The sequence below is a fragment of the Microcebus murinus genome, chromosome 10, assembly GCF_040939455.1.
Source record: "Microcebus murinus isolate Inina chromosome 10, M.murinus_Inina_mat1.0, whole genome shotgun sequence".
In the NCBI taxonomy this organism is placed as follows: domain Eukaryota; kingdom Metazoa; phylum Chordata; class Mammalia; order Primates; family Cheirogaleidae; genus Microcebus; species Microcebus murinus.
Genome location: NC_134113.1, coordinates 70754321 through 70812266, shown reverse-complemented (window position 1 = coordinate 70812266; position 57946 = coordinate 70754321). Strand labels below are relative to the sequence as shown.

The 57946-nt window shown below is 35.0% G+C and overlaps 1 protein-coding gene across 1 annotated transcript; it reads left to right on the top strand.

The window, feature by feature from the left end:
* Positions 1-218: 218 nt before the first annotated feature.
* Positions 219-57741, top strand: REDIC1 (regulator of DNA class I crossover intermediates 1). Its single transcript, XM_012782432.2, has 12 exons — positions 219-253; positions 2460-2598; positions 3511-3643; positions 4012-4060; positions 5300-5494; positions 8281-8393; positions 35558-36084; positions 36290-36359; positions 37734-37794; positions 44729-44792; positions 51077-51159; positions 57133-57741. Exons 2-12 carry the CDS (start codon positions 2562-2564, stop codon positions 57595-57597), a joined length of 1797 nt encoding a protein of 598 aa, XP_012637886.2. The 5' UTR covers positions 219-253; positions 2460-2561; the 3' UTR covers positions 57598-57741.
* The last annotated feature ends 205 nt before the right edge of the window (positions 57742-57946 follow it).

Here is a 57946-nt window from a genome sequence, read left to right as displayed (position 1 = left end):
AAGAAAATTTTGTGAGAATGATGTGAATTTTGTAAAATCATTTTGTGAAAATGATTATAAAAACTTTAAGAATATTTTCATAGTTTGTTTTAGAAACAAATATAAAGATCACTACACTTTTATATTTGAGTTCCAAGTCTTCAGCTAAAATGGCAGTTGTCTTAGGGACCATTTCTTTAATCAGTGTATGTTTTATTCTGCTTTTCTTTGCAGGACCAGAGTTCTGATCAAACAGGAAAGGAGAAAGCAAAAGGTAAAGAAAATCTATGTATTTTTTATGTTAGCCTTATGAGAACAGTGATCATCTGGTGCATTTTTCCACCATTAATAAATTCACCTAAGTGAAACTGGAGGACCATCTTCCTTTAGTCTTCTCTATCCTCATTGATAGTTTGATTAGCCACCTGTTTTGCTCAGGCAGAAACTTTAAGATAATTGTTGATTCTTGCTTTCTAATTCCAAAATATATCCTAAATCTGACCACTACTTGCTACCTGAACTGTCAGCACTATAATTTAAATAATTATGTGTTGCCTAGAGTACTACAATGGTTTCATAACCTATATCCTACTTCCATTTATTTTGTCTTTTTAAAAAAATTACACTAATTTCTTACATAGGAAAGTTGAACATTTATATACCTTTTACAACTGGGCAGTATACATCTGAGAGAAAGTCTTATACATGTGTACTTTGAGATATGTACAAGATTGTTTGGGTCATCGTTATGGCTAAAATATTAATAGCAAACATAGAAGGAGAAAAAAGAAAAAGGGCAGGAGGGAGGGAGGGAACCACACAAACATCCATTAGCAGTAGAATGGTTAAATAAATTGTGTCAAATCCAAGTAATGGTAGAGCATTGAAAATTTCTCAAGTACATGTAATTAGTGTGGATGAATTAGTGTGGTGATAAAGGCTCACTCTTTTTGCAGACAGTCCTTGTACTGTTCTTCCTTATTTCTAGAACTTTATGTTCATAGCCTCTTTGATTAACTGTGATTGATCCATCTATCTTAGAAATCATTTCCTAAGAAACTTTCCCTGTCCTCTTACCCTCCCTCTGTCCACCCTTCCCCCAACCTTTAATTTACATACCCTTCCTGAGGATTATATACCATCTCCTGTTACACTCTCCTATAATTATTTGTGTCATTCTCTCTCCTTATGGTCTTATCCATCACAAAGTACATGCCTTAAGAAATAACATCTTCTCAATTCCAAGGCACCGTTAGTTATAAGATCTAGTATTGACTTAGTTATTTTTATTTGGGGGGGAAAATATTTACATCCTGAGGGTCATGTTATTTCATTGCTGAGCCATAGTATGATCTCTTGAAAGAGATTTTAGTCCAGTTTAGGGTTGTAGGTCACTTAAATGAAATATCAACAGATGCCTTTTATCTATGATATATTTGCATAATAAAAGTACATTTTTGCTTGAGAACTGGCAAGTCTCTTGTAGTTCTCACAAGTTTTTTACAATCTTAAAAAGTCAATTGTAATTAACAGTGTTCAGAAATGTTAGTGTGAAAGAGTCTCATCCTCTTGAAACTATATATGTAACCTCTTGGAAATTTGACCTCTTGCATTGCATTTTTGCCATCCTGGACTTTTCTCACTTTTGACATCTCACATTTATAATCACACTTATGGCATAGTATTGTGAGCTATTTAATGGAGGAAGGGAAGATTTTTTTTCACAATTTGTTAGTGTCTAGCACATAATAGTTGTTCAATAAATCAATATTAAGTAAATGCCTTTGAACTTGGTAAATTAAGGATGGTAATTTGGTAAATTAAGGATCCTTGGTAAATTAAGGATGTAATCTGAAAGAAAAAAATGAAGATAAGGAAGAATAATGACTGGTTAGGTATCCAGGAAGAAAATAATGGGATGAAGGGTGATAATTATGTACAAGTCTGGTTTAAAAAAATGAATAAGCATCTAGGCGTCATGGAAGGATAACAAAGCAAATTAAGTTGGCTTTGGTTGAAGATTAGTTCTCACATAGCACTCTTTTTTTCCCTCTTCATTTCAGTTGACTTTTAATAACACTCAGCGGGACATATCTTTAAGGCTTTCAGTATCTTCAGGATAACATACTTAGTAGGAAACAAGGCTTTAGCTTATATTGTTCTGTTTTTAGATTTTTTTTAACTGTCTATCTACTGATAATTTTTAATCTTTTGGTTCCTTGGAATAGCTTTTTAAAATTCTGTTTTAAAGGTAATGTTTAACAAAACATTGTAACAGGCTGTGAAATTGAGAGTCTTTAGGTAAACTACAAGGTATCATAATTGATTTTAATTTATTTGTAAACATAGAAAGGTGGTGTCACAAAATATAAAAATATCAAGTCAGTGATTTAATAACATTATTACTTTTTTATTATTTATGATTCTGCCTAAGCCACATGGTTGCTGCATTAATTATTTTTTATTTTTTATTATTTTAGGAATATTTTGAAAAGAACAGGTTAAAATCAAAAAGAGAATTACTGGGAGTTTTATCCCCTGTCAAAAATTCCTCCGTCAGTTTAGACCTTCTTAACCTATATATGGTAAATCAGATATCTTGCAAGAAGAAAACACATGGTAAGTCTTTCCAATAGAGTTTTGTTTTGATCTTGATATCATAATAAAATTTAACTTTTGAATTAGTTTATGATATTAGAACTTAGAGCATGCGGAAAATTAAAAAAATTGTTACCCTCTTAAATTAGAAACTTAGTTTACATTTGCTTATAAATCTTTAGTTGTTTAATCCATTTATTTCCATTTTTAGGTTGTGTATAGATATGGTTAAAATTATTGTAGTGTAGTTAGATTACATATTTCTATCTGGGCAGATAGTTACCAAAATTTAACTATAGAGCAGGGAATAAATGTTAATGTCAATAAATCACTTTTACTACTTAGAGAGTTTGTTTGACAAGAAGAATTGAAAAGATTTTTGCCTCAATGACTAGTTTCTTATCTTATAATTTGAATATACTTCTTATATATTTCTGGGATGTTAATTATAGTAGTCTAATACTTCAAAATAAAATTCATTTTGTCTTCACTTTGATTTCTCAAATAAATAAAAAGTTTTTTGAGAGTTTTTTTATCCTCAAGGGAACTTGTATCTGATATTTAATTTTAAAACAAGTCTGAAAATGAGATCTTAAACGTCACACAATTCATCAAGGAGTGGAAGATATTGATCATAGTATTTTCTCATTTCCTTTCTCTGCTATTTTTTTTTTTTTTTTTTTTTGAGACAGAGTCTCACTTTGTTGTCCAGGCTAGAGTGAGTGCCGTGGCGTCAGCCTAGTTTCTCTGCTATTTTTAATTCTCCCTCCACAGATGACAATTTATACAAGTAAATTTACTTACACCTTAGAAAAAAAATATATTATTCATGGACTTTTGGAATAAAACCTTTCATTGTAAATCGGTCTGCTGTGTTTACCTTTATAAAAAGATTTATTACTTTTAAATTATTAATTATATATTTTATTACAGAAACTGTGAGAAAACCAGTCCATGTGAATATGAATAGAGACCTAAAAATGCCCGTAAGAAATTATGATTTAGAACTTCCAATGTCGCCTCACTGTGTACCTTCTAAGCTCTGCCTTGATGATACAGAAAGCAAGTAGGTTTTAGCTAGGATTCATATTATTAGGTGTTTAAACTGGTTATTATCAATACTTTTATTCATTGGAAAATGTACACAAGCTTACCTTCTAGCTCCAGTTTTTGTTTGCCTAGCAGTATTATAAAACTATTAAGACCTTTATCAAATGACCTAGGTGTTTCGTACACATAGTTTGACTTTACATATCATAAAATGTCTATCTCTAGTAATAATATAATTTTTATAAAACTTGGTAATATGATTATGGAATGATTTACTTAGAGTTCTGTTTCCATGTTGCTTGTGTAGAACAGTATGAATTTTAAATATATAAAAATGACAATTGCTATTTATGCTTTTAACCTTAAAATTTTTTTTTTCATTAGTAAAAACTATCAAAGAGTAGGTAGCAAGGAAGAACTTGGCCCAGTTCAGGTGAGTTTTTAAAAATTTCTTTTAACAGTTGTGACATGTCACCGAATGATCTAAATTTCTAAATATTGAGGAAAATTAGTTATCCTTTAAAAACTGTTTAGTCTCTAAAATCATTCTTTTTTTTTTTTTTTTTTTTTTTTTTTTTTTGAGACAGAGTCTCGCTTTGTTGTCCAGGCTAGAGTGAGTGCCGTGGCGTCAGCCTAGCTCACAGCAACCTCACACTCCTGGGCTCCAGCGATCCTTCTGCCTCAGCCTCCCAAGTAGCTGGGACTATAGGCATGCGCCACCATGCCCAGCTAATTTTTTATATATATATCAGTTGGCCAATTAATTTCTTTCTATTTATAGTAGAGACGGGGTTTCGCTCTTGCTCAGGCTGGTTTCGAACTCCTGACCTTGAGCAATCCGCCCGCCTCGGCCTCCCAAGAGCTAGGATTACAGGCGTGAGCCACAGCGCCCGGCCTAAAATCATTCTTTTAAATGCTTTTCAGTGTAGGAAACCTATACCATGAGAGTATTTTAATTGATTGCTTATGAGAATTCCTTTGGAGTACTGGTAATGTGACTAGGCCTATGTGTACATAACATTTGATTCTGCATGTTACTGATGAGCTGCAAAACAGTTCACTTAAGGTTCACATGGCTATTGAGCATTTCATATCTTCAAACATAGTGACAAGATTGTTTTATATTGGATTGTGATGTCCAGTCCTCACATTGATCCCAAGATGCTTTCTCTTTCAGAGTATAGCAAATAACTCTTTTAGCAAATAAAATGTTTAATCAATTAGAGAATAACATAGATTGTTATTAAAGCTTGAAGTTTTGATTAAAATCCAGTGCCATATTATCTATCCTTTCTTTCCTTTTAATTGCCAGAGTTAAACTAGATGAGAAAGACAATGGCAATGGTAGTAAAATCCCTTGGAAATCCTGTCACCTGAATTGTGGGTTAATGAAATTCAGATTTCCTGTCAATGCAAGATGGCTTATTGAAATGGAGCTTGAGGGTGGAGGGAAGCAGGAGTGGAAAAGGCAGTGGGAAAGGGGCTCTTAAGTATAGTCTTAGTTGATCACCTCCCTCATTTTAGGAAGTTCTACCAGTCTGATGGCTTGACTTTCCTTAGGACTTTTTCTTTTGCAGCTCATGCCTTTTGACTTAATTTCACTGTTGTGACTATCCTCTTGTCTAGTTTATATATTTTGGCAATGTAAATGATTTTGTCCTTTTTCCCGTAGTCATCACAAGTCATGGACTCATATAGTATGTTTGAACCTCAATTCAGCAGAGTAGAAAACTGCAATTTCAGTCCACCATCTTTTGCAACAGAATTATCTTCATCTTCTAGCAGACATATTCCAGAAGTAAATTTAACTCCCAGAATTGCACTCAGTGCTCAGAAATTTGCATATGAAAAAAAGCAGAAAGAGCAGGTACCTTTGAATCACTAGTTCTTAGCATTTTGTATCATTGTGTTTTTATGATATAATCTTTATTCTCTTCTTATAGATTTAAAATATGTAAGTTATAAATTCCTATAGCTATAACCAAATTAGGAGATAAATTAAGGATAACTCCTCTTAGGAATTAAGGTCAAAAACTTAATTCTCTGCACTGCAGATTATGAATCCCAAAACTGGAGTGTTCTTTAAAAAATCTTGGAAATTATCATTCTCTTAGAAAATTATTGATAGTAAAATTAAAAATAGTTCAGTGTGTTATATAGTAGTTGATGTTTATTATTCCTATAAATGACTAGTTGGTGATGTCATGGTGACCCAATATGCATGATATGGGAAATGTCCAATAAATAGCAAAATACAGTCTCAGTGATGTCAAAGTAGTCTCTTAAAGTATGAATTGTGATGGCTTGATTCTTTTTTTGGTTTGAAAGACTACAACTGTTTATGTGCATTTTAATTAACACTACACAAATATATAAAGCTATGTGGTGCTAAGATGTTCAATCATTGTATGCTCTAAATTTGAAAATATAAAAATATAAATATGTTAAAATTCTGAAATTTATCTGTCATAGAACATACCAGGAAATGATCTTATTCTAAATTTATATGGAGTTTAAAAAATAAAGTTATTGATGGTTACTATAATAATGTCTAATGGTAATAAGGAGAATGGTTATATAAACACTGCATCTTGATATCAAGGATATTAAGTTTTGAATTTCTCCCATTTTTAGCATGCATTGGTTTTAGGCCATGTGTATATATGTATTTATTATTTATGAATTGATTTATAATATATAGTTTATAAGCTTATAAATTATATTGCAGTTATATATTATGGTATATCATAGTAACATATGCTATAATATATAATATAGTCATATATAATTCAATTTTATTAAAGTATTAAAGTATGTTTTACTATTTCTCAGAGAAGATAAAATGAAGTATTCCAATGATATGTGCTATCCTTATTAATATAAGGGTCCAATAGTTTTTAATGATGCAATATAAGACGTTCAGTTACTCATTCAGTTTATTTTATAGGTCAAAACCTTGCATTCTAGATCAGTTTATTATTCTTCCTTGCTCTATTAAATAGTTTATAGGATAGACAATGAACACTAGATAATCTCTACTTAAACAATCTCCTTCTTGCCTCTGTATACTATAGACTGCAGGTTAGTGATTAACTACAGAGAGGTAAATGTTATACTTAATATGGTAGAAGATTGAAAAGAAAGGCTAATGTCCTTCTCCAATCATGGTGCCACAGTGTAAACTATTAACATTAGGGAAGTATTTGATAGCTTATTTGGAGGGATTTCGAGAAAAATGAGAAGAATTTAAATAAAATTATAGAATACAAAAGAAAATGAGTTAAAAAAATGAGTTAGAAGAAAAAGTGGTTTGTGGCTTTGTAATAGTGGGGATGGCCTGAAAAAAAGGGTAAAAATGTTTTTTGTCTTTTTAAAATCTCCCCCAGTCTTTTTGAGAATTGAAACCTGCATCTCCATCTCAGGCCAGTGGTTGGAGGGGTAGGAGAATGTCCTTTGTTCTTTTGCTATAGGAGATGTCTCAATGAAATTGTCCAAGGGGAGAGGAGATCCAGTGGGTTGAGGTCACAAGATTGTCTTCCCCCAAAGATGGGGCGGATCAGAATCATCATTTATACTTCAGCGATAGCCTGAAGCTGAAAACCCTCTTTAAAAGCTCTGTATTTCTGCTTATGAAGAGGACAGTGGTACTTTTAAGATGGGAGTCTGCCATTCTCCTCATTTGCTGGCAAATTAATAAACTCCTCTTTCCTTTTTCTCAACTACTTGTCCTCATGGTTGTGGTGTGGCCTCGGAGACAAGTGCTGAGCTTTCAGTAACAGCTTCTTGGTCCCTAGTATTGAGCCAACATGTAATATTATATCCTCTTCTCTTTTCATTTGTTTGTTTCTTACTCCAAGGGATGACTTGGTCTCTGCACATCTGTTACTTTCTCTGCGACTGAGATATATTAGTTAGCTGAGACATTAGTATCAGCTCTCTCCAACTTTCCTCTCCCCTACCCCTCCTAAACTTTCTGTTTTTACTCTTACTCTTTTTTTCTCACTGTTCTGTCATGGATTGTGTTGAGACTTCTCATTTCTTTGTTTCATGGATTATAAATGAAATATATTACATATATAAATTACTGTTGGATAGTTTAGTATTAGGCCAATATGTTAATAATTTGCATTTATATAGTATCTTCCACATTAACAAATGGATTATCTCATCTGCTTTTCACAGTAGTCTTCACACACTATCTGTATTTTAAATGAAATAATATTAATATTTAGAAAAATTAAAGTAGCAGTCTTCCATTTACTCCTTGGAATAACTGAGATAGGTACAGTTGTTTCTTTGGGACAAACTATTATTTTCTGTCAGAGAAATTTAACTTTTAGTTACTCAAGATCCTGGTGTCCTGGGTGTTTTTTAAAATTTTTTAATTTTTTTTTTTTTAAAACTCTAAGTAAGTGGTTAGTTCACCATTATATCAAGTATGTTATTTTAACAGTCATTCAAATATTAATATTGATTTCATTGTTATAAAAGTATTTATTTTATTTTCAATAAAGACTAAAATTACTTTTTTAGACTAAAAACGAATGTGTGATATAGTTCACTTAAATAGCATAATAAATTATTAAGCTAAATAATTTAAATTGTATATATGTTCATCAACTATTTTGACAATTTCTTTAATCTTTTTTTCAGCTCATTAATGTTAACTGTTCTGATTCCTTGGTTTCCAAATTAAGTGAGAGTCAGGATATTTTCAGTCCATCATATAAAACAGCACAATTTGGAACATTTGAAAGGTTAAACAGGTAGGCAACGATGTTGAAGGAAGTAAAATATCTATAGTGTTCTATATTCTCAATTATTTAGTTGATTTTAAAGGACATAAATATTATTAGTTAGAAATATAAACAGACCTAACTAATAAATTACAGAAAAAAAATCACCAAGTAAAATGTATCATTTAGTTAAAATAGTTAAAGTAATTAATTTCTAACATTCACATTTACATTTATTTACATAGTTTTAAAAATATTTTGGACAAAGGTATTTTGCACATTTTGTAATTTTCATGAATTATTATTTTTTCTGTATCATAAAAATACTGATTTTTTTTCACATTTATGATAAGTGAGCAAAATCCCACTTTTATTTTTTAGATGTTTGTACAATACAGTCCAGTGGGTGCCCAAAACTATTGCAGATAGTACTGAGCACTATGTATACTATATTTTTTCCTACACATTCAATACCTATGATAAAGTTTAACTTACAAGTTAGGCACAGTAAGAGATTAACCATGACTAATAATAAAATAGAACATTATGCTGTAATAAATATTATGTGAATGTGGTCTTATAGTAAGTATCTTTCTCTGTCTCTCTCAGAATATCATGTTGTATCACCTATTTTTGTATCATAGTTGACCGTGGGTAACTGAAATTGTGGAAGGTGAAAATGTGGATAATGGGGGAATACTGTAAACCTTAGATTATTGTTTTAAAATCCGTTAAGCTTGTAAAACCAGTTTGACTAATTCCTGATAATGTACTGAGAAACATTCACTGTGTCATCCTACCCTAGTCTTTTTTTATTTTAGTAAATGGCATTACTATTCACTTAGTTGCTAAAGCCAAAAAAAAAAAAAAAGTTGTCCTTGATTCCTTCCTTTCCTTCAATTCCCAATATCCACTTTAACAAAGTGTTATCAAGTCTATATTTTAATAAACTTTAAAATTTTCTACTCACATTTCTATGTGTTCCATCACAGTCTAAGCCACTGTTGCCTGTTGCCTGGAGAATTATAATGCCACATAATAGTTCTTTTCGTTTCTTCTTTGTTCAGAGATTTTTTTTAAAAAAATCAGTTTTAGGAATGTATAATTGACATAAAGCCAACTGAACTTATATAAAATATGCACTTTAAAAAGTTTGACAATGTCAATGATAACATATATTCATCATCCCCATCAGTTTCTTTGGGCACTGTTATAATCCCTTCTCCCGGTCACTTCACATCCATTATCCCTGTCCCAAGGCAACCTCTGATCTGCTTTCTGTCACTGTAGATTAATCTGCATTTTCTAGAATTTTATAAGTAGCATCATACAGTGTGTTCTTTTTCGTTGTTTGGCCTCTTTCACATAGCATAATCATTTTGAGATTCATCTGTGTTGTTTATTGCATGTGCCCATACCTCATTTCTTTTTATTACAGAGTATTTCATTCTGTAAACATAGCATAGTTTATTCATTTATCTATTGGTGGACATTTGGGTTTTCCCCCCCAGTTTCTGGCTGTTTCAAATAAAGCTACTGTGAAAGTTCACGTACAAGTCTTTGTTTCAACATATGCTTCATTTCTCTTGGGAACAAATGGAATGACTGGGTCACATGGTAGGTGTATGTTTAACTTTTTAAGCAATTGCTAAACTGTTTTCCAAAGTGATTTGTATCATTTTACATTCCATCAGCAATGTATGAGCGTTCCTAATGCAACACATTTTTGCCAACACTTGGTACAGTCTTCTTAAATTTAACCCATTCTGGTCAAGGTGTAGTGGTATCTCATTGTTTTTAGTTTTCATTTCCCTAATGGCTAATGATTTTGGCCTCTCTCATGTGCATATTAGCCATTTGTATATACTTGGTGAAATGCTTACCCTTTCCATTTTATTAATGGGACCTTTTTGAAGTGCAAAAGGTTTTAATTTTGATAAAGTCCAGTTAATTTTTTGTTTATTGTATTTACGGTGTCAAAGCCAACAAATCTTTGCTCAACACAAGGTCATGAAGGTTTTTTTTTATGTTTTCTTCTGTTTCATAGTTTTAGATCTTACATTTAGGTCTGTGATTCATTTTGAGTTAATTTTGACGTGTGGTTTGAGGTAAGGGTCTGAATCCATCATTTGCATTTGTGGAAAATAATATCCTCACTGAATTGCCTTGGTATCTTTGTTGAAAATCAATTGACCATTTTTTTTTTCCCCTGGAATCTTAATTTTGTTAGTTGATCTGAAGGTTATCCTTCTGTTGGCACCACACTGTCTTCATTATGGTCACTTTAATATAAGCTTTGAAATCAAGAAATATATTCATCTTGCAGTTTATTCTTTTTCAAATTTGGGTCTTTTATTATTATTATTTTTTTTTTATTTTGGCATATTATGGGGGTACAGATTTTAAGGTTTCAATAAATGCCCTTTCCCCCCTTTTGATACTCTAGTTTCCATATAAGTTTTAGGATCAGCTTGTCAGTTTCTGCAAAAATACCCCCAAACCAAAAAACAAACCTGCTTGTATTTTGATAGGGATTGTATTGAATCTATAGATCAATTGAGAATGGCCATCTTAACAATAGTGACTCTTCTGATCTATGACTATGAAATGTTTCTCATTTTCAGTCTTCTTTAATTTCTCTAGTAATGTAATATACTTTTCAGTATATAAGCCTTATGCTTCTTTTGTTAAACTTATAAGTATTCTTTTTATGCTACTGTGAGTGGAATTGCTTTCCTAATTTTGTTTTTGGATTGTTCATTGCTAGTATTTAGAAATACAATTAATCTTTGTATATTTTTTTTTTCTTTAACACATATGTGAATTAGCTTTATTCAGCCATTCCACAACACAAATTTCAAATACAAACTTTAAAACATCTTGTCATATACCATAAATATATACATTTTTATTTGTCAATTTAAAAAACAAATTAGAAAAAAAGAATCTGTCCTTCCTGAAATGTTCAAATATATATATTAGGACCACAACAAAAAATCCATTTCCTATTATGGATCTCACCCAGAAAGTTTACAAATGCAGTGTTTTATTATTATTTTATTACTTCATATTGTGGGGGTACAGATATTGTTAGGGTTACATATCTTGCCCCTGCCCCCTCCCCCACCCCGCTATGCCAGAGCTTCTAGCATGTCCAGCCTCCAGGTGGTGCACACCGAACCCACCATGCAAGTACATACCCTTCCTCTCCTCCCTCCTTCCCCCTGCCTACTTCCTGATTACAGATTTTTTTTTCAGACATTTTGGTTACAATGTATATCTTTATCTCTCCCTAAAAAAGAATAGAGGTAATCCCTTCTCCCCCACAATGCTCTCCACTTCCTTAAGATGTGGGTCTCCCCCCCCCAAAAAAAATTCCTGTTGAACACTACCGTTTTTTGAGCACCATAATTTTAGTCAGTCAAGACCAATTTGATGGCGAGTAAATATGTAGCCCATTTTCCAGATCTTGTGTTGTCTTGCTTTGTATTATGGGCTTAAGCTTAATCCAGGATAGCATAAACAGTGCTAGCTCACTGTCGTTTCTTAGGATTGAGTAATATTCCGTTGTGAGCATACACCACATTTTAGTTATCCACTCATGAACTGACGGGCACTTAGGCATTTTCCAGGCCCTTGGAGTAGTGAATTGTGCTGCCATAAACATTCGGGTACAGATGTCTTTATAATAGAGAGACTTATGTTCTTTTGGGTAGATGCCCAACAATGCTATTGCTGGGTCGAATGGTGTTTCTATTTCTAGCTGTTTGAGGTATCTCCAAATTCTTTTCGACAAAGATTGCACTAATTTGCAGTCCCACGAGCAGTCTCTCCACATCCTCGCCAGCATTTGTTGTTTTGGGATTTCTTGATACAGGCCATTCTCACTGGGATTAGGTGGTATCTCATTGTGGTTTTGATTTACATTTCTCTGATGATTAGAGATGTTGAACATTTTTTTATATGTTTGCATGCCATTATTCTGTCTTCTTTGGAGAAGTTTCTGTTCATTTCCATTGCCCATTTCTTGATTGGGGTTGTTTGATTTTTTTTTTTGGTTGTTTATTCTTTTAAGTTCTAGGTAGATTCTTGTTATTAGACCTTTATCAGAAGTGTAGAGAGCGAATATTTTCTCCCACTCTGTGGGTTGTCTATTTGCTCTAACGATCGTTTCCTTGGCAGTGCAGAAACTTTTTAATTTGATCAGATCCCATTTGTTTATTTTTGATGTGGTGGTGATTGCCTTGGGGGTCTTCCTCATGAATTCTTTGCCTAGACGAATATCTGATAGGGTTTTCCCAACATCTAGGATTCTTAAAGTTTCATGCCTTAGGTTTAGATCTGTTATCCATCTTGAGTGAATTTTTGTGAGAGGTGAGAGGTTGGGATCCTGATTCACTCTTCTGCATGTTGCTAACCAGTTTTCCCAGCACCGTTTATTGAAGAGAGAATCTTTTCCCCAAAGTATATTTTTGTCTGCTTTATCAAAGATTAGGTTAATGATGGTTTCATCTCTGAAATCTCAGTTCTGTTCCTGATATCGATGCTTCTGTTCTTGTGCCAGCACCAGGCAGATTTAACTATTATTGCTTTATAGTACAGTTTGAACTCAAGAAGACCGATGCTTCCCAGTTTGTTCTTTTTATTTAGGATTGCTTTGGCTATACGTGGTTTTCTCTGGTTCCATACAAAGCGAAGAATTATTTTTTCTAGATCTGTTAAGAATGCTGGTGGTGTTTTGATGGGGATTGCATTGATTCTGTAGATCACCTTAGGTAATATTGACATTTTAACAATATTGATTCTACCAATCCATGAACATGGTAGATTTTTCCATCTGTTTAAATCATCTGCAATTTCTTTTTTTAGTGTTTCATAGTTTTCCTTGTATAAATCTTTCATATCTCTAGTTAAGTATACTCCTAGGTATTTAATTTTCTTTGGGGCTATAGTAAAGGGTGTTGCGTTGATTTGAGTTTCTGCTTGATGGTTCTTGGCATTTATGAATGCTTCCGATTTGTGTGTATTGATTTATAGCCTGAAACTTTACAGAATTCATTTATCAAATCCAGGAGTCTCTTGGAAGAATCCATGGGGTTTTCAAGATATAATATCATATCATTGGCAAAGAGTGAGAGTTTGATCTCATCTGCTCCGACTTGGATACCCTTAAGACCCCTCTCTTGCCTGATTGCTATAGCTAAAACTTCGAGCACTATGTTGAATAGGAGGGGAGAGAGTGAGCATCCTTATCTAGTTCCGGTTCGTAGAGGGAATGATTTCAATTTTTCCCCATTTAGGATGATATTAGCAGTTGGTTTGTCATAAATGGATTTGATAAATTTAAGGTAAGGGCCATCTATGCCTATTTTGTTAAGAGTTTTTATCATAAAAGTATGTTGGACTTTGTCAAATGCTTTTTCTGCATCTATTGACAGAATCGTATAGTCTTTGTTCTTGCTTTTATTTATAAAGTGGATTGCATTTATAGACTTGCATATGTTGAACCAGCCTTGCATCCCAGGAATAAATCCTACCTGGTAATGGTGAATTATTTTTTTGATATGCTGCTGAATTCTATTTGCTAAAATTTTATTTAGGATTTTTGTATCTATATTCATAAGGGATATTGGTTTGTAATTTTCTTTTTTTGTTGCATCCTTTCCTGGCTTTGGTATCAAGGTGATATTGGCTTCATAGAATTAATTAGGCAGAATACTGTCCTTCTTCTCAATGATGTGGAATAGTTTATGTAGTAAAAGTATGCTTTTGCTGTATCCCACAGGTTTTGGTAAGATGTGGCTCCATTGTCATTTTGTTTGAAGAAGTTCTTGATTTCCCTCCGTGTTTCTCCTTTGACCCAATAGTTATTCAACAGTAGATTGTTTAGTTTCTATGACGTAGTGATGTAGTGTGTATTTCTGTTAGAATTGAACTCTAATTTTATACCACTATGGTCAGAGAAGACACAGGGTATTATTTCTCTTTTCTTGAATTTTTTGAGATCTGCTTTGTGGACTAGTATGTGATCAATCCTGGAGAAGGACCCATGGGCTGCTGAGAAGACTGTAAATTCAGCTTTATTTGGGTGTAATGTTCTGTATAGATCTGTCAGACCTTTTGGTCAAGAGCTTTGTTTAGGTCCCTTATTTCTTTACTTAATTTCTGTTTGGAGGATCTATCCAGTTCATTTAGTGGTGTGTTGAAATCCCCTGCTATTATGGTAGTGTTGTTTAAAGTGGTATTCAGCTCAGACAAGGTTTGCTTTATGTAATTGGGTGCTCCTGCATTGGGTGCATAAATATTAAGAATTGTTCGATCTTCTTGTTGGATTTTCCCTTTCACCATTATGAAGTAGCCGTCTTTATCCTTTTTTACTTTTGCTAATTTGAATCTAATATTGTCTGCGAATTAAATATATTTCTTTTGACTTCTTTTGACTTCCATTTGCCTGGATGATAGTTTTCCATCCCTTGATCTTCAGCCGGGTGGCATCTTTATGGTTTAGATGTGTTTCCTGTATACAGCAAATACTAGGCTTGGGGAATTTTATCCACTCTGCCAGCCTATGTCTCTTCAGAGGGCAGTTTAAACCGTTTACATTTATTGAGAGGATTGAAATTGTAGTATGATTTCTATTCATGTTGATGGGTGAAGTCCTGTTGCTTTGTCTTAGATCTTGAGACATCATGAAGTTCAAGGTCTAGACTTAAATTCTTTGAGGGTTTTATTTGGAGGAGTGTCTATTGCCCTGTTCACCGTGGAAGGCCGGTCTGAGAATTTCCTGTAGTGCTGGTCTGGTCTTTGCATATTCCTTCAGCGATTGCTTGTCTTAGAAGGATTTTATTTCGCCTTCATAGATGAAACTTAATTTTGCCGGATAAAGAATTCTAGGTTGGGCTTTGTTCTGTTTTAGAAGATTAAGGATAGGCACCCATTCCCTCCTGGCTTGTAAGGTTTCAGATGAGAAGTCTGCAGTTAGTCTCATAGGCTTTCCTTTATAGGTTATTTGTTGTTTTCGCCTTGCTGTACAGAGAATTGCTTCTTTCACATTTACTTTGGTCAGCTTAATAACCACATGATGAGGTGATTGCCTATTCATATTGTGTCTCCCAGGAGTTCTGTGAGCTTCTCGTATTTGTATATCCATATTTCTAGCTAGATCTGGCATATTTTCCTCCATTATGCCATAAAATAAGTTTTTCAAACCTTGTGAATGTTCCTCTTCCCCTTCTGGAATCCCAGTCAGTCTGATATTTGACTTTTTTACATAGTCCCACACTTCCTGTAAGCTTTGGTCTTGTCTCTTGTTTCTGTGTACCCTTTCTTCCTCTGATTTGTTTAGCGTGTAGGTATATCCCCAAGCTCTGAGATTCTCTCCTCAACATGATCTATCCTGTTTTTGAGGCTTTCTACTGTATTATGGAGTTCCTTGAATGTTTCCTTCATTGCCAGACTTTCTGCTTGGTTTCTCTGAATTACTTCAATATCTTTGGAGAATTTTTCATTCATTTCCTGGATTGTTCTTGTGGTTTCTCTATGTTAGGATTCTATTTTCTCTTCAATTCTAACAATCCATATCTAGAATTCTTCCTCTGTTAGTTTAATCAAATCATGTAAGTTGGTGTCAGTTGGTGTGGAATGAGTATTTTCTTTTGGAGGTGACTTTTCTCTCTGATCCATCATGATTCCTGATGTCTTTATCTGGTTCTTCCTCATCTGGATAATTTGCTGAGGATCAGAGGTGTTGGGACTTGATTATGGGCTGTGTTCTTGAGTTCCAAAGGAATGATCCTTGGAAGAGCTGGGGAGTATGTGTTCTGGTCCTGTATCGTCTAAGAGGAGTTTGAGCCTGTTGGATTATCCTTAACCTGATGTTTTCACCTTCTGTCCACAGAGTTTAGTGGGTTTGGGTCCCTTGCTTAGACACCCAAGGGATTGTTCACTCTAGTGAGATGGAGATCAGTTTCCACCACTAGGTTGAAATGGGAGGCACTGTATTACGCTCTGAGTTTACTCTGTTTTTTGATCTCTGGTTTGTGGGAAGGAGTCAGTTATCAATGTATCCCAAGATCTTTGTACTGCACTCTAAGCCTCTAAATAGGATACACAGATATCTTAGGGTTAAGCGAATGTCTTGCCACTCCCAAAGGTTCCTCGAGTCTTCTGGAATAGAAGCCTCCTTTGCTAGTCTGCCTTGCTATGATAGGCTCTGCTCTCTGGGCACAGATCGCAAACAGCTAAATGCAGCAAGAAACCACCCAGGTTCTAGCTTGCGAGATAGCCGCTGAACAAAACACCGCTCTCGCCTTTCTACTCTTTTAAATTCAGCTGCCAAGTCCACCTGCCAGGTTAGGGCAGAGGGTGAGACTGAGCTCACTACCAGGGCAGGCCTCTGCAGTGTTTCCAATCTATGGGGTGGCGGTGGCACGCTTTGGCGGTGCTGATGCAGCGTGTCCCCTGTTTGGTGGAAGGCTGGGTTGGGTTTGGCAAGCTGGCTTCAAACGACCACTGCACTCCCTAATTCCCCCACTCACAGAGACCCAGTGGTTTATGTGTGGGGAACTAACCTCTGTCTACCCAGCACCAAAGCTTAAACGGTAACCAAAGGCAAAGCTTCCTTTAAGGTAAGAGTCCCCATTTCCTGGACCTGAAAGCATCCTGGCAATTTGGCACTCGTTTCTGGGGTGCAGGGAGACAACCACTTAGTTCAGCTCCTGTAGGTTCAGCTCCTGCGCCTGCTTCAGTGTAGATATGGGAGCTCGAATAGCTGCCTTCTCTAGAAGCACGAGCAGTTCAGTTGGCCTAGGGTAGTGTGGGTGCCTGAGAAAACACCTCTCCCGCTGCCCTCTGCGGTGTCTCCAAACCACGGGGCGGGGCAGCGCGGCTGGAAAGCGGCTGCAAGGCTCGGGCTTTTTCCCAGCCAACTACCGCCCCAGCAGAGCGCTGTAAACTCAAAGAGCTGCTTTCTCCAGAAGTGCGAACAGTTCAGCTGGCCAAGGGCAGTGGGGGTGCCCGAGAAAGGCCTCCCACGCGGCTCTCCGCATCTCCAAGCTGCTGGGAGGGATGGCGGGATTGGGATGCGGCTGCTGGGTTCAGACCCTTCCTGCATTCCCCGCTTCAGCAGGGCACTGAGGAGAGTTCAATATGCTGCCTGCTCCAGACTCCCCTCCAAATCGCTAGTCTGCCCACGTTGCCACCTCCCACCACCTTCAGGCAATTCTCTCCCTGTGTGGGGGTGGGAGTCAGTGGGGAAGGGATCGTCTCCCTGTGTAGGGGGGCAAGGAATGCCTCCTCTCGCCAGCCCGTGGGATGGCAGACATGCGAACACACTCCTTCCCCACAGTTTTTCCGACTCCCCAGATTTAGTTGAAGAATTTCGGTTCACCTTGATTATTGTCCACAATTTCTGTATCCCGGTATCTCTTTGCAGTCTTGCAAAGCTAATCCAGAGTAGGGTGTAGATGACTTGCGTGTGGTTGTCTGTCCTCTTCAGCTCTCACCCTGAGAGCCAAGAGGTCAGCCCTATTCCATCATTTTTCACAACAAATCTAATCTTTGTATGTTGATCTTGTATTTTTTGACTTTGCTGAATTCATTATTAGTTCTAATAGTAGTTGAGTGGATTCTTTAGGATTTTTACTGTAGTGAATTATACCATCTACAAATAAACATTTTTACCTATTGCTTTTTAATCTGGATGCCTTTTACTACTACTAGATTGTTTTTTGTTTTTGTTTTTGAGACAGAGTGTCACTCTATAGCCTGCGCTAGAATACAGTGGCATCATCATAGCTCACTGCAACTTTGAATTCCTGGGCTCAAGCAGTCCTGCCTCAGCCTTGCATATATCTGGGACTATATAGGCTGGTACCACCACCAGGTCTGGTTAATATTTTCTATTTTTAGTAGAGGCAGGGTCTTGCTGTTGCTCAGGCTGGTTACTGCTTTTTTTTTTTTTAAAGTTGATTTTTGCTAAAAGGCCAATAATTGATTTTTTTACTTCTTTCCTGACTCCACTGACTAGAACCTCCAGTACACTACTGAATAGCACTGGCAAGAGCAAACATGCTTGCATTGTTTTCAGTTTTAGGGAAAAAGCATTCAGTCTTTCACCATTAAGTATGATAGCTATAGCTTTTTTGTGGGTTCCCTTTATCATGTTGAGAAAGTTTTCTTCTGTTTCTAATTCATTAAGAGTTTTTGTAATGGATTTTGTCAAATGTTCTTCCATGTCTTGAGATTATCATATAGTTTTTTCCTTTATTAATTTATAACATATTAACTTATTTTCAGATCTTAAATCACTTTGTATTCCTGGACTAAAAGCTGTTTGATCATGGTGTATAAGCCTTTCCGTATGTTGCTGAATTTGGTTTTCTAATATTTGGTTGATGTTTTTTGTTTCTATATTCATGAAGAATATTGTTCTGAATTTTTTTGTCTTGTGTTATGTCTGGCTTGGCACCAGGATAAAACTGGCCTCACAGTGTAAGTTGGAAAGTGTTTCCTTTTCTGTTTTATATATGAATTTGTGGAGGATTGGTATTATTTCTTCCTTAAATGTTTCATAGAATTCACCAGTGAAACCATTTGCACCATGGCTTTTCTTAATGGGAAAATTTTTAATTACTAATTCTTTTTTTTTCACTTACAGTCTATTCTGATTTTCTAATTTCTTCTCGGGTCAGTTGTAATAATTTGTGTTTTTTAAAGAGTTTTTCTATGTCATCTAAGTTGCATGATTTGTTAGCATGAAGTTGTTTATATAATAGTATACCCTTGAAATCCTTTTGATTTCAGTAAGGTTGGTGGTGATGTCCCTTCTTTAATTCGAAATATTTGTCTTTTTTTTCTTGGTTACTATAGCTGAAGATTTGTCAATTTTGATCTTTTTAAAGAACTAAGTTTTAGTTTCAATAATTTTATCTATTTTTCTGTTTTCCATTTTATACATTTCTGCTCTAATGTTTATAATTTTCTTTTTCTGTTTGTTTTGGTTTTAGTTTGCTCTTTTTCTAGTTTCTTGAGATATAAGTGTAATCCTTTGATTTGATATTTTTCCTTTTTTTTATGTTTTTTTATTCTTATTTTTTTTTATTTCAGCATATTATGGAGGTACAAATTTTAAGGTTTCAAAAAATGCCCTTTCCCCTCCCCCCACAAGTCTTAGTTTCCAGCATGACCATCCCCCAGACGGTGCACATCTCACTCATTATGTGTGTGTATACCCGCCTGCCTCCCCCTCCCACCTGCCCTATACCCAATTATTGTAGTTCCTATGTGTCCACTTAGGTGCTGCTCAGTTAATACCAGTTTGCTGGTGAGTATATGTGGTGCTTGTTTCTCCTTTCTTGGGACACTTCACTTAGTGTAGTATGGGTTCCAGCTCTAGCCAGGAAAATATAAGATGTGCTATATCACCATTGTTTCTTAGAGCTGAATAGTACTCCATGGTATATACATGTACCACATTTTATTAATCTACTCTTGGATTGATGGGCACTTGGGCTGTTTCCACAGCCTTGCAATTATTTATTGTACTGCCATAAACATTCGAGTGCAGGTGTCTTTTTGTAGAGTGTCATTGGATCTTTGGGGTAGATGCCCAGTAATGGGATTGCTGGATCAAATGGTAGATCCACTTGTATTGCTTTAAGATATCTCCATATTGCTTTCCACAGAGATTGAACTAGTTTGTGGTCCCACCAGCAGTGTAAGAGTGTTCCTCTCTCTCCGCATCCACGCCAGCATTTATTGTTTGGGGACTTTTTGATAAAGGCCATTCTCACTGGAGTTAAGTGATATCTCATTGTGGTTTTGATTTGCATTTCCCTGATGATTAGAGATGTTGAGCATTTTTTCATGTGTTTGTTGGCCATTCTTCTGTCTTCTTTAGAAAATTTTCTGTTCAAGTCCTTTGCCCACTTTTTAATAGTTATTTGATTTTTTCTTGCTGATTTTCATGAATTCTAAGTATATTCTTGTTATCAGTCCCTTATCGGATATGTAGGATGTGAAAATTTTCTCCCATTCTGTAGGTTGTCTGTTTACTTTCATGACTGTTTCTTTGGCTGTGCAGAAGCTTTTTAGTTCGATCATGTTCCATTTATTTATTTTTGTTGCTGCTGTGATTGCCTTTGGGGACTTCTTCATAAACTCTTTGCCTAGGCCGATGTCTAGGAGAGTGTTTCCAACATTTCCCTTTAGAATTCTAATAGTTTCATTCCTTAGGTTTAAGTTAAGGTTTAGTTTCATTCCTTAGGTTATCCAGCGTGAGTTGATTTTTGTGAGAGGTGAAAGGTGTGGGTCCTGCTTCAGCCTTCTACAAGTGGCTATCCAGTTTTCCCAGCACCATATATTGAAAAGGGATTCTTTCCCCCGTGTATGTTTTTGTCTGCTTTGTGAAAGATTAGATGGCTGTATAAGGGTGGTTTTATATCAGTATTCTCAGATCTGTTCCACAGGTCAATATTCCTATTTTTGTGCCAATACCAGATTAATTTAATTACTACAGCTTTGTAGTATAGGTTAATATCTGGCATGTTAATACCTCCCATTTTGTTTTTGTTGCCTAGAATTGCTTTTGATATGCCGGGTCTTCTTTGGTTCCAAACGAAGTGTAAAATTATTTTTTCTATATCTGTGAAGAATGATGATGGGATTTTAATAGGTATTGCGTTGAATCTGTAGATCAGTTTGGGTAGTATAGACATTTTAACGATGTTGAGTCTGCTGACCCACGAGCATGGTATGGAATTCCATCTGTTTACATGCTCTGCTATTTCCTTCCTCAGTGTTTTGTAGTTCTCCCTGTAGAGGTCTTTTACCTCCTTGGTTAAGTATATTCCTAGGTACTTTATTTTCTTTGTTGCTATTGTGAAAGGAATTGAGTCTTTGATTTGGTTCTCAATTTGATTGTTGTTGGCATATATGAATGCCTCTGATTTCTGTGTATTGATTTTGTATCCTGAGACTTTACTAAATTCATTTATGAGTTCAGGAGTTTCTTGGTTGAATCTTTGGGGTTTTCTGAATGTAATATCATATCGTCAACAAACAGTGAAAGTTTGATCTCTTCTCTACCAATTTGGATACCTTTAATTCCACTTTCCTGTCTGCTTGCTGTAGCCAGGACTTCCAGCACTATGTTGAATAGAAGTGGAGATAGTGGGCAGCCTTGTCTGGTTCCAGTTCTAAGTGGGAATGATTTCAATTTTTCCCCATTCAGTATGATGCTGGCTATGGGTCTGTCATACATGGCTTGTATCATTTTTAGGTACGTACCTTCTATGCCTATTTTATTAAGTGTTTATATCATGAAAGGGTGCTGAATTTTGTCAAAAGCTTTTTCTACATCTATTGAAAGAATCATGTGGTCTTTGTTTTTGCTTCTGTTTATGTGGTGAATTGCATTTATAGATTTACATATGTTGAACCATCCCTGCATCCCTGGGATGAAGCCTACTTGGTCGTGATGGATTATTTTTTTGATAAGCGTCTGGATCGGTTAGCTAGGATTTTGTTGAAAATTTTTGCATCTATATTCATTAGGGATATTGGTCTGTAGTTTTCTTTTTGTGTTGCAGCCTCTCCTGGTTTTGGTATCAGAGTAATATTCGCTTCATAAAAGGTGTCGGGGAGGTTTCCGTAGGCACTAGTTCTTCTTTGTAAGAGTGGTAAAATTTGGATGTGAAACCATCTGGACCAGGAATTTTCTTTTAGGGAGATTTTTAATTGCTGTTTCTATTTTTGCTCTTCATATTGGTCTGTTCAGGAATTCTATTTCTTCCTGGTTGAGCCTAGGGAGGCTGTTTGTTTCTCAAAATTTGCGCATTTCCTCCACATTTTCCAGTTTGTGTGCATAAAGATTTTTGTAGTATTCGTAAATTATATCTTGTATCTCCTTGGGATCAGTTGTCATATCTCTTTTTTTGTTCCTGATGGAGCTTATTAGAGATTTCTCTTTTCTACTTTTCATTAGCCTAGCCAATGGCGTGTAATTTTGTTTATTTTTTTCAAAGAACCAACTTTTTGTTTTATTAATCTCCTGTATAGCTTCTCTGTTGTCAACTTTGTTTAGTTCTGATTTGATCTTGTTGATTTCACTTCTTCTGTTGGGTTTGGGGTTTGTCTGTTCTTCTTTTCCCAGTTTTGAGTCATTTTGTTAGATTGTCTATTTGTGATCTTTTTGACTTTTGGTTACAGACGTTTATAGAAATAAACTTTCCTCTCAGTACTGCTTTAGCTGTGTTCCAGAGGCTTTGATAACTTGTCTCTCCATTGTCATTTTGTTCAAAGAATTTTTTTATTTTCCATATTGATTTCTTCATTTATGAAGTAATCATTTAGTAGGAGGTTGTTTAATTTCCATGTTTTTTTGTAGAAATATGAGTTTCTGTTAGGGTTGTTTTCTACTTTTATTCCACTGTGATTTGAGAAGATACATTGTATGATTTCTGTTTTTTTAAATTTCTTGAGGCTTACTTTGTGTCCTAGGATATGGTCAGTCTTAGAGAATGTCCTGTTAGTTGATGAGAAGAACGTATATTCAGTGGATTTGGGGAAGAATGTCCTGTAAATGTCAGTCAGACCCAGTTGTTCTAGAGTTTTTTTTTATGTCCATTATTTATTTATTTATTTTCTGTTTGGAGGATCTGTCCTGTGTAGTCAGTGGGGTGTTGAAATCTCCGGTAATTATGGAGTTGCTGTTAATCAATTTGCTTATTAGATCCAGTAAGGTTTGCTTTATGAATCTGGATTCACCTAGGTTGGGTGCATATATATTTAAAATTGTTATCTCTTCTTGTTGAATTGTGCCCTTCACCATTATATAATGACCATCTTTGTCTTTAACTACTTTTGTTGGTTTAAAAACTAAATCATCTGAGATTAGAACTGCCATGCCAGCCTTCTTTTGGTTTCTACTTGTTTGGAATACTGATCTCCACCCCTTTACTTTTAGTCTATATGCATCCTTGCAAGTTAGATGTGTTTCCTGAAGACAGCATATACTTGGCCTCTATTTTCTTATCCATTCAGGAAGCCTATGTCTCTTGAGTGGTGAGTTTAAGCCATTCACATTTATTGAGAGAACTGATAGGTGAGGTAGATTACTGTTCATTCTGTTGGGTTGGATGTTGTTGCTTTGGTCTCTGTCTTCAGCCATTGTAATATCTGGCCTTTAATCTTTGGGTTTTGGTTGTTTTTATATTTGTGAGTTTTTATTATGCTGTTCTGCGTATAACACTGTTTTGAGTACTTATAGGGCTAGTCTTATGTTGGTGAATTCTCTGAGACTTTGCTTATCTGAGAATGTCTTAATTTCTCCTTCATATATAAAGCTTAGCTTTGCAGGGTACAAGATTTGAGGCTGGGTGTTATTTTGTTTCAAAAGAGTGAGAATGGGGCCCTAGTCTTTCCTTGCTTTAATTGTCTCAGTTAAGAAATCTGGTGTTATTCTGATCGGTTTTCCTTTGTATGTAACTTGTTACTTTCACCTTACAGCTTGTAGGAGGGTCTCTTTTGTTGATATTTTGGTCAGTCTGATGACTACATGCTGTGGTGTTTTCCTGTTTGCATTGTATCTCCCAGGAATCCTTTGGTCTCTTGAATTTCTAATTCTAGGTTACTAGTTAGACCTGGGAAGTTTTTCTCAATTATTTCTTCAAATAGCTTGTCTCCAACCCTTGGGTTTCTTCTTACTCCTTCTCTGGAATCCAGTGGACCTGCAGGTTATTTTTCTTCGTGTAGTCCCACAATTCTTGTGAGCTTTGCTTATGTCTCTGATTTTTCTGCTCTAACTTTGTGATTAACTTATTTGATTTGAAGGAGTTGTCTTCAACCTCTGAGATTCTTTCTTCTGTTTGGTCCACCCTATTTTTGAGGCTTTCCACTGTTTTGAATTTCCCTGAATAAATTCTTCATTTCTAGGATATCGGATTGATTCTTCTTCAAGATCTCGATTTCCTTAGTGAATCTTTGTTCTAAATCCAGTATCTTTTTTGTAGTTTCCTTGTGTTGGTTATCCATTTTTTCTTGCATATCATTGAGCTTTCTTACAATCCAATTTTGGAATTCTTCTTCTGTCATTTTAGTGTTTTGGGTTTGTTCAGTCTCCATTTCTTGAGAGCTGGTGTATCTCCTAGGGTGAGTGTTTTCGGTTTGATTTGTTGTACCAGAGATTTTACTCTGGGTTCTCCCCATCTGCATCAATTGCTAGAGCTCAGGTGTCCTCTCTTTTGTAGTTTCTTGATCAGCCACTGGGGGAAGCTCTTCCACCACACTTGGAAGTTTTCTCTGATGGGGGTAGTTTCTTTTGGAGCCTGCCCCTGACTGGGGAGGAGATCCAGTCCCAGCTTTTTGTTCAACTGGGTGGCCTGAGCTGTTCTGGGAAGCATAGTCTTTTATATTGTGTGCTTACACACTACACAGGCCTAGTGGGTTCTCCCTAGATCTGGGGGAGAGTGAGTTTTCTTGTCTCGCCCCACCTCCAGTAGTGGAGCCTACCACTTTCAGCACGAGAGATGTGGGCGGGGGGAGGAGGTATCTCCGCAGTCTGCCCTGCCCCCTGGCCACCTCAGTAGCTGTAACTCCCCTCGGCTGTTAGACTTCTCAGTAGTTCGTTGATGGAGCCAGGCCTGGTGAGCCAATCGCAGATTGTGTAGGGGTGGAATTTGTCTGGAGAGACTCTAGGCTGGGCTGGGGAGGGAGGCTTGCCTGCCCCACTGTATGATTGCTGGGCTGTGGACCCCCTCAATGGCGACCGTTTGCTCACTTGCAGGGCACCAATACTGGGGGCGACTGTTTAGGGTGTGGCAGGTGGCAGGTTGAGAGCCTGGATCAACAGGACACCCCATGTCCTCTTGTATGCAGCCTGCCCGACCATCTGTTCAGCCATAGCCCTTGCTCTTACTGGCCCACCCTGTGTCATCTTATTCGCTCTGGGCAGTTTCAGCTTAGAGCCCCCGACTTAGCTCCACTGGTTACCAGAGGCAAGACATCTAACTGCCTCCCCTATCAGCTCATTTCAATTTCTTCTCATCTTGGAGCTGTCCTAGCACAGGGCTCTGGGGAGATCATGGTGTTTTTCACCATTGACTGCACTCTCTAGCATCCTCTTCTGCTGCGATTTCGCGTTGGTTTTAGACAGGTCCCTGGCTGGGTGGGTGTGGAGGTCAATGGGGAAGCAAGGAGTTCTCCTGTGGATCTGATCCCACTTCACCCCCTGGCCCAGCGGGCCAGTGCCCTCCCATGTGCCCTATTGTTTGCTTTGCACTCTCCAGAGAACACGATCTTATCTCCCGATCACCTTGTTTTTCGTTTTATGAGAGTCCCATGCTGAACCTCTGTGGATTCTCGATGCTGTCCTTGTAGTGGGCGATCCATTCACGTGTAGGAGACCAGGATCTATGCCTCCTTCTCTGGGAGCAGGAGTCCGGGGGTTTCCTTTACTCCGTCGTTTTCCCAACCCCCTCCTTTTTTTTGGTTTTTGACACAGAGTTTCCCTCTGTTGCCTGGTCTAGAGTGCCATGGCGTCAGCCTAGCTCACAGCAACCTCAAACTCCTGGGCTCAAGCAATGTTTCTGCCTCAGCCTCCCGAGTAGCGGGGACTACAGGCATGCACCGCCATTCCTGGCTAATTTTTTCTATATATTTTTAGTTGTCCAGCTAATTTCTTTCTAATTTTAGTAGAGGTGGGTCTCACTCTTGCTCAGACTGATCTCTAACTCCTGAGCTCAAGGGATCCTTCAGCCCGGGCCTCCCAAAATGCTAGGATTACAGGCATGAGCTACCACACCTGGCCGTCTTTTTAATAAAGGCATTTAAAGTTATTAATTTCCCTCTTAGCACTGCTTAAAGGTCAACCAGTGATTGGTCAGAGGTTCTGTTTAAACACATAAAGCTTTAAAGGATCTCATAATCAGCCAGGGATAAATATATACCCAGTGCCCTCTCTGGTCTCTCCTGAGTGTGCACACAGCCTTGTATATGTGTGCAGCCTTCTATACCACCAGGTATATCTGAGAGTTTATCAAAGTGCATTATGACTGTTTGTTTTCCAGATCTTTCTGAAGTTTCTGGATGATTTTTGGTTGTTCCAGCTAATATTGCCACCCCAGGCAGTTCCAATGTTGAACTTCCCTAATGGTTTGCCACCAAAAAATTATGTTTTGACAACCTCCCAGATATGGATCTCTCCCCACTTCCCCTCAGACTACTCAGCATTGGTAGAGCTACCCCTCATGCATTTGGGGGTAGAAGGAAAGTACAGCCCCAGGCTAAAACTCTAAATAGACTCCAACTTTTCTTACGAAGGTACAGTAGTTTTTCTTGAAGTACTACTTCTCAGTTTATTGCATGTCTTTTGTCACTTCCCAGATTCTGAAATGGTTGGTTTTTTGTAAGTTTTGTCTACTTTATCATTGCTTTTGGGGGAGAGGATTTGTCAGACTTTATACTCTACCATTCTAGAAGGTCTTGTTCATATTGATTTTTTTTTTTTTTTTTTTTTTTACTATTAACTAACCTTGTATTAATATTTCTGGGCTAAATCCTACCTGGTTACAACGTATTATTCTTGGTTTTGATTTGCTAAAATTTTGTTAGGGATTTTTACCTCAAGCTTTCTGAGAGATATTATTTTGTAGGTTTCTTTTAAAATATCTTGGTCTAGTTTTGATATCGGCATAATGCCAGTATCATAGAATGAGTTGAGAAGTGTTTCCTCCTGTTTAGTTTTCTGGAAGAGATTGTGTAGAACTGGTTGGTATACAGTCATGTGAGCTGTGAGGATGTTTTGGTCAATGATGAAAGGCATATATGACAGTGATCACATAAGATTATAATTGAGCTGAAAATTTTCTATTGCCTGGTGACATCGTAGCTGTGATAATATCACAGCAGAATGTATTTCTCACATGTTTATGGTGATGCTTTTGTAAACCTGCACTGCCACTCATGTAAAAGTCTAGCACATACAATTATATATGGTACATCATACTTGATATTGATAATAAATGACAACATTACTGACTTGTATATTAATGATATTATAATTTTTATCATTATTTTGGAGTATACTCCTACTTATAGAAAAAAAATTAACTGTAAACTAGCCTCAGGCAGGTCCTTCAGAGGATATTCCAAAAGGTATCCTTATCATAGAAGATGATAGCCTCATGCATATGATTGCCCCGAAGATCAGTGGGACAAGATGTGCAGATAGAAGATAGTGATACCGAAGATCCTGACCCTGTGTAGGACTAGGCTAATGCATGTGTTTGTGTCTTAGTTTTTAACCAAAAAGTTTAAAAAGTAAAAACAAACAAAAAAAACCCCCAGTATGTATAATAGAAAAGAGCTTGTAGAATAATGTTATAAAGAAAGAAAATATTTTGATACCACTGTATGATGTATTTGTGTTTTAAGTTAAGTGTTATTACAAAAGAGTCAGAAAATTTTAAAAATTTAAAAAGTTTACAAAGTAAAAAAGTTACAGTAAGCTAAGGTTAATTTATTATTATTAGTAGTAGTAATAGTATTTTTGAGACGGGGTCTCACTCTGTTGCCTAGGATAGAGTATAGTAGGGGGATCATAGCTCACTGCAACTTAAAACTCCAGGGCTCAAGTGATCCTCCAGTGTCAGCCTCCTGAGTAGCTGGGGCTACAAATGCACACTACCACAACCCAGTTAATTTTTTTTATTTTTTGTAGAGATGAGGTCTTGCTGTGTTGCTTAGGCTGGCCTGAAACTCCTGGCCTTAGGCAATCCTCCTGCCTTGGCCTCCCAAAGTGCTAGGATTACAGGCGTGAACCACTGTGCCAGCTTTATTTATTATTGAATAAAGGAACATGTTTTAAATTAAATTTAGTGTAGCCTAAGTGTTCAGTATTTATTAAGTCCACAGTAGTGCACAGTAATGTCCTAGGCCTTCATGTTTACTCACTCACTGACCTATAGCAACTTCCAGTCCTGTAAGCTTCATTCATGGTAAGTGCCCTATACAGGTGTACCTTTTTAAAAAACCTTTTATACTGTATTTTTACTATGCTTTTTATATGTTTGAATATGTTTAAATATACAAATACTTATCACTGTGTTACAGTTGCCTGCAGTATTCAGTACCATAACATGCTGTACAAGTGTGTAGCCTAGGATCAATAGGCTGTATACGCTATAATGTAGGTGTGTAGTAGGCTAGACCATTGAGATTTGTGTAAGTATATTCTATGATGTCTGCACAATGAAGAACTTACCTAACATGTTTCTCAGAATGTATTCTTATTAAGTGATGCATAACTATAATTTATTTAGTCTCTGGTAAAGTTCATCAGTGAAGCCACTTGGTATTGGTGTTCTTTTTTTGTGGGAAGGTTTTTTTTTTTTTTAAACTACAGGCTAGTCAGGTTATTTATTTATTTATTTATTTATGACTGAGCTTTGATAGTTTGTACCTTACAGAGAATGTATTTATTTTGTCAACCTAATAGAATTTATTAACATAAAGTTCTTCCTAACATTCCCTTATCTGTTTAAAAATTTTAACATCTGTAGTGCTATCTTTTCTCTCATTACTGATATTGGCAAAGTGTATCTTCTGCTTTTCCCTCATTATTCTGATTGGAGACTGATGAATTTTATTTATGTTTTCACAGAATTATCTTTTAGTTTCACATGTTTTTTATTTTTACATTTAAAAAATTTCATTAAATGCTCTTTATTATTTTGTTTTGTCTGTTTTAGATTTAATTTGCTCTTCTTTGTCTTCCTATTTTTCTGTGTTTGAAATGTTTTTTAAAAAAGCTTAGATATGCAAATACTTATTAAGTTTCTGAAGGTGAGAGCTGAGATTATTGTTTTGAGATCATTCTTCTAATTAGGCATTTAGGACTATAAATTTTCCACTAACTGCTGTTTGTACTGCATCTTAGAAATTTTGATATAATGTTATATTTTCATTTTCATTCAGTTCAGAATACTTTCTAATTTTTCTTTTGATTTCTTTTTCAATCCATGGGTTATTTAGAAATTTATTATTTGGTTCCCAGAAACCCCAAGACTTCCTGTTTCTTTCTGAATTAATTCATTAATTCACACTTTGTATGATTTGATCCTTTCAAATTTATTGAGACTTGTATTGTGGCCAAGGATATGGTTTACATTTAATATGGAAACCTATACGGGTGGGTTTAAGTGTGTTCTCTTGCTATTTTTTGTTTGTCCCATATAGACTTTGTTCTTTTCCCCTCTTTTTCCACCTTTATTTGGTTTAAATATTTTTTGTGACTTCATTTGATCTCTTTTGTTGGTTTATTAGCTATAAGTCTATTTTGTTTTTCATTGGTTGCTTTAGAGTTTATAGGATATATTTAATTTCTCACTGACTATCTTGAAGTTATACCATTTCAAGTATAAGAATCCTACAATAGTATACTTTCTCCCTTTTGGGCTTTGTGTTGCTATATATTCATGCATTTTCTTTCTTTATATGTTATACATCCAATAATACATTGTTATTTTTGCTTTAAAGAGAGTTAAATAAGAAAACATGTTGCCTCTATATAGGCATATATTTGTTATCTTTAATGGTTTTTATTTTATGTAGATCTGGATTTCCATCTGATGACATTTTCCTTCTGTTTGAAAGATGTCTTTTAGCATTTCTTATTGTATAGTCTGCTGCTGGTGATTAATGCTTTTCATCTTTGGTATATTGTTGTGCTCTTGTTTTTCAAAGTCTTTTGACTTGGCATTGTTTCCAACTAGAAGTTTTGCTGTTATTTTAATTTTCATATCCTTATAATGTATACGTTTTTCCATTTTTAAGATTTAACTATCATGGATTTTCTACCATTGATTTCCATCTTTTGGTTAGGATGTTCATTTTCTTTCTGTTTCTCGTGTTCAGACTTTGTTAGTTTCTTGGACTTAACTGTTTTTTGTCAAATTTGGAATAATTTCAGCCATCATTTCTTCAGATATTTTTCTGACACCTTCTACTTTAGGGACTAAAATTAGTAAATTAGATTACTTAAAGTTGTGTCATTGTTCGCTGATGCTCTGTTCACTCTTTTTTCCTTTCCATTCTTTTTTTCTCTCATTATTTCACAGGAATTTTTCACAGGAATATAGGTTATATTCCTGTATCTTTAAATTCACTCATTGTATCTCCTTTGTTGTCTAATCTGATAATCCTATTTAGTGTACTTTTCATCTTTAGAAGTTTAACTCTTCTTTATATCTTCACATATCTATTAAACATGCTCAGTTTTCTTCTATCTTCTTGAATATAGGGACTATAGTTATAACACTTTTAATGTCTTGTGTATGAATGCCATCATCTATGTCATTTTTTGGTCTCTTTCTAATAATTGATTTTGCTTCTCCTTATAGATTGTAATTTCCTGCTTTTTTGCATTATAATTTTGTTTGGATTCTATACATTGTGAATTTTATCTTTTTGGTTGCTGGAATTTTTTTGTTTTCCTGGAAATAGTCCTAAGGTTTGTTCTGGGATGCAGCTTATTACTTGGAAATAATATGACCTTTTTGAAGTTTGCTTTAACAAACTTTAAGTTTGTTAAACAGGACCAATACACTTTCAGTCTATGGCTAATTATGCCCCACTGCCAAGGCAATACCCTTCTGAGTACTTTCTTGATTCCCTTGAATTACGAGGTTTTCTGTTCTGGTGGATGAAAACACAAAATTTTCCCAGCCCTGTGTGATCTCCTGGGATTGTTCTATTTTCTCATCTTGGGAGGTTCTTTTCACAGCTTTGGATAATTACTTCACATGCATGTGCTGATCAGTATTTAACTAAAGACTTGAGAATAACCCTCTGTAGATTTCTGGAACTTTCTCTTTGACGTACTCTTTTTCATAGCACTCTAGCTGTGAACTCTATCCTTTGCAGTCTCCCTGGACCCCAGCTCAGCATAGCGAGTCAGCTGGGCTCCAATTAGGTTACCCCTCCCTGTGCTGTGGTTTAGATGTTCTCTCCAGACAGTAAACTAGGAGCAATTATAGACTTCTCATTTGTTTTCTCTTCCTCAGGGATCGATCATTATCTTACTCCACCTGGTGTCCCATGTCTGAAAACTGTTGTCTCATATATTTGTCTAGTTTTTAAAATAGGTGGGTAAATCTGGTGTCTCTTATTTAATTTTGTTTGGATGGAAATCCTGAAATAATTCTTCACCCAACAGTCAGACTGATGGTACATTTTCCAAGGCAAAAGCAAATCAATTTTACTTTTGTACATAGAACCTTTAGATGATTTCTTATTACTCTTTTCAAAAGCAAGGCTCTGCATATTCTGGCCCTTTTGTACCTTTTAAGCCTTAGGTTATACATTTTTCATTGATTCTATTCCAGCTTGACTTCTTTTGTTTCTCAAACATTCTGCATATCTTGCACTTGCAGTATTATTCCATCTCCCTGCAGTGTGCTTACGCATTTCTTCAAGTATCTAACCATTCTGTATCTTTAGCTTATTTATCACTTCCTTACTAGGGACTTCCCTGACCAACCTATCTGAAACATGAACTCCACACAGGGTATTCCATCAGGTGATCTTGTAGCACCTGCGATTATCTTTCCTTCTTGTTTACTTCTTAATGCTTATCCATTGTACTTCTTAATGCTTAATTATCTTATTTGTTTATCTTCCTTCACTGGAATGTAAACTCCAATGTCTCCCTACTACATACATAGTTGGCATACATTAAATATTTGTTGATCCTCCAAGAGGCTCCTGGAATTGATAAATAAATTCAGCAAAGTTTCAGGTTATTAAATCAAAGTACACAAATCAACATTTCTATATAGCAATAACAATCATGCTAAGAGTCAGATCAAAGACTCAGTACCATTCACAATAGCCACAAAGAAAATAAAATACCTAGGAATGTACTTAACCAAGAAGGTGAGAGATCTCTATAAGAATAACTATGAAACACTGAGAAATTGCAAATAATACAAATGAATGGAAAAATATATCAGGCTCATGATTGGTAGAGTCAAATTTGTTAAAATATCCATACTTCCCAAAGTGATTTACAAATTCAGTGCTATCACCATCAAAATGCCAACATATCATATTTCACAAATCTAGAAAAAATAATTCTGTGCTTCGTTTGGAACCAGAAAAGAGCCTGAATAGCCAAATCAATCTTAAGCAAAAAGAACAAATCTGGAGGCATCACATTACCAGACTTCATACTATACTACAAGTAACAAAAGAGCATGGTATTGGCACAAAAATAGAGACATAGACTGATGGAACAGAACAGAGAACCCGTAGATAGAACCATCCACATACAACCAACTGATCTTTGACAAAGCACTGAGGAAAAGAATCACTGTTCAATCCCTATTCAATAAATGCTGGGAAAATTGGATAGCCACATGCAGAAGAATGAAATGGGATCCATATCTCTCACCACTCACAAAAATTAATTCAAGATGGAGAAGAGACTTAAATGTACGGCATGAAACCATAAAAATTCTAGAAGAAAATGAAGGAAAAACTCTTCTAGATTGTCTGAATTATTTTCAAAGAATTTATGATTAAGACCCCAAAGGCAATTACAGCAACAAACAAAATAAATAAATGGGACTTATTAAATTAAGCTGCTCTGCAGCTAAGGAAATTATCAACAGAGCAAATAGACAACCTATAGAATAAGAGAAAATATATGTGAACTTCACATCCAATAAAGGGCTAATATCCAAAATCTACAAAGAACTCAAACAAATTAGCAAGAAAAAAACAAACAGCCCCATTAAAAAGTGGGCAAAAGTCATGAACAGAAGTTTTTCAAAAGAATATAGAAAAATGACCAACAAACATGAAAAATGTTCAACATCATCAGGGAAAAATGCAAAATAAAATCACATTGAGATATCACCTTATCCCTGTTAGAATGACTTTTTTTTAAAGAAGTCTAAATATAGTTGATACTGGCATGGATGCAGAGAGAAAGGACTACTTACACACTGTTAGTGAGACTGCAAATTAGTACAACCTCTATGGAAAACAGTATGGAGATTTCTCAAAGAACTAAAAATAGACCCTACATTTGATCTAGCAATCCTACTGCTGGGTATCTACCCAAAGAAAAAGAAATCATTTTATCAAAAAGACACCTGTGGCATACTTCAAAATTACAAAAATGTGGAATCAACCCAAATGCCTATCAATTTGTGAGTGGATTAATGAAATGGGGTATATGTATGCCAAGGAATACTACTCAGCCTTGAGGAAGGATGTCTTAATGCCTTTTGCAACAATTTGGATGGAACTAGAGACCATTATCCTAAGTGAAATATATCAAGAATGGACAAACAAATACCGCATGTACTTGCTATTCAATTGGAAGTAAACTATGAGCACACATGTGCACAGGGGGAAGTAAAAGTCATTGGAAATCAAGAGGTGGGGGCTAGGAGGGGAGGGATAAAAACCTACAATGAACACTACTAGTCAGGTAATAGGCACACTTATAGCCCTGATTCAAGCATTATGAAAGCTGTCCATGTAACAAAAACATTTGTACCCTCTTAATATTTTGAAATAAAATTTAAAAAATTGTTGAATACAAATAAAAGGCTTATTTAAATAATGAATTTGTCCCTATTTTAGTACATAATTTTGAATGAATTTTATGTGTATTTATAGGAAAATTATTAAAGAAGTTGATTTGATTTGTTTTAATAAGACTTTGGTTTTTTAGCATCATTTCTATCATCTCTATAAGTAATAATCTTTCCCAGCATTAAGTCCCAAAATCAGCCATTTGCCAATTTTTCTGAAGCAGAAGAATCTTCTCTTTTTATTTACTATAGTAGCACTTGACCATAGGATAATGCTTATTTTTTAATTGTTTCCTTCTTCTATACTATACATTTCTTATTGGCAATAACTGCGTATTATATATTTTTCTAATGTCCAAATCTCTTAATGAATGATTCTTCTCAGTCAGAATGCTTAGAATACTTTTAAAAAATTATGATTTACATTTATAGTGTGCTTTATAGCTTATGAAGTGCTTTTATATTTATTCTCCCATTTAAAGTAATAGAAATTTCTCCGGTTATTAATGGTGTATATTATTACATACTATAGATTCTTTTGGCATAACAAATTGCATTCTGCCTGAAACACCAATAATACTCTTATTTGAAAACAGTGTAGGATCATGAGCTGTGAACATTCTTGTGTAAAACATTAGTCTCTCTATTTAATACCAAACTGAGTTCTTTTATTTCTGTCCCCAGCACATGGCCTAGTGCCTGAAATACAGTAAGTGCTCATTAAATTTTGATAAATAACTTAAAAATTAAGATTGGAAATCAATCAGAGTTATAGCAGTCTATTTTCTATTTAGCGGTCTATTTTAGCAGTCTGAATTTCTTTGTTACCTTCAACCTCTGGACCAGCCCAATCCTATGTAAATTTGTAGATAGTCATTTGAAATAAAATTTTTAAAATCTTGATATGCAGTTATTTCCTATCATAACTTTGAATCTCATACATAAGTTGGACTTAACCTAGAATTATCACTTCTGCACTAAAGGGAAATTTATGAGTTATCTAATTTACCAAATTAGTTTTTATCTAATTCACCTTTTTTTTGGCTTTATTAATTATATACATGTTTATATCTATATTGTTCTTCTTTGGAACTTCATTGTTTTTATGTCCATGTTAGCTTGAGAAAAAAAGCTGTCATAATGTTCTCATACCTATTTGATTTGATGTTTTAACACTGGGGATACATTTTTTTTGCTCAGTTTTCAAAATATCTTTCTCTGGTTTAATGGAGCAGCAGTGACATACAGTGGTTGTTCAGGTTATTTGCTAGATTTTGTTACAGAATACATATTGTAGGTTGGTCATATTTTATTTTGTTAATATAACAGTAAATTGAACTGTGCACTAATTTTTCATTTTAAAACACGAAACCTAGTGTAGATTATTTTTATACTCAAGAAGTCATTAGAAGAGCATATTAGACAAATTTCCAACCAAAGCAATATTATTTATTTAAATATAAAAAATAAAAACATAGTCTAGGTAAATGTTAGTAATTACTCAATATGTTCTGTAAGAATTTAACGAAAGTGTTTCTAAATGCAAATGATCTGTACTTTTCTTGCTAAATATACTTTTTATTTATCTCAAAGTCCAGGAAATAGAAATTTCCTTGCTGAAGGACCTGCCATAATTAGGGGTGAAGATTGTGGAAGCGTGGAAGAAAGAAGACCGATGGACTTCTTTACTGAACAGCAATCAGTACAACATATTTGGAAAGAAAATGGAAAAGAGGTTTCAAATTTTCTTGATGATTTGAGCCAGCCAACTCCTGGCCTTCTATCAGAGAATTGTGACTCTTTCATTAGTCAAAATATGATCAATTTATTAAACATCAATCAAGAAAGAATAAAGAAAACCTTTGATGAGTGTGGTTATGATAGTATGGAAGATATTTGTGTAGCCACTGGTTCTATTAAAAACCACGGTGATAGACTCATTAGAAACATTTTTACAGTTCCAGAGTCGACCTTTAGTAACTCAACTTTTAATAACATAATTTATCCAGAAAAATGTCAACCAAACAAGAACTATCAGAAAGAGTACAACAATAATGAAAGAAATGATCTTAGTACATCTTTTGATAAGGATTATTACCCAACTGGTTCTATAAAAAAAGGTTAGTGTTGTGCATGGAAAATGTAATAACCAATTCTTTTTTGTTTTTTGTTTTCAGTTTTAGTATATACAAAATGGCTTTCTATTATATAATATTGTGGACCACTGATTTTCCTCTGTATGTGTCATGCTAATGTGCTTTGAATTGAAAAATGAAAATAGACTATGCTAAATTTTTAACTCACTGCATAATTTTATTTTTGAAGGAAAACTTGAAAATGATTACCAAGAGAAGACACTACAGAAAAATATCCAGAAACATTCAGCGAATTCCATGTAAGTTTTTAGGTAAATCTGGGGAATACAAACCAAGATCTCGTATAATGCACATTGAAGGTTAAATTGATGCAAAATGAAGTAGGCACATTTCTGTCTGAAGGTAGACAACCTTACAAAGAAGCCTTACTTGTCACAATCATGGTAATATCACCCTAATTTATAGTGCTATTATTTGCTAGCCCTGGAATTCTTTCTTGGCTGAATATTATTAATGTTGATTAGAGTTGAGAAAATTGACTTATGTGTTCAAGAAACTCATATACCCACCAGAATGTCAATATATTGATTTACAGTAAGATAGAAGGGTCACATGTATAGGAATGCTTACTGGCATGAAAAAGCACGTTTTCTTACTTTCAGGTAGCTGTTCATAGGTTGTTGCTTGCTTGAGTATGGAATGAGAACAGGGAGTAATAGAATTCATATGTTAGTGGCATAAACAAGTATATCAGCAGTTTACAGGACAGTTTACATTCTAGGGATAGAGTGCTGTCCTATTGCCAACATTTCCCTCTCAGAGAAACTCCTGGTTTTCTCTATGTTCAAGATTACCATTTTATTAATGTGCTCAATGAGATTGAAAGGAGAAAAAAGATTACCATTTCTTCCATCCCATCATTGATACATTTTTTTCTGTGTGAAAACAATTAGACTCCATGAGATTTTGATTGTTTTTCTTGCTGTTGTGGTATAAAGTGTTCTATATTTAAGGTGATTTTTAAACTCATCCATTATGGGTTGATATTAACATATTCCTTAGAGTTTGGGGCTGTTTTACTGGTTCTTCTGTGTTACAAGTAATTAAAGAAAACTTTATTTTAATTAGTAGTTTCTGAATAGTCCTAACTTTTTTGATAATAACTGTAATTTAGCCAAATATTTGGGATTGGAAATTATGAGCTAGAATACATTTTTATTCTGGAAGTGATTTCTTACAGAAATATTAAAAATACTATTGATAAAATGAACATATAGATGCCATTTTTATGAGATTGGCACATACAGATTAATTAAAACATAGACTCACAGGTTATTTCATAAAATTAACAAATTTTTTTCTGTTCTTTTGTTAAATCTCCAAATATCCAGAAACTTAAGAGTGAATATCATCATGTTAGGACTAGAGTTTTAAAATGTACTTCATGACAGTGATTTATAACATGGTTCCTAAACCCAGCTGCAGGTCCAAATTAACTTGAGGGGATGATTTTAAACTACAAAATACAAAGTTTTAAATAGGCTCCTTGGCATGGAGTTTCTGAGTTTTTATTTTTAAAAAAGCTTCCTATATGATTCAGATTTGAAGCCAAGAACAATAATTTTCAGAGGGAACAAAGCAAATTTTAATACTGTCTTATTTAAAACCCTTAGGGATAACATTCCTTTGGAAGAATTGCACTCTAAGCAATTGTGGAACTTTGGACTTGGTGAGGTAAAGCACATTCACACATTATCTTTCTAATTAAATCAGTATATATTATGTCATATTTTAATATTTATATGTTGATTTAAGGTTAACTGTTATTCATAAGTCTTTTTTTAGGTGACCTGTTTTTCTTATATTTTCTTATTCTGGGGAAATTATAGCTTAGATCTTGAAATAAAAATACCTTTTTAGAAACTATAATGTGCTTTACTTGAGACAAACGAATCTATATTAGTATTGATCTTTTCAATACTTTTCTGTAAGTATTATAAAGTTTTCCAAGAGGAAAATGCTTTAGATTTCAAAGTGCTACTGGTGAACATAATCATATATTCACCAGACTATTGAAACATCTATAAACATTGCTTATGTAATGTTATAATCCCTCCTCATAATAAGGGTGTGCCAAGAACTTTATATACTTTATCTATAATCTGCAAGAGTCTGATCCTGTAAAGTTTAAAGTCTTCACTGCAAAAGAGACTGAAGTTTAGAAAGATTAAATAACTTGTTCAAGATCACACTCTTGAGCCAGTATTCAAACTACTGTCTTATCTGACAGTATTTTCAATTGTACCATTTTCTCCTTTTTCTTCAATAAATATGCGTTGAGCACATACTATAAATTCATTTAATAGTCACTTATTGAGTGTCTCCTATATGCTAGACACCAAGGATAAAATGGTGAAAAAATAAAGTCATCGTTCTCAAGAAGATTACATTCTACTGTGCACTAGACTCTGCAGAGATGAAAGGACATGGGCCCCATCTTAAGAAGCTATCATCTAGCAGCTAGTCAGAAATAGAAAAAAACTAATGCATTTAAATAAATTGCTACAACTGAAGTTTGTACAAAGGGTAGTGGGAGATTAGTAAAAGACACTTGTAAGTTTCACATGCAGTCAGGAGGAAGATAGAGGAGATAACTTTTGAACACAATATCAATTAATATGTTGACCAAATGGGCACACTGTGGGGGGGGGGAAGGAGCAACATAAATAGAAACTAACATGTGAGAGAATTTAGCTTGTTTTAGAAACCTTGTTTCATTCTAGTTATTGTTATTGCCACTATTTATAGCGTAAATTAGAAGGGGGTGCAGGAATGGCATGAGATAATTCTGAACAATATAAAGGGCCAGGTGATAAAAGACCTTGAACAGTATATAGCAGTTTAATTTCCTATCACCAAGCAGAGATCCACTAAACAAAATTTTAGCAGAGGAGTGTGAGGATGTTAGAGAGTGAAAAAAATTGACTCTGTCAACAGTGAAGAGAGATTTAATAAGCAAAAAACTCAAGGCAGGGCAAGAAATAATCAGGATTTGAAGTTGGGCAGTGGTAGTAGGATGAAGCCAAATGAAAAGAATATTTAGATCTAGAGTTGATAGGACCTGGTGATTGGTGATTAGTTAAGGGAGAAGGAAGTAATTGATCAAGGAAGACCTGGATTTATGATTTGGGTAAATGATTTATTGACGAGATGATGCCATTCACCAAGATGGAAAACATAGGAGGAGATGTCAGGAAAGGGTAACTATGTGCCAAAATTCATGTACCATCTCTTTTAGAATAGAGCTGCCACTGTGAAATGGTTTCCTAGCCAAGAACGTATTTCCTAATCATCCATCCATGTACATGTGGCCATATGGCTAGATCTCACTAATGAGTACTGAGTAGAAGTGATATGTGTCATTTTTAGGTCAAGGCTTGTAAGAAGTGAGAATTCTTTTCCTGTGCAATCTTTCTTCTGATGGCTAGAAGGAAATGAGGCCTAACGGATGGTAGAGTCACAAGATGGAAAGGATCAGGTCTTTGAATCACTACATGGAAGAAAATTGCCTGCTTACCAGGAACACTCACTTTAGCTTATTACATGAGAGAGAAATAATTATACTTGAGCATTATACATTTTGTAATATACTTTTTAAAAAAAACAATACCTAGAATTACTGTAATTTAGAGGAGGAGCAGATTTCTGAGAGAAGATGAGTTACGTTTGACCTGTTGAGCTTAATTGAGGGTTTTCTGAAAAATCTGTAGTATATGATGTTGTATATAGTAGCAGGCTTTTATATATATGGGGTTTACAGTCAGAAGAGATTTTCAGTCTTATTTAGTAGGTGGTAGTTGCATACATCCATGTATATGTTTCTCCACAGAAAGTGTGCAAAATAAGTACAGCTGTTGACAGGTTCCTGAGAAGCCACAACATTTCATGTTGGAGGGTATGCAGTAGAAGAGAAGCTAGAAAAAGAGACTGAAAATGTGTTACTATAGAGGTTTGAGGAGTACTAGGAGAAAGGAGTCATAGGAAAGAAAAATGGAGAGACTTTCCAGGAGGGGAATGTAGTTAATAGTGCTGGGGGCTGTCTTGTTACTCCTTTAAAGAACTCATTTTCCTAGATATGAATAATATAGAGGTGTCCTCCCAAAAAAGGAATTACCAACAGGTTAGAAAACTTAAGAGCTAAAACAAAAAGCAAACAAAACAAAACAACCCTCTTTGATGGGGAAGTAGTAGTATCCGTAAGATTCTTCTGTTGAGGGTGGAAGAGAATAGGAAAGAACAAGGTTTTGGAGGAAGAGTATCATCACTTAATTTTAAAGCAGTAGTAGAGCAATTAAGTTTAAATAAGATTGTTAAAAATGGGAAGGTAATTGCTAGAGAAATGGAAACAAATGAGAGAACTTCAAAATTCGAAGGAGTAGTGATGTCACACTAGGAAACCTGATCAAGGTGGGAAAGGTGAAATAGGAGTTCTACATAAAGTATAAGGACAAAACCTGCTTAGCACTTAATATAGTAAATATGAGGGGGTTGCCTTTTCAAAATTCAAAGAATATCATATTGAGAAGGGAAAAAATGTATATATTTTACAATAAACAGATTATAGAATATAATAAAGGTTGAAAATAAAAAGCAAAAGATATATACATTAAGAAAACATATATAGGTAGCCAAGCAGACAATATCAATGCAACTAAGAGCCCATTTGGAAAAGAGAAGAATAGGAGATGCAGCATTACGGATCCGTGGCAACTGCAAAGTCCTGCTGGGCAAGCATTGCTAAGGCTTGCTGTCTTGGAGGATGAGGGAAGCTCTGTGAAAAACAGTTTCTTTTATTTTGGGAGGATTTTCTTTGCTATTCTTCATGAGTAGATCTGAAGTAGGTATTGGAGTGTGTGCCTTAATGGGGTCTGTATAGCCTTCCCAGATTTGTGTTCTTGTTGCAAGTTTGGGGCTTGAATGTGTCAAGAGTTGAATAGAAAAGACTTTTAAATGATAAAATAGTGGGGTTAGGGTAGGGGCTCTGCTCCATGTAGTTATTCAGGTCCCCAAACTGATGGGGACTGTGCTATCTTCCACTAGTGCCTTCTTCTATCTTTGTATCTATTGTTACCAGATAGCAGAAGGGAAAAGGAAGTGGAGGATTGTGGAGAAGATTTTTATGGGCCAGGACTGACAGTAGTTTACATTACTTCTGCCCATGACAGGAACTTAAATCACATGTCCAAACCAAGTCCAAGGGAGGCTAGGAAATGGAGTCTAGCTGTATGTCTAACAGGAAAGGGAATCAGGTTTGGCAGACAGCTACGTAGTTTCTCCTTTACCTTAGCTGTCTGTCTAAAACTCTATATCCCATAAACAGAGAATATAAAGAAAATATTTTCGGTAAGTCCATGGTATATTTGCAAACATAATTCATGCAATAAGCCATAAAGAAAATCTAAGAAATTTTTTCAAAGAAGAGATTCATAACCACATTCTTTAATCAAAATTTAATAAAATTTGAAATCAACCAAGAAGAGATACTTAATCTCTCTTAACTTTTTTTTAAAGAAAGTAAATGAAAATAAGTTACATAAAAAGTCCTGGTCCAGATGGCTTCACACCTAAATTTTACCATACTTACAAAGAAGAACTAGTACCTATCTTGCAGAAACTATTCCACAACATCGAGAAGAACGGAAACCTCCCCGACACCTTTTATGAAGCGAATATTACTCTGATACCAAAACCAGGAAAGTATGCAACAAAAAAAGAAAACTACAGACCAATATCCCTAATGAATATAGATGCAAAAATTTTCAACAAAATCTTAGCTAACCGAATCCAGACACTTATCAAAAAAATAATCCACCACGACCAAGTGGGCTTCATCCCAGGGATGCAGAGATGGTTCAACATACGTAAATCTATAAATGCAATTCACCACATAAACAGAAGCAAAAACAAAGACCACATGATTCTTTCAATAGATGCAGAAAAAGCTTTTGACAAAATTCAACACCCTTTCATGATACGAACACTTCAGAAAATAGGCATAGAAGGGACATACCTAAAAATGATACAAGCCATATATGACAGACCTATAGCCAACATCATACTGAATGGGGAAAAATTGAAATCATTCCCACTTAGAACTGGAACCAGACAAGGCTGCCCACTATCTCCACTTCTGTTCAACATAGTACTGGAAGTCTTGGCTACAGCAATCAGACAGGAAAATGGAATCAAAGGTATCCAAATAGGAGCAGAAGAGATCAAACTTTCACTGTTTGCTGATGATATGATATTGTATCTAGAAAACCCCAAGGATTCAACCAAGAAACTCCTGGAACTGATCAATGAATTTAGTAAAGTCTCAGGATACAAAATCAATACACAGAAATCAGGGGCATTCATATATGCCAACAGCAATCTAATTGAGAACCAAATCAAAGACTCAATTCCCTTCACAATAGCAACAAAGAAATTAAAGTACCTAGGAATATACTTAACCAAGGACGTAAAAGACCTCTACAGGGAGAACTATGAAACACTGAGGAAGGAAATAGCAGAGGATGTAAACAGATGGAAATCCATACCATGCTCGTGGATCGGCAGACTCAATATCATCAAAATGTCTATACTACCCAAACTGATCTACAGATTCAATGCAATACCTATTAAAATCCCATCATCATTCTTCACAGATATAGAAAAAATAATTTTATGCTTCATATGGAACCAAAGAAGACCCCGAATATCAAGAGCAATTCTAGGCAACAAAAACAAAATGGGAGGCATTAATATGCCAGATATCAAACTATACTACAAAGCTGTAGTAATTAAAACAATATGGTATTGGCACAAAAATAGGAATATTGACCAGTGCAATAGATGTGAGAATCCTGATATAAAACCATCCTCATATAGCCATCTCATCTTTGACAAAGCAGACAAAAACATACGCTGGGGAAAAGAATCCCTCTTCAATAAATGGTGCTGGGAAAACTGGATAGCCACCTGTAGAAGGCTAAAACAGGACCCACACCTTTCACCTCTCACAAAAACCAACTCACACTGGATAACAGACCTAAACCTAAGGTATGAAACTATTAGAACTCTAGAGGAAAAAGTTGGAAACACTCTCCTAGACATCGGCCTGGGCAAAGAGTTTATGAAGAAGTCCCCAAAGGCAATCACAGCAGCAACAAAAATAATAAATGGGACATGATGAAACTACAAAGCTTCTGCACAGCCAAAGAAACAGTCATGAAAGTAAACAGACAACCTACAGAATGGGAGAAAAATTTTGCATCCTATGCATCCGATAAGGGACTGATAACTAGAATATACTTAGAACTCACGAAAATTAGGAAGAAAAAATCAAATAACCCCATTAAAAAGTGGGCAAAGGACTTGAACAGAAATTTTTCTAAAGAAGACAGAAGAATGGCCAACAAACATGAAGAAATGCTCAACATCTCTAATCATCAGGGAAATGCAAATCAAAACCACAATGAGATAACATTTAACCCCAGTGAGAATGGCCTTTATCAAAAAATCTCCAAACAATAAATGCTGGCGTGGTTGCGGAGAGAGAGAGGAACACTCCTACACTGCTGGTGGGACTGCAAACTAGTTCAACCTCTGTGGAAAGCAATATGGAGATATCTTAAAGCGATACAAGTGAATCTACCATTTGATCCAGCAATCCCATTGCTGGGCATCTACCCAAATGATCCAATGACACTCTACAAAAAAGACACCTGCATTCGAATGTTTATAGCAGCACAATTCATAATTGCAAGGCTGTGGAAACAGCCCAAGTGCCCATCAATCCAAGAATGGATTAATAAAATGTGGTACATGTATACCATGGAGTACTATTCAGCTCTAAGAAACAATGGTGATATAGCACATCTTATATTTTCCTGGTTAGAGCTGGAACCCATACTACTAAGTGAAGTATCCCAAGAATGGAAAAACAAGCACCAGATATATTCTCCAGCAAACTGGTATTAACTGAGTAGCACCTAAGTGGACACATAGGTACTACAGTAATAGGGTATTGGGCAGGTGGGAGGGGGGAGGGGGGCGGGTATATACATACATAATGAGTGAGATGTGCACCATCTAGGGGATGGTCATGATGGAGACTCAGACTTTTGGGGGGAGGAGCGGAAATGGGCATTTATTGAAACCTTAAAATCTGTACCCCCATAATATGCCGAAATAAAAAAAAAAAGTGATGAGAGTCAAAAACAGTGGTATAGTCTATAGAAAATTTATACTTCTAAGAGCTTTTATTATTTTAAAAAATGACTGATATCCAACTTAAGAAATTAGAAAAAATAACAGAACAAATTCCCAAATTGCCTTAATAACTTTCTTTTTTTTTCCAACTGCATTTACTATGATTACCTGAAGGCTTTCCTTTTCTCTAGTAATTCATTTTTAAGCTAGTGTCTATTCTGTTGCTTGCTGTTTCTAAACCAATTTAAATTTCATTATATTGTTCACCACAGGCTAGTTTTTCTTTGTGTTTTATATGTGTTGAATTAAAGTAATGTAAAGGAAAACTAATGTAAAATGGTGGTGTTGATAAGGTTGATATAAGTGAATATTATTATGTATACTTGGGAATTGTTAAAATTTAATTTTCTTCTAGATTCCGATGGAAGGAGGAGGAACGTGTTCTTTAAAAGGCAGGCCAACATCTACTAAGAAAATGTGTTAGTATAACTGTATAAAGGAGTTTTATTCTTCTTAAAAAACTAACAAATATAAATTAGTTAAATTTTAAGTTTTTGTTAGATTTTTGGCAGTAACTATATATTTCAGAGATAGAGTAGTAATGCAATTAACTCTTTAAAATTACTTTTATAGTTTATAAAATATACATAATGAGTACATATAATGTATTTACAGTTGAGCAGATCATAATAAAACAGATAACCCTTGTACTGTGTAGTTTAAGAAATAATACATAATACTTTTTAAGATTTCCTCAATTGTATTTTTCTATACTGCCCTCTAGAGGTAACTATTATCCCAAATTTGTTTTTTGTGATACCACATGCAGACTTTCTCAGTGCTTGATTTTGAACTTTCTACATATTGAAGCAAACTCTATATATTTTCCTGCAGCTTGCCTTTTTTCACCCAGTATTATGAGGTTCATCCACTTTGATACTTATATCTCTAGTATATTTCATCATTATTATTATTATTACTGCTATACAGCATTCTATTGTGTGAAAATACCACAATTTATTTATGCTTCTTCTGGCAAAGGCTGTTTAGGTTATTTTGAATATTTTACTATATAAACATGCTACTTTTAACATTCTTGATGTTTCTTCTTGCACACATATATAAAAAGTTCCTCTAGGATATATTTCTAGGAGTGGAATTACTAGCTCATATGATATACCTATCTTTACCTCTTCAAGATAAGGCAAAATTATTTTCTAAAGTGGTGTCTCAGTTTAAACTCCCACTAGCAAAGGGTAAGAATCTTAGTTGTTACATGTTTTCACCAACACTATGTCAGTTTTTATTATTGTTGGTAATCTGATATCTCATTGTAGTTTTAATTTTAATTTATATTTCCTTAATACTAATTAGGTAAATTGACCATCCATGTTTCATCTGTGAAATGCCTTTCATGTCTTTTGCCCATGTTTCTTTTTGAAGTCTGATTTTCCTTATGGGTTGTGTCTTTTGTGTGTCTGTATCCTATATATCTTTTATCTATCCTGAATACCAATTGCTTAAGCTTGTGTGTAGCAAATACTTCATATTTGAGTGGTCTTTTCATTCTGTGTTATCTTTTTATGGACAAAGTTTCATGTTTATCTGGCACTTTTTAGGTATTCTGTGCTAGATTGGTTCTTCATGTTATGTAGTCTGCTAGGATATCTAGAAACTTTTTTCTTTTTGACGTAATTGAATTTTTTGAATATGTATAACACTAATTTCACTAATCTAGTTTCTATCCATATCCTCCCTGCCCTATTTCCTTCTGCCACATATGAGTATTTTTTTGTTGGTTTATGTTTATGATTCTGTGCTGTGTTTTTCTCAAAAATAAAGCCTAAAAATATATAAACCCACAAATCCCCATGAGTGTTAGTCCTGGTATTTTTCACTCTAAATGCAATATAGGATATTTTATAAATTAAGTGAATTCATTTAATAAAGTATCCTATATATTCTTCCATGTTAGCACTAGTTATTTCTTCATCCTTTATAACCATTTAATAATCCATTATGCTCATGGACTATAGTTTATTCATTCAATGATGGACATTTGGGCTTTTTCCAGTACTGTTAAAAATGTTGTAAGTAAATGACTCTGTGCATATGTTTCTTTTTCCTTTTTTGAGACAGAGTCTCACTTTGTTGCCCAGTCTAGGGTGCCGTGGTGTCAGCCTAGGTCACAGCAACCTCAAACTCCTGGGCTCAAGCGATCCTGCTGCCTCAGCCTCCCAGGTAGCTGGGACTACAGGCATGCGCCACCATACCTGGCTAATTTTTTTTCTATGTATTTTTAGTTGGTCAGTTAATTTATTTCTATTTGTAGTAGAGACGGGGGTCTCTCTTTTGCTCAGGCTGGTTTCGAACTCCTGACCTTGAGCGATCCATCTGCCTTGGCCTCCCAGAGTGCTAGGCTTACAGGCGTGAGCCACTGCACCCGGCCTGGGTGCATATGTTTCTTATCTGTGTAGGTGATTTGGGATAATTTCTAGGAGTGGGATTGCTGAGTTAAAGGGGAGATAACCTGGTATTTAATAGATATTGCCAAATTTTAATTTTGATATATATGGGCGAAGTTCCTTGCTTTACCATTTGACACTTCCACTAGCAATGTGCATTTTATTCCACAGCTTCACTAATATGGATTGTGGTTAAACTTAAGAGTTTTTGTAAATTTTACATAGATGTTTGGATAGATAGAAGTTTTAGTTTATACTACTATGTGGGCGAAGTTGAGCATCTTTTAAAAATATTCAGTGGCTATTTGTGTTTCTTTTTCTGTGAACTCTTCATTCATATTTTTTGACCTGTTTAGTCTTTGGCCTTTTTTTCTTGATATTTAAGATCTCCTTATGTATTAAAGAGACTTAGGCTTCGTGGCATAAGTAACAAGTGTTTTCTTCTAGTTTAATATTGATTTTTTAATTTGTTTCGTTTTTCCTTTGCTTATAGTGTCTCTTGCTTTGTAAAAGGCTTACCATTTTTATAGAGTTTAATTTATTAATCTTTTATTATTACTGGATTTAATTAGATTCTCCATACTCCCAAGTTATACATGAATTCACCATATTTTCTTTAAATATTAGTGTGATTTTATATGTTTACATTCGGGTGTTTATCTGAGGCCAGGAGTTTGAGACCAGCTTGGGCAACATTGCAAGACCCCATCTCTACAAAAAGTCAAAAATTTGCTGGACATGGCGATATATGTCTGTAGTCCTAGCTACTTAGGAGGCTGAGGCAGGAGGATCCCTGGACTTTTAGGCTGCAGTGAGCTATGATTATAAAGTTTTTACTGGCTATTGTTGACTTTTTTCCCATATAAACTTTAAAATCAACTTGCCAAACCCTAAAAGAAAAGTTTTAAATTTTTTTAGGAAACTGTTAAATGTATATATTAATTCAGTGTGAATTGTTATCCTAATGATGTTGGGTACTCCTATCTAAGAACATGGGATATCTTTCCATTAATTCAGTCTAGTTTTTTTATCTTTAATAATTGCTTAAAACACCTTTAAACACTTTCCTTAAGTTTTTCTCAAATAGATTCTGCATGTTCCTTGTTAGATTTATCTATAGTATTGATTTTTTCCTTTCTTTTTTCTTTTTTGCTATTTTATTATGAATATATATCCTGTGTTTCAATATTAAGTGAGATTCTAGATTTTGGGCTTAAGCTCATGTGTGTTGGTTATTTTATGAAGAATCTATTTGTGAGGTGATTTTTGGCAATATGATTTGGGAAAGAGTGTTTTTTGGCATCTGCAGGAATGATTATTCATTTTTATTAATGTGACAAAAAAATCACATAACATAAAATTCACCCTCCTACAATTTCCAGGTACGCAGTACAATATTGTCAAACACACACACATTATTGTACAGCAGATCCACAGAACCCTCTTCCCCCATCCTGTCTCTATTTCCACCAAGCAACAATTCCCTACTTCCCACTGCTCCCAGCCCATCGCAACCACTATTTTTTTTTTCTGCTTCTATTTTCCAGTTATATACTTCACGTAAAACCTCATGTGGATTCATGCAATATTTGTGTTTTTGTGACTGGCTTGTTTCACTTAGCATAATGTCTTTAATGTTCATTCACATTGTAACCTATATCAAGAGTTCCTTCTTTTTTAATGCTGAATAGTATTCCATTGTATCATTTCGTCACATTTTCTTCATTGGTGGATATTTAGGTTGCTTCCACCTTTGGGCTATTGTGAATAGTGGTACAATGAACATGAATATGCAAATAGCTCTTCTAGATCTTTTCAAGTCTTTTGGATATATACCCAGAAATGATATTGCTATGTCATATGGTAATTTTATTTTTAATTTCTTGAGTAACCTCCATACTATTTTCCATAGTGGCAACACTAATATATGTCCCTACCAACAATGCATAAGGGTTCCTTCTCTCCACATCCTCAATTTATTATTTTCTGGGTTTTTTTTTTTATAGTGACCACCCTAATTAGGTGTGAGGTGATACTTCTTTTCTTTTTCTTTTTCTTTTTCTTTTTCTTTTTCTTTTTCTTTTTCTTTTTCTTTTCTTTTTTTTTTTTGAGACAGAACCTCATTCTGTTGCCGAGGCTAGAGTGCTGTAACACCAGCCTAGCTCACAGCAACCTCAAACGCCTGGGCTCAAGTAATCTTACTGCCTCAGCCTTCCCGGTAGCTGGGACTATAGGAGCATTCCCTCACACCAAGCTGATATTTTCTATTCTTAGTAGATATGGGGTCTTGCTCTTGCTCAGGCTGGTCTTGAACTCCTGAGCTCAAGCAGTCCTCTCACCTCAGCCTCCCAGAGTGCCGGGATTACAGGCATGAGCCACCACATGCACCCTAATACCTCATTTTGATATAGATCTTTTAAACGGGTAAAATTTTACTAATGGATTTTGTGATTTGAACCATCTTAGCATTCCTATAATGAATCCTACCAGGTCATTATTATAGTATGATTCTGTTTGTTATTCTATTTTATTCTATTATTTTAAAAACTTTTAGTATGTTTATTATTTTTGCCTTGATGTTCATAAGTTAGAGTATGTGTGTGTATATGTGTGTGTGGGCTTTATCAGATTTTGGTATTGTTATACCAGATTCACAAAAATTTTAAAAGCTACATACATGCAAATATTGAGGCTATTTGAAAGCTTTCTTGAAATGTGAATCTTTTGCCTTTTCTCTATCCCAATTTTAATGCTTTATTGCAGATCCTCATCACTTTATACCTAGATTATTCAGTTAATCTTCTGACTGACCTGATTTTATCCAGTCTCACCCTTCTTTAATCCATCCTTAGCTAGATGCCTTAGTGGACAATTTAAAATGCAACTTCCTTTAATATTTAGGAATATTTACACATTCTTTCCCTCTATCCCATGTTAGTTTTTCATCTTGTCTCTCTGAAAAATGTTTATTCATTCAAAACCTACTCACTGTACTTGTGTTCTCTCTATAAATCTTCACCAAATCTCTCTCTCTCTAGAGCTTGTCACATTTAGCTCCCTTCTACTTTTGCACCTTCTATGTATGACTTCTATTGTCATATCTTAGTTTGCGTGCTTTTTAAAAAACTTAGGTCTTTTTCTACTACAAGATTCTGAACACTTTGAGGGTTGCGGCCATGTATTCCTAATAATTATCACAGTGCTTTACATTAATTAATTACTCAATAAATGTTGACTTGAATTTGTTTTCATCAGCATATCCTTTCCTGCACTGTTAAAGGTGAGGTATTCATTAAAGAGACATTTTTTTCTTTCCTACTGATAATTGTGGGTTTGCAGTGCCTATGGACTGAATGAACCTTATGCAGGTTGGCAAGGGGAGAGGAATGCCCTTACATTATGTTGTTTGTTAGTGATAATATCCCTGCCCTTCACCTTTCTATGCTCTGCATTTTGCTGTCAGAGAGAACTTGCTTTGTGTGGGTATGAATTTCCTCATAGAATGATGAAATAGGGATATCAAAGTTCAGCTGAGTTCTCTCTGCCTCTCAGCTGACAGAAATTAGATTCTGTTACAGAGATCATGCATCAGTCCTGACCCAAGGCATGAATAGATAGTGTTCATGGTTTATTGCATGTAGGAGAGTATGTGATATGGCATGTGTTGTTTCACATTCCATGGGCTTTGCTTTTCTTGATAGCAGGCCCACTTTCCTAAACAAGGATACAGGACCTGTTGAAGCTATTGTTGCTCTTTAGTAGTTATGCATGGTAGGGAGTCACAGCCTACTTGCCAGCTCCATTTTTAAACTTGACTTGCAATCATAAAATAACATTTTAAGCAGATAACAAACAGATATCATATTGGATGATTTGAATAGGTTTTTGAATACAGTTTTGTTTGCACAATAAAGTTTCATTTATTAGATTAGCAAATGTCTGATGCCTTGGGACTTAATAAACTTGGTTTATTCCTCCTTCCTGCAGGCTGACACTTTATTTGTTTATAAAAAATATTTCATATTGGAAAAAATCAATCCAATTTTCTCTACTTTTCTTCCTTCCCTTATGTATCCTTTACTTGTAGATATAAATCTTTTAAGGGTAGAATAAATCTATATACCCTGTCAGAAATGCAAGGTTCTAACTATCCAAAATGTTAACTAATTTTGGCCCATTTTAAAGTGCTATCTGTTATGTTAGATAAACTTATTTTACTGGCTGATATCTTCTGCCTGTTTTTATTTTGTAGAGTAATAATAAATACCATTCTTCATGAATTAAACCTTTATTTTCAGGTCTTGATTCTTTGCAAAGTAGTCAGTCTACCAATTACTCTCCAAGGACAACAGATAGTTGTTTCAGCTCTAGTTCGGAGATGGTAAGTTATACTTGTTTTACTTATTAATTTATGCTGTATACATTTAGAGATCCATATATTAAAACCTTTCACTCCTCACTCTTTTTTGCCATGTTCACAATCCCCTTCATGATTTTCTTGTCTAGCTCTGTGATAAATCCTGTGACGTCATGTGCAACAACTGGACACAGTTTTTTCTAGCAGGAATTTGTCGCCTCAGGCTTGATAGCTTTCACAGCTTTTCTGTAACAACAGTTGCATCTCTAATAGTATAATCCTTTCAGACGTATTCTCTCTGGGGGCATTCTCTTCCATAGTATTGACAATCCTTTCCATAGAGTACTGTGTGCAATGAGCCTTATAGACCTTTATGACCCTTTAATCTAGAGGCTGAATTAGAAATGATGTGTTTGGGGGCAAGTAGACCACTTTGGTGCCTTTGGTGTTGAACTATTGGGGTTCGGGTAGCCAGGGGCATTGTCCAATATCAGAAGTACTTTAAAAAGCAATCTCTTACGGACTTGGTACTTCCTGACTTCAGAAACAAAGCATTGATGGAACCAATCCAGAAAAGGGATTCTCATTGTCCAAGCCTTCTTGAACAACCAAAAGACTGGCAGCTGGTATTTATCTTTGCCCTTCAAGGGGTTGGAGAGAGGGTTAACAGCTTTATAGAAAAGGGCTGTCCTGGTCATAAACCTAACTGCATTTGTGCAAAACAATGAAGTTAACCTATCCCTTCCTGCCTTAAATCCTGGTATTTGCCTTTCTTCCTTAGTAATAAATGTCCTTTGTGGCATTTTTTCCCCCAGAATAGGGCACTTTCATCTGCATTAAAAACCTGTTCAAGCAGATATCCTTAGTGATTTTTTCTTTTTTTGTTGTTCATTTGTTTTTTGGAGACAGAGTCTCTCTGTGTCGCCTGGGCTAGCGTGCAGTGGCATCATCATAGTTCACTGCAACCTCAAACTCCTGGGCTCTAGCCATCCTCCTGCCTCAGCCTCCTGAGTAGGTGGGACTATAGGCATGAGCTGCTGTGCCTGGCTAACTTTTCTATTTTTAATAGAGATGTGATCTTGCTCTTGCTGAGGCTGGTCTCAAACTCCTGAGCTCAAGCAATCCTCCTGCCTCAACCTTCCAGAGTGCTACGATTACAGGTGTGAGCCATCATGCATGGGACTCAGTGATTTTCTTAATGGCATATGGGAGCTCATCTGCTGCCTCTTGGTCAGAAGCTGTTCCTCCTGTTATCTTGACATTTTTAAGCCAAACCTCTTTCTAAAATTATCAAACCATCCTTTGATGGCTTAAATTTTCCAGATTTGGGCCGGGCGCGGTGGCTCACGCCTGTAATCCTAGCACTTTGGGAGGCCGAGGCGGGCGGATCGCTCAAGGTCAGGAGTTCGAAACCAGCCTGAGCGAGACCCCGTCTCTACCAAAAATAGAAAGAAATTAATTGACCAACTAAAAAAAATATATACAAAAAATTAGCCGGGCATGGTGGCGCATGCCTGTAGTCCCAGCTACTCGGGAGGCTGAGGCAGTAGGATCGCTGAGCCCAGGAGATTGAGGTTGCTGTGAGCCAGGCTGACGCCACGGCACTCACTCTAGCCTGGGCAACAAAGTGAGACTCTGTCTCAAAAAAAAAAAAATTTTCCAGATTTGGATCCTTCACCTTCCTTTTGCTTTAAGTTGCCATATAATGACCTCGCTTTTTCTTGAATCATTTTAGAATCTATAAGTATGCCTTCATTATAGCAATCCTATACCCACATAAAAGCTGCATTATCAATACAAGATAAAAAAGGTGTATTCTGTAAAAAGTGCAAGGTTTTCATGTTTGCTGGCATAGCTGCAGTGATGGCTTCAAGCATTCTTTTCCTTTCTTTTTTCTGGGAAGAATTATGCTTATATTTAGCTTTTAAAACTGAATATATGTAAACCCATCCAAATGAGATCTTAGAAAGAAAGGGAAGAGATGTCCTCCAATAGTTTGTTCTGAACATTAGATTACAGAGTTCTCTATTTGTTAAATAGTTTCATTCTCAAAGAAAATAGCAAATTATTCATCTATAAAGAATATTGCTTAAATTTATCTTTTAAACATGTGTATGTAAATACATCATATTAAGTACTTGTGAAAAATAGATAAGAAATACCATTCAATAGTAGATTCCAAATGCTCGATTATAGTTATCTATTTGTTAAGCAGTTCCATTCTCTGAAAAAATACAGCTCATAATCCATCTCTAAAGAAGCATGCTTAGATTTACCTTTTATTTTTTTTGTACATGTTTATGATGAGATATATGTGATAATTTGTTATATGCACAGAATGTGTAATGATCAAGTCAGGGTATTTAGCCTATCTATCACCTTGACTATTTATAATTTCTATGTGTTGGGAACATTTCAAGTCCTGTCTACTAGCTATTTTGAGAAATATACAATACATTGTTTTTAGCTATGGTCACCCTACTCTACCATTGAACATTGGTAGAGTATTCCTTCTATCTAACTGTGTGTTTGTACCCAGTAACCAAAATCTCTTCACCCTTCCCGTCTCCATACTCTTCCCAGCCTCTGGCATCTATTTTTTTACACTCTACCTCCATGAGATCAATTTTTTAGTTCCCACATATGATTGAGAACATGCAATATTTGTCTTTCTATGCATGCTCCTTAGGCTGGATTCATTTATTTTGAAATGGTGGGTAGTCACAGCTGCAGACCTTACTCTAGGGTACATATCAAGGCATTCAACCTTTCTTTTATAACATCATGACTTTACTTCTTGGGAGCACTTCCAGTATCTCTAGTGGCACTTTTATGGGTCCCCAGGTGTTATTCAAGATTCACGACGGTGCACCAGACACAAAAAGACATAAGAACTGTGACCGATCACTTTTTAGTGCAATACGCAATTTACTGGAGAAATGAACTGTTACATTTAGATGATTATCATCACATGGTGTTTTAAGTGGATACTTGCAACACTTGAGGTCACTGCAGTAGCAACAGGAGGTGGCTATGAAGTTATTATAGTAGTGCAGTATGTACTACAGTTTTATACAGTTATGATTTAATACAGCATATTTGTGTGTTTACATTTCTTTCCATTGTGAGTGGTGCCATATTTACCATGTGTTTATATACATAAGTTTTGATAAATTTTAACTTTTTATAATAAGTTAGTGCATATTTTATGGTGATAAATGATAAAATAGTATCTACATGTATTTTATGAATTCATGACATACCTAACTTTTTCTTCTTCTTCTTTTTCTTTTCTTTGCTATTTCTAGGCTATATTTGTTCATTGGCAAGTTTTTCATGTTGCAAATCTCCAAAAATTTTCCAATATATTTATTGGAAAAAAATCCACATACAAATGGACTCATGCAGTTAAAACCCATGTTGTTCAAGGGTCAACTGTATATGCACACACAATATATGTTATATAAAATATATAGTTATATATAAAGTAGAGATAAATTACATTTCTTTTTAAAGGGTTTTTAAAAGAACTCACAATAATTGGACACATAAAGCAACCTAGAATACATTAAAAAAGAAAGTCTTCAGGCTTATATGAAGAAAACTGTAAAATGTTATTGGAAGACTGAAGTCTGTATAATCTGTTGTGAGTGGAAATGCTGCATTTCTGGTAAATCACATGTTTAAGTGAAATTCTCCTCCATTCACTCTTCTATCTTCATTCTGTCTACCTTTTGTCTCTAATTTTCCATCCAAACTGCTGTTGCTAAGGACACCAATGACTTCTGTGTTGCCAAATTCATCCTATACTTTTAACTGTTTATAAGGATTCCTAATATTGGTAGAAATGATTATTTTTTAAAAAACATTTTTATCTCTTTGCTTTTGTGATCACACACAATCTTGGTTTCCTTTATACCTCTCTGAATGCTATTTTATGCCTTTGCCCACTTTGTCTCTACGTATACCCCACTATATGAATGTTATGATGATTAGGGTTTGACATAGGGCCCTCTTTTCTGTTGACCTACACTCAGAACCCTAGATGATGTTATTATACACTCCAATGACTTTTTATGCTCTCTGATGAGGATAGTTCCCAACTTTATGACTTTAGCCCTGATCCTTATTTAGATGTCTAATTTCCTATTGAACATGCCATTTTGCATATTTCATAAAAATCTCCATCTCTTCATACCTCAAACTGAACACCCCTGGTCTTCTCCCTTAAATCATTTTTTCTGATATTTCCTGTATCAGTAGATCCCTTTTCTATCCATCTAAGTGTTCATGTCAGAAACTTAGCACTTAACTTTGTCAATTCTGCCTCCAAAATAAATTGCAAATTTACCTACTTCTCTCAACCTGTGTCATCAGTACCCTGCTCTAAGTTACCATCATCTTGTTCTTGAACTATTGTGGTGGTTTTCTGAGAGACCTATCTACTTTCATGCTTGCCTCACTTTCTTTTCTAGTTAGCAACCATCATGATCTTTTGAAAACATAAATTATATCATGTTATTTCCATGTGTAACTGTTCAGTGGATTCCTGTTTTACTTTAGCATCTAAACTCCTTATAGTGGCTACTTGCCCTGTGTGATCTGGACCCTGTCTAACATTGCCAATTTCTTCTAGTATTATCTAAAACATCCTAGAGCTTGTCAGCTTCTTTTCTGCTTCAGGGCTTTTATACATTGTGCTTCCTCTAGCTTACTCTTATTCATCCCTTAGGTCTCAGTTTAAATATGTCTTTTAGTCAAAAAGCTCCCCATCTGGCTTCCCTATCTAAATTAGGCCCCTCACTTATTCTCTCAAAGTGCCTTGTACTTGTTCTTCATAACACTTTTCTCAATTTGTAATTATATGTCCACATGTATGATTATTTGACTAATGTCATTTCTATCCATTAGAATGTGTGCTCCACAGGGGTAGCAGCCATTCTGCTATACTCACATTGTAGATACTAAATGAATATTTGTTTCTTGAATTAATAAATGCCTTGAGCTTGCATTCTCCAGTTTGTGCTCAGCCAAATTTAATGTTATTTCTTGCACTTAGTTTTGCTATTTCAGTGCCGATCAGCCTATACTCAATTTTTAGTTTTTTTGTGTTAACTTTGCATTTTTTAGCTTGAATAATCAATACTTTATATAAGCATTTTATAAAATGAATGTTTTTATTAATTCAGTAATTAAAACATCTAGACCTATTAAAGGTTATTTTTTATTTTTTTTTACATAGTGTATGCTTTTATTTATATGAAACTTCAGGAATGACAACTGTATTCTACATGAAAGAAACAGATTAGTGGTTTTCTGAGGCTTAGAGTGAGGACTGGTTGACTGGGACATTTTAGGGGGTGGTAATGTTTTATATATTTTTTAATTATGATAATTACTTTAATTCATTACTGTTATTTAATGACTTAAGTTCAGTGTAACATAAAAGTTTATATTAAAGGTTATTAATATTTGACTTTTTAGGTAATAGTTGAGATATGTATTGCTATTTAACTTTTATTTTATCTATAAATAGATTTTTTTTTCTTAATGAATCAATGGATGAGTATTTGAACAAGTTATATGTATTAGCTGTTCCTTTTAAAGGTATTAGTTCTCCATACTTTTTAATTGGTTGAAGAGTGTGTTGCATATCATTTCTTCTGTGTGAAAGGGTTGAGGGATGATGTACCCTATGATTATAGGGACTGATAAGAGACAAAAATGTCTCTTCTTCTTAGTTCTTTTGCATTTTATTACAAAGATTATTTTTATTCTTGCTTTTTTAAAATTGATAAGCTCTTGGGTGGTGTGCAAGATTATTGTGTGAAGACTCTTTGAATGATATATAGTTGTTTTGATTTGTAAACTGCCAAAGTCTCTTCTGTATTTAAAAATGTTCTATAATGCAACTCTTAAGAATATCTGCTTTGAAGTGGCTGAATTAATTTTTAAAATTTAACCATATTTACAGCAAAATTATTTAATTTTCTTTAGGTATCTGAAGATGAAGATCAAGTATCACAGCAAATTGAAGATTCAAATAGGATATCTATTGAAACCAAAGAAACAACTAATAATTTTTACCTAGAAAGGATGGCAAAACCTTCAAGCGATACAGTTGTTGAAAACAATGCCAAAATGCACAAACAGAATGAGAATTTTCACCAGTGCTCAATGAAAAATGATACAGATCAGTTTCCACAGTCTCAGTGCAATTCAGCACACATATTGCAAAACAAAACCAGTAACAACTGCATTCTGCAGGTTGCAAGATATGATATAGGGGTACAAACAGAGAGTGAACTTGCAATGGGAAAAAAATTAGATGCTGCTGTACAGTGTAATATAATTTCAAAATGTACTTGTAGCAGTGATATTTCTGTTTCCAATAATGAAAGTTGCAGTGAAAATATTAAGGCAGACACCACTGGGGGGCAGGAAATCCTTAAGAACAACTAATATTCTAAAACACTGTGTCTAGGACGTAGCATTTTACTTGACCTTGAAAAGCAATAGTAAATGTTCAGAATTTCATTAACATAATAAAGAATGAGAAAATGTAGCTAAGCACAAGGTGAAAGTATTCAGAGTATATTTATGGTTTGTTTTAAACATTTTAATATTAATTTATACATTGTTTTTATATAGCTATTTCTTTAGTTGCTTTAATATATCAAAGCTTACTATCGTTCTTACATGATTATTCTCTACATTATAATATGCTTTTATTTATGGGCAAAATATGCTTAATTGATTCCCTCCTTATGTATTTATTTTAAAATTTAGTGCAGGTGCATCTTCTAGTGAA

Coding starts and splice junctions, on each gene's coding strand:
- REDIC1 (XM_012782432.2), top strand. CDS start 2,562: ATGGTAAATCAGATATCTTGCAAGAAGAAAACACATG. Junction 8,394..35,557: donor ACATTTGAAAGGTTAAACAG/GTAGGCAACGAT, acceptor TTTATCTCAAAG/TCCAGGAAATAGAAATTTCC. Junction 51,160..57,132: donor TCAGCTCTAGTTCGGAGATG/GTAAGTTATACT, acceptor AATTTTCTTTAG/GTATCTGAAGATGAAGATCA.